We start from the raw sequence: 72089 nt of genomic DNA, 5'->3' as shown, positions 1-72089 counted from the left end.
ATTTTCATACATGCTGAAAAAATTGTGTTACTTTTTGTTATGTTCAGTAGATTTTCCATACATGCTGAAAAAATTGTGTTACTTTTTATGTTCAGTAGATTTTCATACATGCTGAAAAAATTGTGTTACTTTTTGTTATGTTCAGTAGATTTTCCATACTTACTGAAAAAAATTTTTTTTTGTTTGTTTTGTTTTGTTTTTGTTATATTCGGTAAATTTTCAATGCATACTGAAAGGGTATAAATTCTGTGTTATGACAAACAAGTGAATTTAAAAAAAAGGGTTTAACCATTTACCTATGCTGCTCAATTTTTTGTAATGTTGAAAGTATGTGAATTTAATTTTGTTTTATGCCTAGAAGTGTTTTGACAAAGTTTCCATTGATGAATACATATGTGCCTTTATGATTATGCCTTTATGACCATATGACGTACTGATTGTATTGTGTAGTGTTGATTATGTTGATGATTGTTCCATGGTAACCAACCCATGGGTGTGTACATATTTTCTCTTTTGCTTTTTACTCTTGTTTTTTATATATGCTGTTGGTAATATTAGTGGTTTGTAGAATGGTCATCTGAGATGACCAAGGAGGGAATTGTGACATTTTTTAATTGTAATATTCCCTAGCGATACATTTTTACTGTAATACTCTCACTTAGCCATATCCAGTAGCACCAAGCATAGTTTAGAGGTAATTTCCCCTCCTAATCGCCTGAGGGCAGCACTGAACACAATTGATAAAGTTATAAAACATTTACACTAGGGGGCAGCAACGGACACACACAGGAAGTGAGAAAACCCAAAGAAGAACACCTGGGATACATAAACTCAGACTCCGCCTTTGGAAGAGAGAATCTCTCAGCGGCGTATCTTCCTGCATGCTAAGCTCTGAGACGCTCCACGCGTGTTATTTACGATCCCTCTCCTTTTGTTTCATAGACGATAGACAATAGACCAAAAACCTTAACCAAATAAAGTGAGTTAAAAGCGATCCTGTCTCGGCGGCCTTTCCTGGACCAAAATCCACAACATTGACCAACGGAAAACTAGATAAATATAATAATATTTTTGTAGTGGTTTAGACAGATAAGGGACTTGAATAACTAGGAAACTGTTTTGGAAATAATAATGAACAGGTTTGATACTCATGTAACTATAAGAACGTAAAGATGAAACCAGGTTTTACTTTATTAGAATAAGTCATATGCACGTTTGATGTGGTATGCAGAAGGTAGAAGTGTAGAAAAGGATAGACAATATTAAATACCAACAATATGTAGCATAAATAAAGATCAGCTCATCCGATTTAAATAGTTAAGTTAAAAAAAGAGACAATTGAATAGAATAATAGAGCATTAATTGTGATTATGAATAACGGTCAAAGCAAAATATTCGTCTACTATTGAAGATGCAAATCTTAATATTGTGATTTTTTTTCATGGTCAAACAATAAGGTGAAATAAAGCTGCAAACAGCATTTTATGGTGCCAAGCCTGAGCCGACAAATAAACCATCAAACCATTTTTTGCATTTTTGGACTGTTGCAATAGCGCCAACTTTAGGCTGATTTAGATACAATTTGGACAGTTTCATCTTGACCCATGTACCTTTGACTATCCCAGGTTTGATGGTGATTGGGTTAAGTTAACCCTGACTTTTGACGTTAAGTTAAATTTTGACAATTTTTGAGGATTTTGAGCCTCTAGCAGCCATGTTGTTTTGCCAATCACTTTCATTTCACTTAGCTGAAACTTTGGGCCCAACAACCACGAAGTTGGTCCCGCTCAAAGCAAACATTGTGTCTATGAGCTGTGGTGTTTTTTGTGACAGGCCACACCCATTCCGATGCCACGCCCTATTTGTAAATATATTGACTTTATCTTGTTCAGAATTTGACTTTTGCATTGGAGTCAAGATCATAGAAGTCCAACTTGATGTTGATATGAGCATTTAACTATTTTTGTGTTTTAAACCACGCCTCTTTTAGAAGTCAATGGCTCATGGGTGCTTTAAACTTTATTGTACAGACTCATGCGGCAAATCTAGGAACCGCAAGTCATAGGTTCTTGAGGCATATTTGTCCAGCCTGAGGATATGCACGTGTGAACAAAGTTTCATGAGTGTAGGTCAAACCGGCTACGAAATATGCTTGTGCAAAGTTTGCATTTTTGGGCAGTTAGTATAGCGCCACCTTTGGGCCAATCAGTGTAATATTTGCTGTCTGTTAATCTTGGGTCAACCTCTACAGGTCTAGTAAGTTTCATAAAAAGTGTGCGAGCGGTTTAGACTGTGTAATGCAAACGGGGCGGAATAATAATAATAAAACTAACAATTACAATAGGTTCCTCGCACTTTGTGCTTGGCACCTAATCAACGTCCATGCTAATAATCACCCCCCATACTTTCAAAAGGAAAATCATATCCAACTCTCAACAATTACCCAATCGCCCCCCTACTGCCCAGAAGAACACTTTTCGTTCTCCCTGATTGTCTATGTAAATATTTGCTCTGTACACCTAAGATCCATCATGCACACAAACAGTAATACTTAGTTATTAAACCGGCATTTTTACCCATGTCCCTGTCTCTTCTAAGAGATAGGAAGAGACAGAGACACCGTTAAATATTATCTACAGATTATCGTCAGAGTAAACGTTTTCAAAATCAGCTACTAACCCATTGGTGTTTATTTTTGGATTGTGTTATTTTTTGTAATGTACATATTAGTTTGCAGCTGTTTCTATTTTTTGTGGGAAATTTGAGTCCCCCTTTTTTTTCTATTCGGCAAGTGGTTCCCCTAAAAGGGTTAAAATCCGCCATGACGGTGTTGAATTTAGACGTGTAGGATTCTGGAATAACCAGAAAAGATTATTGAAAACCTGAAATCGGTCAGTTCGACTTATATGGTTCGAACTTGTAAATATGTGTTTAGTTATGATGAACATTATTTTTTGTGGTGTACGATTGTCCATGTGTTGAAGGAAACCCTATAAAGTGGAGATTGTTTTTAAGATTTTGTCTCCCACTAAGAGAAGTGGGACAAGGGTACTTCTGGGGGTTATCGATTTATGACCCCAGGTGCGGCCAAAAATGTTTAGAGTCAGAAAAAAGAGACACGCAGAGAGACAAAGGGCCCAGCCCAGAGGTAGTAAATCAGAGGAGAAAAACTTTAGAAGATCACAGAAGGTGAGAAAAGCACGAAATGGTGTTTCAGGTGTAAACTCTTTTCTAGTAAAGGGACACCATGATCAATACGTCCCATGGTAATCGCAGAATTTAGGGGTTATTATCTAGACTCCATAACGTGAACAATTAGCATATAAAGTTGTCCATAGCACACACACCGCTCGTCCACAGAAGTCCAGGGGTCAACCAGCGCTGGGGACTCTTTTTAAGAGTTCAGGGAAAATCCTCTCTCACCAATCTGAGCAGAAGGACCCGCCCCAAAAGGACTCGGGGACGGCGGAGTTAATGCACAGTTCAACATATCACAGATATCATTGATATCACAATAAAAAATAATAATAATAATTAAAAAATGTAAAATAGATTAATTTAAAAAATATATATAAAAATATTATAAAACATTAAAAAATATTTAAAAAAAAGAAAAAAAAAGGGTAATAGGAAAAATCACACTGGAAAGGATAATTGAATAAAAATGGGTATGACAATTATGAGACTGAAATACATATAATAAAAAGTAAATCTAAAACTGTACAAGTAGAATTACTTGTCAATTAAATCAATTAAAATCTAGAATCATGGTCGATTAGCTGCTATCTGTTAGGAAGTGATCCTACATGCTATGTTCTCAATTTCAATTATCATTTAATGCTCATGGAGTTAACCATGAGCAAGGAGGGAAGTAGTGAGACTAATCAAACTTTTGACTCAATTGAATTGTGTAGAACAATACCACTAACACTAATGAGTTCTCACATGCAAGCTAACAGAATGACTCATCTAACCTCGCATGAAATATTTACTGGTTGATCCATGCCTTCAACTTAATTTCAAGGATCCCATAAGGGACTAGCCTGATGCATCAGCCGCTTACTTCATTACATTTCATATAGCGTCTGAACACGAGCCGTAGAGATTCGTTTGCTTCCGGGAGGCGGTTGCTTCCGTTTGCTTCGACTAATCGCTGCTGCTTGGCGGTGACGTATGCTATGCGTTTATTTATTTCCGTTTATTATGTCCTGGTCATCACTAACGCCAAGCTGGCCTGCTGTTACACCCAGTATCCCTGCCTCCTTAATCTGGTCTTCTATCAGGGCAAGCAGGGGGGACACAACGATGACAATAGGGTTAGCATTAGCGTTTGGCTTGCATAATGTCTTCGCCACTAACGGGGCCAGCTGGTAAATTAAACTTTTCCCAAACCCGGTAGGAAGAAGTCCAAAAACGTCTTTGCCCTCCAAAAAATTCGTCAAACATGCTTCTTGTTCTGGCTTTAAGTCTTCAATATCCGGAATAGTTTCAAGCACAGAGCGTATAGCTTCGCCGACATCCATCTCGTCAACTGTTTACCGCAGCTTGGGAACTACACCGGTATTTCAGTTTGGGCGCTTCAGTTCGACGTCATCGCCCGTCATCGCCACATCTGCTCGCTGATTGGTCCGTCCGCTCTGGCGGACGGAGCAAACCGAAACGCATTGCTAGTTCCCTGACTATATGGTTGAGGCAAATTAAATTTGCCGGAACCAGTAGGCGGCGCTAGCCTGGCTAATAAGGGACTTCCGTTAAAGCAATTATATAGAATTAAGAACAATATGTTTGACGACTAACTGCTGTACATGAGTTTGTATTCCAACAAGAGAAAAGCAGAACCTCAAAGCCAGACGAGAACACACCAAGGGGAGTGGAGCCGGGTGACCAGATCTACCTAAGGGTTTTCAAGAACAAACCCAGGAGAGAAAGACCATACAAAGTCATCAGAGCAACGCCAACAGCCATCCAGGTGGAAGGAAGCACCACATGGACCCGATAGACCCGGAGAATACAACGGAAGAGAATCAGCCGTGGCGACCCGTTCCGCCTGTTGCTGAGGGGTTGACACTGTAACCGTGGAGCATTCCCTTCTGGAAGGTTAGACGCAGAGGTGTAGAAGAACGACCCCAAGAGGCATAGAGGCACGGGCGCCACACACAGACGATGGCTGATACCACCTCCGCCCAATGCACAAGCGCTCTCTCTCTCTCTCTCTCTCACTCTCACTCTCACTCTCTCACAGTCACCAGACTCACACACAGCCTCTCTCTCTCTCTCTCTCTCACAGTCACCAGACTCACACACAGCCTCTCTCTCTCTCTCTCACAGTCACCAGACTCACACACAGCCTCTCTCTCTCTCTCTCACAGTCACCAGACTCACACACAGCCTCTCTCTCTCTCTCTCACAGTCACCAGACTCACACACAGCCTCTCCCTCTCTCTCTCTCTCACACAGTCACCAGACTCACACACAGCCTCTCTCTCTCTCTCTCTCTCACACAGTCACCAGACTCACACACAGCCTCTCTCTCTCTCTCTCACACACAGTCACCAGACTCACACACAGCCTCTCTCTCTCTCACACACACAGTCACCAGACTCACACACAGCCTCTCTCTCTCTCTCTCTCTCTCTCTCTCTCTCTCTCTCTCTCTCTCTCTCTCACACAGTCACCAGACTCACACACAGCCTCTCTCTCTCTCTCTCACACAGTCACCAAACTCACACACAGCCTCTCTCTCTCTCTCTCTCTCTCTCTCACACAGTCACCAGACTCACACACAGCCTCTCTCTCTCTCTCTCTCTCTCTCTCTCTCTCTCTCTCACAGTCACCAGACTCACACACAGCCTCTCTCTCTCTCTCTCTCACAGTCACCAGACTCACACACAGCCTCTCTCTCTCTCTCTCTCTCTCTCTCTCTCTCTCAGTCACCAGACTCACACACAGCCTCTCTCTCTCTCTCTCTCTCTCTCTCTCTCTCACACAGTCACCAGACTCACACACAGCCTCTCTCTCTCTCTCACACAGTCACCAGACTCACACACAGCCTCTCTCTCTCTCTCACACACAGTCACCAGACTCACACACAGCCTCTCTCTCTCTCTCTCTCTCTCTCTCTCACAGTCACCAGACTCACACACAGCCTCTCTCTCTCTCTCTCACACAGTCACCAGACTCACACACAGCCTCTCTCTCTCTCTCTCTCTCTCTCTCTCTCTCTCACACAGTCACCAGACTCACACACAGCCTCTCTCTCTCTCTCTCACACAGTCACCAGACTCACACACAGCCTCTCTCTCTCTCTCTCTCTCTCTCTCTCTCTCTCTCTCACACAGTCACCAGACTCACACACAGCCTCTCTCTCTCTCTCTCTCACACAGTCACCAGACTCACACACAGCCTCTCTCTCTCTCTCACACAGTCACCAGACTCACACACAGCCTCTCTCTCTCTCTCTCTCTCTCTCTCACACAGTCACCAGACTCACACACAGCCTCTCTCTCTCTCTCACACACACACACACACAGTCACCAGACTCACACACAGTCTCTCTCTCTCTCACACACACAGGCTCCCTCTCTCTCACACACAGGCTCCCTCTCTCTCACATACAGGCTCCCTCTCTCACACACACAGTCTCACACACAGTCACCAGCCTCACACAGTCTCTCTCTCTCACATACAGGCTCCCTCTCACACAGTCACCAGCCTCACACAGTCATTGTCACACACACACACACAAAAGACGATGGCTGATACCACCTCCAGATGCATGGGATCCGTCCGGACCCCAATGCACAAAGATGCAACAATAACGGAAGTAACCACGTTGACATACTTGTTACGGAATAGCAACAATATTTTAACTTGATTTGCCATTTGAAGGACTGCAGACAAAGTGAAGACTCATTCTACAAGGCTGAGAAATATCTGTGTATAACAACTGAGCCTGCAAGATACTACCGCGGCCCCAGTGCCTGCAAGGTATGGAAGCAGACGTCATGGTTCACACATCCTGGGTACAAGGAGGGATACTATCCCTGTGCAAGCAGATAGATGGGAGATAGAGACAGGGGAACCTAATGTGAATATATGGTTAAAATGGTTGAATTACACGCCACAGGCTCAGGGAAAGACAGACTGTATAATCTGCGCCAAAGGGCGACCTACCCTGACCACAACTCCTGCTAGGATTACCCCGTTTAACTCAAAAGGGTTTGCATCCCTACTAGAACGGTTTGTAGACGGCCACATCTCTGGATGTACGGCTAATGTAAAAGGTTTCACTATTTCACTGATGGGTCTCGTGACAATCTTCTGACAATGCCAAGACGAGGTTCACATGGGTTCACTTCTTTCATATGAATTGTGCTCCTGACAGATAAGACAAACAATGAACTCATGAACTATCGGACCTGAGAACCTGAGATCTAATGGAAACTGGAGCAAACACTACACACACAATGTAAAATGTCCGAAACTCTACATACATGAAGATCACCTGAGCCATTCAAACCTGTGCATGCCTGAAGGAAATTCCAAATTGTGTTATTTTTGTCATATTTTGTAGATTTTCAATGCATACTGAAAGTGTATGAATTTTGTGTTATGCAAGCCTGAAGAGAATTTTTAATATTAATATTAATATTTAACTGTATACCTATGCTGCTCAATTTTTTGTAATGTTGACTTTCAATATATGTTGAAAGTATATGAATTTTATGTTGTTTTATGCCTAGAAGTGTTTTGACAAAATTTCCATTGATGAATACATGTGTGCCTTTGTGATTATGCCTTTATGATTGTATGACATATTGATTGTATTGTGTGGTGTTGACTATGTCCTATGTATTTTCTGAAACACACCGAGGTGAATACCGTCCATAATAAGAGACGCGGCAGGTTTTTTCCTTCCATTTTCATTGGGAGTTTTCCGAAATAAGTCGGTTGGTGATGTTGATGATTGTTCCACGGTAAAACAACCCGTGGATTATTTGTTTTTCCTACTTTATATGGTCAGTAGTGATTATGGCTTGTAGAATGGTCATCTGAGATGACCAAGGAGGGAATTGTTCAGCCATAATATTCTCCCATAGCCACAATACTGAGTACATATAACATAAGCTGTAACACTTATAGCCATAGCATAGCCACAAGGGGGCAGCAGCTGATCATACATAGATGAAGGGGGAGGGCTTTTAAAGCCACAGAACACGCCCACCTCTACCTGCCTATTTAACTCGGACTCCGCCATCTTAGAATCAGAATCTCTCGGCGGCGTATCCTAGATGCCAAGCTTAGAGACGCTCCGCGCGTGTTATATACCATTCCTCTCCTTTTGTTTCATAGACGATAGACAATAGACCAAAACCTTAACCAAATAAAGTGAGTTAAAAGCGATCCTGTCTCGGCGGCCTTTCCTGGACTAAAATATCATAACATAACCAACCCGTGTATTTTTTGTTTTTTCTACTTTATATGGTCAATAGTGTTCATGGCTTGTAGAATGGGAATAGGGAATTGAACATATTTCAGCTGTAATATCCTCACATAGCCACAGGGAGCAGCACCGAGCGCATATAATAGTTAAGAGGTAATAACCTCATATAGTCACAAGGGGGCAGCACCGAGCACATGCAGTAAAGCTGCAACACTTGCACATAGTCAAGAGGGGGCAACAACGGACACACAGATTGTCCTGACCAGGTTTAAACGTTGTAGAACCTTGTTGTAACCTCCACCTATCTATATAAGCATGACTTGGACTTTTGGAAGGCAGAATCTCTTGGGCGGCGTATCATAGATATAAAGCTTGGAGACGCTCTGCGCGTGTTATATACTATTACTATTATTATATATACTATTATTATATACTATTATAATATATACTATTATTATACTATCCTGTCTCGGCGGCCTTTCCTGGATTAAAAACAACATAACATAGTTACCCCCTATGAGAATTGTGTCCCCGGCCGTGGCAGTGCGCATGGCATGCATTCAGTAAAGGTGGAAGCACACAGACACTACGCTTCGATTTCACACAAGGCTGAATTAAAAGTACATGTTTTTCTAAATGTGGGTCACCAACGAGGTTGTAAAGTAGTAACTTTGGGCACATCTGTCAAAATAAATGTTTTTTTCTCCCGATGTGTTTACAATCTTTATTTATTCATTGCGCCGCGGCTGAACTGACGGGGATATTCTCTGATATTATGAAACTTAAAGACTGCTGTCGGGTTCTCAGACTCTCTGGTACCTTCCACAACAAGTAAAGACACCTTGTGGGTGTTATCTCGGCCATGGGGGAGAAGGAATTGGGGGAAATGAACTTTGGCTTTGACTCTCTGAAGTCCAGATTGAAACGCAACATGGAGGAGAAGGCGATGTTTTCAGTAGACAGCTGTCAGTTCACCTCGGGTCCATATAATTTCCCAGACGCTCCATTGTTCCGACCTCTTGGTCGTATGCAGACTCCTCAGCAGAGCCAGCTCCTCCGGCTGGACTCAGTCCACATACGGACTGAGTGATATGATATGGACCCGGAGTGAACTGAAAGCTGTCTACTGAAAACATCTTTCTCGAATGCCACCTGAGTTTGTTGTTGCTGGTGACGTAAAAGAGGTCAGCCAGTGGCTCTATTACCACTAGCTGAAATGCGCCACCTATCGTACTAGGGTATGACATGCTTCGGCCAATGAATCGATTTACTCACCGCCATGTATAACTGGACAACAAACTATGGCTTTAATCGGATTAAGCTGTGCATGTAAACGTACTGACTGACACCCTATGCCCCACTCTGTCATCATGTCTAGATAGTGCTTGCCAGTCGACAATCCAGCTCCAAACCCAGCTCCAAACCCCGTCATCCCTGGCTCACAATCACTATCCGCAAAGCTCGTTGGGCACTTAGGGCAGCCGAGAGGAGATGGATCAAATCTAATGACAGCAACAATCTCAGAAATTATCAAGAGATACTAGTCAATTTCTCATCTAAAGTCACATTGGCAAAAAGGGACATCTATCAGACAAAAGTTGACAATGCCAGGGACAGCCGTCAACTTTTTTCTACTTTTAAGTCCCTTCTACACCCGCCACTGCTACCATCTGTATTATTGACTGCTGTAACATATTTCAGCCATAATATTCTCCCATAGCCACAATACCGAGTACATATAACTAATAAGCTGTAACACTTGCGCATAGCCACAAGGGGGCAGCAGCTTATCATACATAGATGAAGGGGGCGGGCTTTTAAAACCACAGAACACTCCCACCTCTACCTGCCTATTTAACTCGGACTCCGCCATCTTAGAATCAGAATCTCTCGGTGGCATATCCTAGATATCAAGCTTAGAGACACTCCACGCGTGTTATATACCATCCCTCTCCTTTTGTTTCATAGACGATAGACAATAGACCAAAACCTTAACCAAATAAAGTGAGTTAAAAGCAATCCTGTCTCGGCGGCCTTTCCTGGACTAAAATATCATAACACTGCAGACAACTGCAAATTCTTTCACCAAAAAAAATGCCAATATCAGTTCTCAATTCACTCAGAGGACAATAATATAGAATTTAACAAGTACAAATAAAGTCTTACTGGAGTCTTTCGCTCCTCTCAGTGTGGATGAAATTTGTCGACTTATTAAAAAATGTCGACCAACCACATGTGCCTTAGACGCCATCCCATCCTCTCTTTTTCAGGCTATCACAACCACAATTCTGCCAGAGGTCACGCATATTATTAACTCATCACTCAGTACAGGTCAAGTGCCACTTTCATTGAAACAAGGGTCACCCCTCTGCTCAAGAATAACACACTCAAACCAACAGAAGTGAATAATTACAGACCAGTTTCATCGTCGTCTCATCGTCATCCGCTTATCCGGGGTCGGGTCGCGGGGGCAGCAGCTCAAGCAGTTTCACTTCTTCCATTTCTCTCAAAGGTTCTTCAGAGAGTAGTATCTAAGCAATTGAATGATTTCCTATCTCAGAACAAGCTGTTAGATCCCAAGCAATCTGGCTTCAAACATGGTCACTCCACGGAAACTGCGGTCCTATCTGTGTCTGAATCTCTGAAATTGGCTAAAGCCTCAGCTCAGTCATCTGTGTTACTTTTATTGGATTTATCGGCAGCATTTGACACAGTGCATCATGGCACTCTTCTTTTAACCCTATCAGCATTAGGAATTTCCGGTCATGCAATCAACTGGTTTGACTCCTATCTGGAGGGGCAGACTTTTAATGTCTCTTGGCTAGGGTAGATATCAAAAACTCACAAGTTGAGTTCTCGGCCCATTTCTCTTCTCATTTATACCACCTCGCTAGGCAGGATAATTCTCTCCCACGGGTTCTCATACTACTGTAGATGACACATAACTCTACCTGTCCTTTCCTCCAGAAGACTCCACAATATCTGCCAGGATTTCAGCGTTACTGCCCGGAACTTGGGTGTAATAGACAATAGACTTACCTTCATAAAACATATTGCTGCAGTCACCAAGTCATGTCGATTTACACTTTACAATATCAGGAAGATCCGCTGCGTTCCTCTGAGGAGCGACTCCTATGTTGGGCTGATGTCACCACTAGGTCCCAATCAAGACTCGCATTTCTTTTACCTCAATGGTGGAACGAGATGCCAAGCGGCATTCGCTCTGCCACTAGCTTGGACTCTTTCAAAAAACATTTGAAGACGTATCTCTTCACCCAGTTCCCAGTAATTTTATGTAATCTTTACTGCTTGTTGCTAATACTGCCTGTTGTCAAATATGATGTATGTCGCCTTGGACAAAGGCATCTGCCAAATTAAATTAAATTAAAGTAAAGTTAATAAAGTTGAATACATCTCCACTCCTGCAGGGGGAGCTGATTTACCAAGATAATCTTATTTTTTCGTGTTTACAGTATGTGTTAAGTAAGCATATTTTTGATCCTGTATCTATTTTGTATTCATAAATGCTGGTAGTATGGGATTAAATATTTAAATAACCTCCGAACAATTTAACAACAGCAACACATTTTATTTTGATCTTGATTTATTTAACACTGAATATTGAACATTTTCAGACGAGAAGGTTTCATATTGGAAACCCAAAACAATTTTACATATCATTCAGAAAGTAAATCAAAACATATACTACAAGATACTACAACAAATCATTACGCATTAGAGGAGATGGAAAACACCACAGTGTCTGCTGCCACTCTTAAGATCCCAGGTCGAAAACCACACATTTACTTTTTAATCATTTAGTAAGAGCATTAATCCACAGAATTCAGATACATGTCATTAAGGAGCAGCTAAGGGTTAGGCCGCAGGTAGACTGAGGACATTTGGGGGTTCAACCCAGAACATTGAAGCTTGGAGTCGAACACCCTAGCCCAAAGACTATCCTGCACCCACATCATTACCCAGCACTGTGCTCTGCCACGCTCAGTACAGTGATTCACCTTTAGGGGGCAGCAGACTCCCAGGTGAGCTCCAGCTTGTAGTTGCCCATTAATGACTCTGAGTCATGGATTCATATGTGAGGAAGTGAGGAACTACTACTTAAAGTCACAGCAAAAGCCGCAGCCCTGCAAATCGGGACAGTAGCAGGACCAGCGACACCTAGCGAGCCTCTTCTGCCTCGAACGGCCAGCATTCTGCAGAAAAATACAACACACACTGTTTAATCTCTCTCATTCATACACACACACACACACACACACACACACACACACCCACCATCCAGTATCCTGCCAGCAGGTCCTGATTTTCAGCTGCTGAAGTGTTGATGCTTTCCTCCACCTCTTCCACCCTTTTCAACTCCTCCACCTCCTCCACCTGCTAAGAAATTATGAATTGTGCATGTTTAGGAATCAATTATTCACTGAGCAATTAACAATCAGACCATCTGAATGTACAAACAAACTAAATCATCGGACCAAATAAATATTCAGACTGAATAGATGATCAGACCAGCTCAACATTCAGCCCAACTCAACCATCAAAGGCCAACTAAACATTGAGACCAACTGAACCATAACAGAACAACAACTAAACATTTATACCAATTAAACCATCTCAGACCAACTGAACCATCTTAGACCATCTGAACCATCAAAGACCAACTGAATCTTCACGGACCAACTGAACCATTACAGACCAACTGAACCATTAAAGACCAACTGAACCATCACAGACCAACTGAACCATTGCAGACCAATTCAATCTTCACAGACCAACTAAACCATTGTAGACCAACTAAACCATCACAGACCAACTAAACATTCAGACCAACTAAGACATCACAGAACAACTGAACCATCCCATACCAACCAAACATACCATACTAAACAATGTCAGACCAACTAAAGGATCCAGATTAACTAATGATTACGACCAACTAAACAATCATAGATTAACTTTATCACCAGGTGTGAGTGTGATGTGCCATTACCATCACCAAGTCACAGGGCTGGGTGGATTTTTATACAGCTTGTAGTTGCCGATCACTCTCACACATGGAGTTAAAATAGGGTCCCTTTAAGACCAACTAAATGATCCCAGATTAACAAAATATTAAGACCAAGTCAATGATCAAAGACAAACTAAAGGATGCCAGATTAACAAAATGAGAAGACCAACTGAAGGATCACAGACCAACCAAACATACTCAGACCCAACTAGACGATCCCAGATGAACGGAACTCACCCCGCCTAGCGGCACGGAGGCGCTCTCCAGCATGCTGACGAAGGCAAGTACAAGTGTCACTGCAACTGCAATGCTGAATGCCTTCATGGTTCCTCTCTGTGGTTAGGGCTATACACTAAGTCCTGTAGATCCGCAGCTCTGGGCTCTGCTCATGGGCTGCCAGGGTCTTTGGGGCTGATAGATGCTGAGGAATGGAGAGGAGCCTGGTTTTATGCGCGCTGTTTGATAATTGCCTAATCACTCTGTGATTAGGCAACATCAAAACATTAAAGGGGGTCAGGGCTTACTGGCAGTGGTTACCCAACATGTGATTAGGCAACATCAAAACACTAAAGGGGGTCAGGGCTTACTAGCAGTGGTTATTCCTGGAAATTCCAGAAAAATGTATATCTTTCCTGTCACTCCTCCATGGAAGTTCCTGGGTTCGATTCCCAGACCCAACCCTCCTTCAAAATCTTCTGAGCAACAAAAGTAATTGATTATGATAGTTTATTATCCTCACAGATTTAAAAGAAAAAGAAGTGAAACGTTTGTGTAGAGTGTGTGTAGTAGGCAGTGTTTAGTATCGTATGTAGGGTGTGAGTGTGTAGAGTGGCCTGTGTATAGAACTGTGTGTGTGTGTGTGTGTGTGTGTGTGTATAGCATGTAGTAGAGTGTGCAGTAGGGTGTGTGAGTGTAGCTGCGGGTTTGTAATACCATGTTTGTGTGTGTAGTAGAAAAAAAACAATTATTTTTTTTAAAAGACCATTGATGTGAATGTATATTTTTAAGCATTCATGTTGAGTTTGGCCTATAATAGTGTTGTGGGACCCAGAGCAAAGACATCTATCAATAGCAGTTGCTTAATGAATAATTAAAGCGAGAGGTAAACAGAGACAGAGCCGGTGTAGTCTGCTGCTTGGACGGCCGAGAGGAGCAAAGATCAGACACTTCAAACACATGGCAGGACAACCGGTGCCACACTGGCGTTCCCTCACTGATACCAGGGGGTCACCACCCAACACACACACACACGCACACAGAAATTACTTGCCATTACACACAATTACATCCCTGCTGTTTATTTGTTTTTAAAAGACAATTCTGTTTCTCCCAAAAAATACTCAAAACATAAAATGTATAGATAAAAGCAGCACTCTTCAAAGTGAATTGTAAAACTCACTCTCTTAGTAACACACTAACCACTTTTTTTTGTAGGCCTTCATCCATCCAGGAATTAGTCTCTATAAAGTTTTATTATGGTCCATGACGATCAATCTCCTTCTTCTTTCATAATAAAGCTTCTGTAATAGTTGTAGGACAACAACTTTAATAATCCTACATCTTTTTGTGAGAAGCCAACTGATTCGTGTTGAAATCAAGTCTGCAACGTTTTCTCCACCAAGCTTTACAGATAGAACACAAAGCCACACAATACATGTTTCCTTGTCCACATCTCTGTCCTTCTAAAACATCATTCTTTCTCTCACTGTAAGCCACAGCATGATCGATAATATACCAAAGGTGTCGTTCACCTTTAGAGTTGCTTGATCAACCTTGGTCAAACTCTGACATGTAAACACAATGTGAGCGGGTGACATGATTTCCTTATTTTAGCTTTGCTTTCTCATGATATGCCACCTCAGTTGTTAACTTTATCCTGCCTTGAACTCATTTGTCGTAAGGAAGCAGAGACCCCTCATGCATACATCTGCTTGGTGTGAACCCCTGTTTTTAGGTAAACCTTTCCCACCTTTGATGTAAGTGCAGAATTCTGGAGAGGGGGTGAAACTGTGTTCAGGGCCCACTCTGCTAGAGAGGGGACGGTGTAAACATTTTTTTTCAATTGCTTGAACACGTTTTGCAAAACTTGGCTCATTGTGTCAAAACTCAACACACAGGCAAATAAATAAGACAACACTGGGAAATATACCATTCACATCTATTTCAAATTGAAACTCTGCTATCGAAACCTCCTTTTGTTTTGATAGCATTTTGACAATCCTTTGTCAAAATGTCACTCTGATGACAAAATGATACACACATGCATCATATGAATACACTTTCAGATCAGCAGCAACACACTAGTCTACTTTATATAAAACACTGCAGTCTTTCATGTTCACTGTTTTTATTCAGTTCCACAGAAGGCACGTTTTCACAACAACCAAAAGATCAAATAATCAATACTGTATATTGCAGTACTGTACATTACAGTGCAGTAAATTCAGTTTAAGCAAAAATAAAACAAAAATACACTACTGTACTGTAAACACGGCAATTGTGCATGGGTGGGCTTATGGATCCTGCCATCTGAGAACTCTGGCCACAGGATCTCATCAACATCACAAGCAATGTTTTCTCCCGCTAAGCATCTGGGAAAATATCGCCTTGTGTGCCGAATCCATCCATGGATTGACCTTACCTCAATGTCTCCGCAGGCCTGTTCCATTGCCTGCAGAAGAGGCATGCAAGCATGTGGTTGGCGGTCATATACGTGCCATCTCCAAGCCAAATTTCTTTTTACTATAAGGTTTAGAAATGGCGAGTAAGGGGGCAAGTATACGACTTCAAATTGATTATGGTTGGTGAATCAAATCCGGATCAGAACAGCCCGATGGAAACTAACATCCCAGACAACAACAAACCTGGGCTGCTCTGATCCGTCCTGTACAGCTGCATCATGAAGTGCATCTAGAAATGTGATGATACTGTATGTTGGGTTTTGTAGGGACCTATTTTTGCATGATGGTGCAGAAGCCCTCGAAGACTTATGGTGGCACACAATGAGATATTTCCCCCGCGCTGCCCCAGGATGTGCGGCATTACTGTATTGGTTTGCTTCTTTTTTACAGTACTGTATATACTGTACTTTTATGTAGATACCATACACAGTACTGAAACATCTCAATGTATGCAATCACAGTATGTCACAAAACTACCACTTTCGTTCCAAAAGGAGCATTAGCCACCAGGCAATACAGTACATGTGATACAGTAATGTGATATGGTACAGTACTGTAAATACTCTACATACAGTCTGAGTAGAGAAAGAAAGAAAGTAGAGGGTTGAAGAAATACCTGTTTTCCAGTTGGAATGTCCTTATTACGGATGAAACTGTGAAACAGCTTAGATTAGGGTGGACTCTCTGCCCAGCCTCCCTCATAGTCAGGCCATGGTTTATGACATGGTCCACCAAAGTTGCTCTTATGTCATCGGAAATAATGGTCCGGGGATGGCCTCTTCCACCACGTCCTCCTCTATGTCTCTGTCCTTCTCTTCCTCCTCTACCTCTGCTTCTTGCTCTCCCTGCATCCATGCTTGCAAAGTTCTCCCATAAAGACTCATTCACCCAGAAATAAAAATAATGATTTATTACAGCGACATGATAGAAAAAACTTTGCATGAGTCTTTGGCGTAAGCCCCGTCATGGATCCTGGTTGGCGTGTGGACTCGACGTGTCTACCAGGACTGGCAGGGGCGGAGCCTTCCCCAAAGAGGAAATAACCCCATGGGAATTAACATTAATGTAATATAGTGAGAATCTAGTTCTGTAGTCCTTCCCCAACAGATCTTAAAGGACCCACAAAGACGCTGGTATAGAAAAGATAAATCTTAATTTATTATGACACAATAACTATAGTAAATATAAACAAGGAGGTAAGACCTGGTCACATAAAAACACAGTCGCCCAACATCTTATTCAATCAGTTCAGTTATTGCACAGCACTCAAAAGATGGCGATACACAGCACAACAAGATAGTCTAAGCACATAGTAATACAAGTGACAAACCACAGCAAACTTATTATTATGAGCTACCATGAACATAGATTAATGGACAACACGCGCTCTCGACCAGGCCCTAATAATTAGGACCCCCCCCCATCCCAAAAGAAACAAAAGAAATGAAATTCAAACCAAAATAGATGAATATAATAATTAAATTCCCACAGAAGCTTGGAGGTAAACTATACAGGGGAGAAAGCGGCACAAACACTCAGACGCACGCCACGTCTGAAACAGACCAAAAACACACATAATGACACACAGCACACAGATAGAAACATCTCATCGTCAGTTAAACGTTCCCTGTACTATACAGTACGTTAAACATAAAATCAATCGTACATATGGCACACCATTTGTAATAAATATACGGGAAATGTAGACAGAAGTATTGCTAAAGTGCAATTAGACTCACGAGTGGCTACCTTGCGCAATGACTCCCGACACGACACGCCACGTCTTTGGGCAATGCTCTCCGTAGCCCCAGTTCGCGGCGATGGACCGATCAGTGTAAATGAACACGCTCGCTCGTCCAATTACACATTAGACGCAGGTGGTACCACCCCCGCCATCAACCTCCTAAAGTCCCCGAGATCAAAGCGGCTCCCTCTGTAGGGAGGGAGTGTATGCAACCAATGAATATTTAGTCTATACTTAAACTAATAATTCACCCCGTCACATTAAGAGTAAGTGATAACTCGGCATGACCTGTCAGGACTGGCAGTGGCGGAGCCTACCCCAAAAGAAATGGGATAAGACAAAAATAAACAATGAGATGATACATACCCGCCGTAGAGAAGGGGCAAGGACCCGACCTAGATAGATAAACAATGCACCCAATGCACAACACGTAATTAGAACATAAAACACATGAAACACAGTTGAGTTTAAAAAACCGCCTACATAAATGGTGAAGTTAGTACGCCCGCTGGGGTTGCTGCAGGCAAACCTTGAGTGTTTGTGTTGAACCACCGACGTGGTCTTCTATGCACTCGCCGGGGTTGCTACGAGCAACCTAGAGTGTTTGGAAATAAACCACCGACGTGGTCTATGCACTCACCGGGGTTGCTACGAGCAACATCGAGTGTTTGGAAATGAACCACCGGCGTGGTCTATGCACTCGTCGGGGTTACTACGAGCAACCTTGAGTGTTTAGAAGTAAACCACCGATGTGGTCTATGCACTCACCGGGGTTACTACGAGCAACCTTGAGTGCTTGAGTGTTAAGCCACCGACGTGGATTATGCACTCACCGGGATTGCTACGAGCAACCTAGTCGTATTTGGAAATGAACCACCGATGTGGTCTATGCGCTCGCCGAGGTTGCTATGAGCAACCTAGAGTGTTTGGAAATGAGCCACCGACGTGGTCAATAATTGTACATAAATAATGGTAATACCTTCAAAATAGGAATAAACCGGATCTTACGTGAGAAATCGAGCGCCTAGGTAACACCACCACCACCAGTAATTGCAAAAATGACAAATACCTTGACCAATTAACCAACTTTGGAGTCACTCACATACTCACAACTCACATAGCCACGTGGAACAGCACCAAGCACATAGTTAAGAGGTAATACTCTCACATAACCGCAGAGGGTAGCACTGAGCACATACAACAATTAGGAGGTAATACTCTCACATAACCACAGAGGGCAGCACTGAGCACATTTAACAAAGTTGCAACATTTACACATAGGGGGCAACAACGGACACACGGATGAAGTGAGCAAATTTTTAGCGAGGTAGAAGAAGTCTACCTTCACCTGTTTATAAAAAGCAACAGCATTGCAGTAGCGAGCCAGAATCTCTTGGGCGGCGTATCCTAGATATAAAGCTTAGAGACGCTCCGTGCGTGTTATATACCATTCCTCTCCTTTTGTTTCATGGACGATAGACAATAGACCAAAACCTTTACCAAATAAAGTGAGTTAAAAGTGATCCTGTCTCGGTGGACTTTCCTGGATTAAAAATAACATAACAGCACGTTAATAGGAGTAGAGGGATGGATTTTTAGAATCTCTTGTAGAGAGGGGCCAACCCTTTGTTTGACGGCGGGGGCAAGTGGATTTTGGGTGTGGGTCCTTACAAATAGTGTTCAGCGACATGGGCAGGAACCATAGTGGGCGAGGTAGTTCCAGTTATAGGGCAGAGCACGGTTGCATGACCGTGGGAATTACAGACGGCGCACGCTATGGCCTTAAACCCACCGAAATGACGGAGCAGCAGCTCGGTGTCCATAACGGACCAGTCTAGTCTGATGTTTGCCGTGATGATACACTGGGCTGACTTGGCCGAAAACGCTTTATGGTACTCGTAAAACAACGTTCCCTCATAGCGCTGGTGTAGTTCAGCAATGATAGCGAGGTAAGCGTCCGGTTCGACCCTTCTTTCCGGGTAAACTTGGCACAAAATGTCTCTGTAGATGCCGAACGTGATAACGAACTCACCGAAGGACAGGTTGCGCGTAATCCTGGGATCACTAGTCTTTAAAGGGGCAGACACATCGCCGCAATCAACCCATTTGCGCTCGACCGCGGGTGAAGCAATAACCCGGCTAAATTAATGTCTTTCCCCTGAAGGATATTGTTTTTCGTATGCTTGGTAATGTTTGCAGCGGCAGGCGTAATAAATGTCCTACCCGGATACTGGACTGGTATAGCTGAAGATAGTGAAAAGGATATTGGAGCTGGGGCGGCTGCCGTGGAGGCAACAGCCGGCCGGAAGACGGTCCCCGCGGCTGGTGCGTCCGCCGTGATAGTGGAGAAAGCCGAGGTCGATGGTACCGCTGCGTAGAACTCGGGCAGGAGATGGGAGGGCGCCGTAACGCCTGCCGCCACCGCGTTGGGAGCTTGAGGTCTTACTTGGGTTGAGAGTGGTTTCTCGATGAAGCTCATTCTCGTGTCGAGGCTTTTGACTGACTCGCTGAGGGATTGGAGGACTTGCACCATGTCCGAAATGAGGACCTGTGGGACGGTGGATTGCGGATCCCGGGGTTCTGGAACATGAGCTTTCTTTCTCATGCGTTTGGTCGGGCCGGGAGTTGAAGGAGTCATGGTATGTTTTCTACCAGGCTTTTTACTTTTAGCCGCGGTGGCAGCAGCAGCAGCGGCAGCATGAGCGGTGGCGGCCGCAGTGGCAGCGGCGTCTGGAGCAGATGATGGGGAGGGAAGTGCGTCCGGAGGAGGTGGGAGTCTACTCATGGACGTGGGGGAGGTGAGATAGATAATGCGGGGCCGCCGTCGCGACCCCAACAAGCATGCCGCTCCGTGATTGGCCGGCCAAAACGGCCCACGAGAAGCTGCGGCCCTTCTGGCATCTGCCCAAATGCCAGACCGTCCAGTCCGTCACTGTGCCGAGGTAACGCGGTGACTTGCGTCGAACGAAATACCTGAGCAGCGGAAGAGGTGTGTTAGACAGCTGTTAAATAGTAGGTGCAGGCCGGTGATTGGTAAAGCAATTAACCAATGAGGGAGTAGCGCGCCATAGTCTGAAGGCCGCAGTATACTCGCCGTTCCCAAGTTGTCGCGCGACATTGTGACGTCGCGGGAGCGCCATGACTATTTATACTCGCGCTGGTGGCCGCGACACTATTTGCAGTCTTCTCCTGAACAGAGGTGGCGCCACTGAGGAAAGGCTACCGACTTTTTACTATTTCCACGCACTAGAAGAATAAAACGTAAACAATGGCAGAGCTGACAGCAGCAATGATGTCACAGTCAATGTCGGCGACGATATTGGATTCTATGGATGTTTATATATATATATATATATATATATATATATTAGTGGTGGGCATAGATTATTTTTTTTTAGATTATTTTTTTTAATCTAGATTAATCTAGATTAATCTTGGAATTAATCTAGATTAATCTTGGAATTAATCTAGATTAAAATGGCTCATTTGAATTCTGCCGAAGGCATTCATAATATGTGTGTGCTACCTAAATAATGACTAAAAGTAAGTCTTTGAGAACGGGTTTCTCAAGCCAGGTGGCGCATTAGACCAGGGGCTCATCTCCTGTTTCCAAAATGCATCACAAACTCAAACGCGGGAAAATATAACGGCGCCGGGACGCGCTCTCGCTACAGGTCCACGGGACGCTCGTCTCCGGTGCGCGTCGCGGCAGCGTTGACGGCAGACGGCGGTACGCGTCCGCCTACCGCCGTACCAAGGCGGGCATCTCGGAGGAAGATTTGGATTATTATAACAACACCAATTATTTTGACGCTCTGATGTCACAATCAACCCAAAACGTGTCATCGCTCACCCAAGTTGTTTCTATTATCATTGCTACATTGTCTCCAGCATATGGCGCGATTATGGACAGTATATTTTATTAAACACTCAGCTTCTGGTTAGTTTAACTTTGAGAATAGATTAACGGTGATATTTTTTTTTATCGCCCGAGAGTCTCACGTTAACGCAGTACGTTAACGCCGATAACGGCCCATCACTAATATATATACACACACCACACAATAAAATTGAAAATATAAAGAAAGAAACAATAAAACAAAATAAAACCTTAACAATAACACGCATTTAAAATGTGCATCAACGTTCACACATTCTTCGTGGGTGCTGCTGGGTGTGCTCTAGCATAGTCTGTAACAGCTTTTGTTTCAGCTGGTCATGCACCTGTGGATCCACACTCTCCATCAAGTCCGCCTTCGAAATGTTCCTTCGAAAATGTGTCCTGTGCTTCCGCTTTGTCGCGCGCCACTGAAAAAAAAAGAGTGGTGCGCGACACCGCACGACAGGGCTTAAATCCTGTCGCGCCGGCGAGATCTACGTCATTTTGACGTCACATTGTCGCGTGACAACTTGGGAACGGCGAGTATACTGCTGCCTTTAAATCCTGTCGCGCCAGCGAGATCTACGTCATTTTGACGTCACATTGTCGCGCGACAACTTGGGAACGGCGAGTATACTGAGGCCTTAGCCATTTCTCAATTCGCGTTTTCGTGTGTTCTCGTGTAGGCCTACTTGCGTTCTCGATAAACGTCATCAGTGGTAGCCCAAGCACTGTTCCAATTCCAAGTACGCGAGTACTGTCGTAAAACCCGGAAGTGTTCTCGATGCGTTCTCGATGAGGCCGTTCCACCGAGGATGCATCGGAGGTGACTCGTGTGGACTTGGGACCGTTAAATATCCCAGAATGCATCATCGAGTCCGCTGCTGTTCCAATTGCAGGTGCGTACTCGCGTTCTCGGAAGTCTGTACTTGAAAGTCCGGACTTGCCAAGCACGTACTTCCAAGTCTGCGAGTACGTAGTCCGCGTACTTGGTATTGAGAAACGGCTCTCTAGCTTAAAGTTCTCAAAATGGCTTAACTGAGGCCTTTTTGAAGCGGGCTGATTTGTGTTCAGTTTTGTTAGTATGTGTTTTCATGTGTGTATCTAAGTATTTTCAATTACCCAATGTGTTTTTTGAATAGATGTGTTTTCCCAATAGTATGCTGAGATTTCATTTTTGAAGTGTCTTATGTATTAGTGTGCAGGAGCAAGTGTAGTGTGCAGGAGCAAGTGTGTTGCAGAAAGGAGCAAGTGTGTTGCACAATTGCAACTAAAGTGCAAAGCACTTTTGTTTAGTTAGTTATAAAAACTTTAAGTTGTGTTACTTTGGTCTAAGCATGTGTCTAGTGTTCAAGCAATTGGCAAAAACTGTAAAACAATTCGCCTCCAACAGAACCTCCAACACCTACCAAGAGCCACTGCAGACCCTAACTTAGGTTAGGTTGATATCATACAATAATGTAATTGTCACTGTTGTGTCTAGGGTACAATCTGAAGATATTAAATAGTCATCATACTCTGTCATATTTAAGTTAAAGGGGTGGAAAGGGAGTTTTAGAGTTTAGGTTGATATTGCTCTTTTTGTAACGGTTGAATTTAGTTCTAATCCTTTACTCAAAATTACATTTGCATGACATGTACTTCAATGCCTTAAACCAAGGTACCAAGGAATCTTTTACATTGTGCTGTTTGATCATCATACATCAGGATGATCATTTATCGATCTATTGGAAATAACTTAAGTCACCACTGAACAAATGATTGTGAATTTCCATGGAGGATATCAAGCTCCACCTCCACCTTTGGCTGAAGAGTCTTAGTAGATATTTCATCTCACCTGTTCATAAGTCTCCCTACTTCCTGCTGTTGGAGGGATTATGGCTCCTATAGGAAGCCAATCACTACCATTTGTTGTGGGCCTGGCCAAACACAAGTACTTTTGTCTTAAGATTTACACCGATTTTTTTAATTGGGGCTAACTCCTTTTTGGACTTCTACATTCAACATCTACCAATATTAAAACCAAATACTGATTAGGGATACGGAGTGTAGCTGCTGGAAAAGCAATAACAAATAACTGCCCTAAGCCATCTCCAAATTAAAGACTGGTATGACATCTATTAGATATTTGTAATGGAAAGAATGATTTTCTCCATGTGGCTTCAAGAAATTAAAGTTAAGGAAATTTGGGAGTGGAAAGTACATATATTCCCTGAAATTCACTTAATTTGTTTAATTCTGTTTATTTATCACAAATGAAAACCCACTCCATGTTCTACTTTTATTATAACTATACAATAAAAAGTTGACCTGGAAATTACTTGTCTATAGCTTGGTAGCTTTGTTTCCCAGAAATACATTCATACAGTATTTGGGATAAAATGAAATCACATTTTGACAATCCATTTCCAGCCTTTTTTGCGTAGCCATATGTAATAACTGGAAGAGCCAAGTGCCATAGGTTCCTGAATATCCAGAACGTAGGATATCTTCGGGTGGTGGGTATCAACCCGGTACACTACACCAAGATGTATCTTCTGAATGCAGATGAACCACGCTTCAATAAGCGACCTCGCGCCCATCCTGATGACAAACAAGTTTGGCGTGTTCAGAGCCATCATCAAACACGCCATATTTGCCTACCAGTTTGGAAAAACAATTATGTTTACTGTGTACCTAACCGGCAAGAGACATTTCAAAGATTCCACACAAAATATTTCTTTATTTTGTACCACAGCGGATGAGCTTTCTCCTCCTCCCCTACTCCTCCGTGCTGGAGCAGAAAGTGTTTGAGCACCGCCACTCCCCAGGGGGTTGCTCTGTAGCACTTGAAGTATTTGAAGTATTGCGAGACTAAAATAGAGCCAACAGCTGTGATTTGTTCTCTTCAGTTATAAGAACAAAGCTCACCTTTATTTAGTTCCCTCCCTCCCCCTGTTAACATCTGCGACCTTGGGAGCAGGCTCCCATGACCTTACACTTCTCTGTTCTAACCCCGTTCATCCTGCAGAACTCAGAACATGCACGGTGTTCTTCCGACTCGGTTCTGAGCCCCAAAGTCCCGTAATCCTAACGTACTTGGGGGGGGGGGGGGTGTCTACACGTTACGTTAGCTTTACAACCAAAGGCCAGCCTAGAGTTAATCAGTTATTGATCAGTGTGTTTACAGCAGGTGTGTGAGGCTCCTCAACCCGATGTAACAAGAGTATTAGCCTTTAGCAATGTTAGCATGTAGCTCTGTCTAGACATTAGCTGTGGCCACGAAACAGCGTTCTAATACACAAACAGCTTCTCCGGCTGCTACTCTGCCAAGCGACTAATAAATTAAACCAAGAAAAGCTGAAAATAAACCTGCCGGATATTGATAATATGAGAGGTAAAAAATAAACATAATAATATAATAATAAAAACAAATAAAACATACTTAGTAGCACACCACAAGTCCATGAGTCCATGGTGGTATCAGCAGAAATGCTCTGGTGCGGGGGCGGGGGTTGAGGAGGAGTGAAGAGGAGGTGGTGAGGAGGAGCCAGGGAATGGGAAGGGGTGCAGAGGAGGAGTTGGAAGAGGAGAAGGGAGGAGGAGGAGGGGGGGTTGTGGAGTTGATCCCCCTCCTCCACATCCTGCTGCTTCTCCCCGCAAGAGTTGTAGGAGGGAAAGGGTTTGGGGTGGTAGGGGGCGAGCTGAAAGGGGTGGGGGATAGGAGCCGGGCTGCGGAGCGGGTGGTGGTGGAGTCTGGTTGAATTGAGGACCAGGGAGTCCTTAGTCTGGTGTTGCAGTCGGTCGCCTCAGGCTCTACTGCTGCTCTTCTTGTCTTCACTGTGATGTCAGGGCGGGCGGGGCCTCACTGTGGGGGCGTGTCGCCCTCAATCTGGATGCCGTTGTGTTGTAGCTGTGCCCGGAGCAGGGCGTTCTCACTCCTCAGCTCCTCAACCTGCGGAACACAAACACAACACAGCTAGCTCACCCGGCAGCAGGTTGTTCAGTGCTGCGCAACGCGATGCTACGTTAACGCCCTGCTTCTCTCTTCGTTGAGCTACATGGCACAGCACTGCTAGGCTAACAGGTTGTAAGCCCACTCATTGGTCCTCTTCTGTCCTCCGTCCTAAGGAGTTCCGAGGGCCCAGATGGAGGCAGTTGCTCCTTCTGCTGTTGGGACCGAGAACCACAGACTCCGAGAGCACCTAATCCGTGCCATCCACCAACAGGTGGTGAAATGTGTATTGACGGCTCGCTCTGGGAAAACACTTAAATGTCATATTTCAAAAAGGTCTTTGCAGAATGATCCATCAATTTATTATGAAGTATCGTTTTAGAACTAATGTTTGTTTATGTTTGTGGATGAATGAAACTCTGGGGGATGGGGACGGTGCGATGAGAGTTGTGTTTGGTTAACAGCTAGCCGCTAGTACAGCTCCAGGCTACCTGCCGTCTGTCCCGTTAGTGGCTAGTGGAGCTCCAAGCAAACATGGCTTGCGTCGAGCTGCTGTCTGTCACGCTGATGGCTAGCCTAGCATGCCACCTGCTGTCTGTCGTGCTAGCTGCTAGCTCCATGCTACCTGCTGTCTGTAGAGCTAGCTGCTAGCTCCATGCCACCTGCTGTCTGTCGTGCTAGCTCCATGCTACCAGCTGTCTGTAGAGCTAGCTGCTAGCGCCATGCTACCTGCTGTCTGTAGAGCTGGTTGTCCGTCTGGAGGCGCTCCATCTCCTTCAGATCCTGCGCCAGCTGCTGGTTCTTCTTCCGCAGGTCCGTGATGTAGTCGCACGCCTTGGAGAGGATACCGCCTTTACTCTGAAAACAGGAAGTCAGGTGTCAGAGCGGGGAACCGCACAGGAAGTAGAATATGGCTAGGCAGGGATGAGAACTCACCGCGCCGGTCTTGGTGCTGTCCAGCGTGCAGTCGGGGATGATCTGAGACAAGCTGACGATCCAGTTGTTGATCTTGTCTCTGCGTCGCCTCTCCACTACAACACAAGAACAGGCCAATTTAACTTTATATCAATTTATTGAACCAGGTCAATAGAAACTTAACCGGACAGATCTGGATCAACCAACATATAAGGCCTTCTAGTAGGGGTGTACGGTATAAACGGTATAGAAAGTACACCGGTGTGAATTTGCGCTACTGTATGGATTTTGACCATACCGTGAAACCAGTGTGACCCTAAGTAACGTAAATACAGTAACGTAACTTATTTTTCATGTGAAAAGTAAAGTTACGCGAAACTACTGAAAATATGGTAACGAAACGTAGTTCCTTTTTCAATTTGGCGCAACGTTACTTTTCCCAGGGACCGATTTGACAGCGATAGTGCCTTCTCAGGCAGTATGCTATTGCGCAAGCACGCAGGCACGCAGCCTGCGCAATATTCCATTCACGAGCTCTCATTCATTGTACGAGACAGACGCTGGTAGTGTGAAGCTGTCTCTGCATCTCAGACATCGCTTCCGCAGGCATTTTCCAAAGCCAGTCCTTACAACAAAAAAGCCAGCGGTGGAACGAGATAACAAACGCCGTCACTGTTTACCTGTGTAAGGACATGGTTCCCTTTCAAAATGTCGATAGAAAGGGCTTTAAAGAGATGATCAAAACACTCGATCCCAGGTACGCGTTACCTGACCGCACACACTTCAGCCAAATTGAGATGCCAAAACTATACACCAAGGTCCGCGACCAAGTGGAGAAAGAAATCCATACTATCCATACTGGAAGTAACTTTAAAAAAAAGAAAAGATTTAGCATTTTTTTCTATTGCAGTTTTGCCCAATAAATGTTCTTAAAATACTTCTATACAAAAAAAGCTGCCTAACCAGTATTTTACCCCTTCAGAAGCATTTATATCGAAATTAGAATATAAAATTAACATACTGTGATATAATACCGTACCATCTATGCCTCAAATCATACCGTGATATAAATTTTAGTCCATACCATACAGCCCTACTTTCTAGTCAGAAGTGCTTCATGACACATTTGATCTAGAAAGGAAACAGGATGTTGTGATAAACACCAGCTGGTGTGTTTTAATCTAAATCAAAAGTCTTTCTGTAAACTTTATATCAGTTAACCCCCCCCCAGCCTGTTTTCATTAGCTTGAGTAAACTCAAGACAGCTCCTCAGCAGCCTCTGGTGGCTGTCCAGAGAACAGCTAATCCTTCCAGATGGACGTGAAAGTGAAATCGCCTGGTGAATATTTACAAGACAAGCCCGTGTGCAGCTCTAGAGCTTCAAGTAGGCCTGGGCGACATGGCTAAAAGACATATCACGATATAACTTGATCATATTGATCGATATCGATAACTATTGATAATTTTAATGACCTAAAAAGACTAGGAATTACCATGATGGATTTAAACATTTCTATTTAACACTTAATATGACCTTCATTGATAAATACTCCAATGTCGATACAACAATGAAAAACACTCAAATATTGTAAATAAGTATGGAACCGTGTTTGTGTAACAAACCCAGCTGCTAGATTCGGTGGTGCAGTCTCTTATCGATATATATTGAACATGTTTTATATTGATACTGATCAAAAGTCTATCACGATATGACAATTTATTGTTTTATTGCCCAGGCCTAGCTTCAAGCATAATTTATAGCAGCCTTGATGTGCCGTCCCTGAATTGTGCAGGCACTCCACGCACGGCGGTGGTGTTTATCGATGCCAGTTTGTCATAGCGATGCCGTGGCTGTTAGTCTGAGGACTCTGCTGGTGGAGCTTCAAAAATGTCATAGGTGCGCTGCGCTGGTGGGCCGTGACACTTGGTCCCCTGCGGTGACCCACTTGTGGGTTGTGACCCAGTTTGAAAACCACTGATCTAGAGCACCAATCACAAACCTTCGTTATGTTGCGCCCTCCTCTTCTGGTCACGCGGTGTCCGCGCCCCCTCCATCTTCCTACGACCAGGAAGGAAGTACATTAAAACTACAACTCCGTCAATAAATGATGTGAGTATATGAATGTTTATAACGACAGTTAGGTGTAAGGTGAAACTAAATACACGTCTCCCACGATGCATAAGGAAGGGTTAAGGTTATGTATTGGTTTAGTTTAGCTAGATAACGGGCTAGGTTAGTCTCAGGGTTCGGTCTGATTAAGGTTGCAGTCTAGTGTTAAGGTCTGGGGAGAAGCAGTGCATCATGGGAAAAATAACCACTGAACAGATAACACAGTGTAGCTATATCTTATGTAGTACTGTCTACACACTATAGAAATACCTATTGTAGTACCGCTTGCATACTATAGTGATATCTTAATCTTATTCTCAATCACAAAAATGTATTAGCAACATTAAAATTTTATTTAACTATAGAAGAAATCATTATTTGAGGTTAAGGGAAACTCCTGCTACATGTCCAGAAACTCAAAGGAACAAGAGTAGAGGCCCAATGTTAACACATGTACAGGAGTTCACCTCAGGTCTCACACCCATCTGCAAGTCCCATTCTGGCTACAGAAGAGGACATATTTCAGCCTTGGAAAGGAATGGTAGTAATTCATCAGTGGTTGTACATATTTGTACTTTCTGCTGCCACCTTCCAGGAGATAGCACCCTTACTGTTTCTTTATCTTCATCTAATGGCGTCTCCACCAGATAATGGATTCTCCCGCATGCTCAGCCAAGATGGCGCACTACAAATACAGCTCTGTTTAAGCACACAAAAAGCCTCCACACAAATCATCTCCGCACCGCCTCCCTGGCCTGTTAAGCGGCATTTCTGACATGGAAATATTTTTGGGGCATTTTTGGTGTCTTCGTGAATAACTGATTCACCCACATGTCCAGAAGAGAGTTATATGCTCAGGCTCGGTGCCAAATTATGTACATTTATTGGGGTGGAACGACTTTCACTGCAGAATGTCCGCAATAACACATTAAGGACACTGTAAAGGAGCTTTTAGCAAGCATCTTTGATTCTCATTTATCACCAACACCTCCTCATCAAAATGCAAACACTTTCCTTGGATCTGATCTAGTCTGATTGGTTGGTTTGTCAGGTATATATGTAGATGATGTAATGAATCAATTTTTGTTGTTCTCACCAGGTTGCGTCATGTAGATCAGCACTGTCTTCTCTGAAAATGTTATTAATCAAAATATAATTTAGGTTACTTAGAAATCGAATTTGTGTTACTCAAATATCAACTGTATTTCTGTAAATATTATTTCAATTACTCTAACATCAATAACACTTCATTACAACATGATACAACTATACATACATCAATATACACATACATACATGTCACTAAAAAGGGATACGCCAAGATATCTCTGAATTGTCTTTCACCCGTCTTTTGAGGCAAGTTGTTTAATTCCAGATTCGTCATTGTGCTTCTAAAAAGGGGAGTTTGCTGGGTTAGCATTTGCTTTCTGTCAGACGCTTTTATTGACTTGCAGTTACAATAGCTTAGCACCAGTTAATTTGAGGGCAATACACTTTAAATTACTTTCCAAAGATTTCCAATGGGCTACCTGTGATGCGTAGCTGACAGGTTAACCTCCATGTAGACTACCCAGCGAGAGGCAGCTGATAATATAATTGCTTATATTATCAGCGGCGGCACATCACAGATGGCCTAATAATCACATGCGAAAAAAGTGCAAAATTATTCAATTTCATTTAAAAGGACAGTGCACATTAATCTACATTTCTGTAAATGTGCCAGTGTTAGCCAGCAGGCTAATTTTCAACTGTAGTCCTTTGGCAAGATCTTAAAGGAGAATTCCAATATTAAGCACTTTGAGCCCCTTTCTGGGTGGTCTAGGATGACCACCCAGACTATTGGTCCTGTCTCGGGTATTTGGCTCATTTAGAATCGCCCCAGCCTTCTTCAGAATGGTGTGGTGCTGTTTACGTTTGGTTGTAGTCTTTTTACATGGTTCTCCGTCTCAACAAGTAGGGCTAGAACCGAACAGCCCCCCTTTCAGTTTCCGGTCAACGAGCAATGAGTCTTCTTACAGATATCAATGGGATTTACAAAATGCAATAAATGTGCAATAAAACACGACAAAAACTGTAACTCGCTACGATACTTGATTTGGAAAATCAACTAACACCACTACGTGTTTAGGGTTGTTTTAAGGACAAGTTTGTGAATGCCCGTCGCCAGCCATTCTGAAGCAGGCAGGGGCGATTCGAAATGAGCCAACTACCCGAGACAGGACCAATCGTCAACATTTCGGTGTTCACCACTCTTGAACATTTCAATATTAATAATAATAATATTTCATCCTAGACAATCCGGAAAGGGGGCTCAAAGTGCTAAATACTGTAATTCTCCTTTAAACTAGGCACAGTATGGCTAAAATCCATCTGTGTTTTTGTAGACAAAATGCAATCTTGGCACTTGTTTTGAAAAACAGACTTTTCGGAACACAATGGAAATCATTGGAAAGCCATTAAAGTTTATTCCCCTCACAGGAACAGGAGCTAGGCAGCTATAACTCTGCAGGTCAATGGAAGCGGCTAACAGAAAGCAAACGCTCCCCCAGCAAACTCCCCTACAGGACGCACAATGAGGAATCTTAAACAACTCGTCTGAGTCTGGGTAAGAAAGGCACACACCAATTTACAGATATCTCTGCGTATTACATTAATGTAATCGATTCAAAAATATGTAAATAGAAGGTTAATAAATAAAAAACAAAGCATGTAGAAATGAGAAGGATAGAAGATCATTATATAAACACTGAGCAAGGATCTAACACTGCCAGGGTTAGGGGTTTGATTCCCACTGGCACAGTAAGGCATTGGCACTGCTTGGGTTAGGGGTTCAATTCCCACCGAGGCCAGTGTTAACTTAATCGCTGGAAATGTAATTTGCTCATATTGGAGGGACAAACAAAATTCTGTTCTTCTGTTTCCCCTTGACAATGAGGCTTCAGGAACATTACTAACCTCCACCAGGCTTCAGACATACCCTAATATTCTAGACCTTATGTCTCGAGGAATGTCAGTGGCTGCTCGGTTAATTTGTTAGCTGTGGTGATTGGCATCATGTGACTCTAGCGAGGTGATGAAGAGGAGGAAGAGCTGGAGAATTACAGGGCTGAGGTGGTATTTATTCATCACTATTGCCGTCTACACCCCAGGGTCCTAAAGATAGAGGACTTCTCCTAGAGCATTATAGAAGTAGCAGACTTGTACTCACCGGGAGAACGTGCAGTAGTAGTAGTATTATTAGTACTACAGTATGGGGAGTATGTCTAGGCTTAGTATTAGGGATGTCACGAGAACCGATACTTCGGTACCAAGTCGATACTAAAATTCAAAAAACGTGACGGTACTCGTTTTTCTTAGTACCGTAGGTACCGAATATGCAATTCCTCCAGACGTCACGTGGGCAGCATATACACCTACACGGGAACATGGAAGACGGCAACTGCAGCTGCAGCGAGTGCGACGGCTCCGCCTCGACTCGTCGATAAAAAGAATAGCAAGAGTCGTGTCTGGAAGTACTTTGCGTTTGGAACGCTGCGCCGCGCGACTGTTTCAGACGGGACCCGTTTCAATGTTGCGCTTCTAAACACGCATGGTACGACTGCGTTCGGCATCACTTACTTGATGTTGTTTTGATTGAAGATCGGCAGGTTGTAGTGGGTGCGGCGGTGAATGTGTGCGTGCGTGTGCGCGTGTGGGTGTGTGTTGCGAGCGTATGCAATTTCAAAGTAAACAAACCAACTCAAAGCCGATGCATGCATCCAAAACTATTCGTTCAAAACCAAATAAACAAATCAAAAACAGTGTTGCTTATTCGCTTCAAATACTTTTTCTTTTCAAAACTTGGTCATTAATACGGCGCGGTACCGAGCGGTTGAAAACAATGTTGGCGTCTCCTGTGGCTGCCTTGCGCACCTGCGTTATATTACTTAATATTAGGTTGGAAGTTGTGTTTTAAACCCCGCCATGCACGCAAGTGTAAACGCGAGCCGCATAGCTGCATGACTGCCTGCTTTCAGCGCGTATTTTTTTTAAATTATTATTATTACTTGAACGCTACATGCCACTGTTCTTTTTTTGTAATGTTAATAGTGGTTTATTTTTATTCATTACTTGAAGGCTACATGCCAGTGCCACTGTTTTTTGTAATGTTTAAATGTTTTTAATAAATAAAGTTCATGGGATTTATTGTTTTGTTTTTGACCATGGTATCGAATTGGGTATCGAGAATCGTGGAATTTCATTGGTATCGACTAGGCCTACTAAATTTCTGGTATCGTGACATCCCTACTTAGTATTAGTAGTAGTATTACTAGAAGTAGTACTCGCAGGGAGAACGTGTCGGTGGTAGATGTATTATCACTAGTACCACAGTAGGGATCGACCAATATGGATTTTTTAGGGCCGATACCGATACAGTTTTTTTTTTCCATCAGCCTTAGCTGATAACCGATACCGATTTTTTTGAGCCAATACTGTTTTTTTTTAATTGAACTGTCTGTAAATCATGCCGGGAATTTTTTTTTTTTTAATCTGCGAAAGAAATCGGCCGATGCAAGTAAAAAACCCAAATATTGGCCGGCCAATATATCGGTCGGTCACTGTACCACAGTACTAGACTAGCATTAGTAATAGTATAGTAGTATTATAGAAGCACTCACGGTGAGTACGCGTGAGATGTTAGGTTCCTGCCGGTGGTCGGGATGACATCAGACGGACTCATCATCACATAGAACTGACCTGGAGAGATAGTGAGAGACATTGGGTTAGAGCCAAGAGCGGGAGGCATACAACATCTTTTAAATGTTTAACCCAGGATGGAGTGCTCGGGACTTTACCTCCGGCCGGCGTCAGCGAGGGGTCGGAGGTTGTGTGGACATCGCTCACCGCCGCGGCGGGAAAATACGTGAAGCGCGCCTCCCCCCCAACTGGACTGATGACATCACTGAAGGAGTTCTGGAGGAGAGACGATAAGAAGCGGCCACGCTGAGTGAGTGAGTGAGTGTGTGAGTGTGAGTAAGTGAGAGCGAGGGAAACAGACATACCTGGGGAGCCCCAGTGAAGGTTGCCGTGGAAACGACGCTCACCGCCGTGTTATCCCTCGTCTCCAGCTGTGGGTCCGCTACTGCGACAACACGATATGTCACCTGACCACGGGGACAGATCGATGGATATTAAGAGTAGGGCCAGATGCCGAATCTTTTCCTTTGATCCCTGGAGCACCAGCAGTATCAGGATAAAGGAGCAATGGGAAATTAGGACCGAGCTGAGCTGCTGACCACTGAGCTGCTTCAGCGTCGTGACGTTGAAGCGTTGATGATCCGAGTCTCTTCCTTCAGACTTCGTAGCCATGATGGAATGCACTAATTGTAGGTCGCTTTGGATAAAAGCATAAGGTAGCTAAATGTAAGGTAATGTAATAGAGCCACTCTGTATTTTTGTAAGTTATTGGGGTCCTATCCACTAATGATGCCATCCTCTATCTCCCTGAAGGTATCACACAGCCTCAACCAATCAGAACACTGGAGGCTTTTGGCTCCAAACTAATGTCTTCTGTAGCCAACTGATCATGTGATCCCCCCTCCCCTCCAGCCGCATGACTGACATGTGATGCCGGCCGCCAACCAATCCTGAACAAGCCTGAGATCACATGACCCACATCGCTGCGTCAATTAACTCAGAACTTCCATCAGGTTAACACATCCTTAATATCTCCTGTTGTACCAATCATGTTGAGACAGATTATTTTAGTTATTTTAGTTTGTTTTCAAAAAAGTGTGTGTGTGTGTGTGTTTAACATAAGCCTAATAATACAACATATATAATACATATACACAATAAGAGTAGTTAAGTAGTCATGAAGAAATGTAGAGGCAATAAATAAATGTCAACACTATAGCCACTATAACTGTTAAAACGACATGATGTTCGTTGAACAGAGGAGGTCAACTGCTCTTTCATGGACATAACCAAGTAACAACAACATGCGTTTCTTTGTATTGATAACCATATCAAAAAGATAACTAACTACCTGCGAGCCTTCGGGGCGGAACTGGTACTGGATGTTGTGGTCGACAAACGCAGCAGTCTGCTCCTCTCCTCCTGCACCGCCAAACACATAATACACACACCCGCGTTTAACTTGGGAAGAACGAAACTGTAAGTGACATGTGGACTATGGAATGAAGTAGGACTCAGTTACCTCCAGATATGCCCACACCCTCCTCTTCTTCTTCTTGTTTTGCTTGGCTGCTGCAGGTTAGAATTATCGATCAGTTGGAAGATTAGATATGCAACACTAATGCAGTTAAAAAAATATAAGTGTTACCAGTGACTTCAACCGGTTGTTATTAATATATATAATTACGTGTGCTTATACGCTCTCATTCCATGGCAGTGAATCGGAAAAAAATGTCGTGACCTTTTCTATGTTTCTACTGTTGAAAACAAACTTTATGTTGCATACTAAAACCGCATTTATCTCCACAGACTTAAATACTTTTAGGTTAAAGTTACTTTCTATTGCAATAGCATGAGAAAGTCATTAAAACTAGTAGTAATCATTTTGTATTGTAAGAGTTTTCAAAGCGGGCCTAGTGTGTAACGTTAGCTTAGCATGTTAATTAGCCACCGTGGCTAACATTGAGTTTACCTTTCGGTGTCCAGACTGTGTTCCTGTATATCCATCAGGGTTGGAGGAGAAAGTGATATTCGGTTCCTCGACGGGGATGGAAGTCGTGATCACGGGAACAAACACTCGGTCATGTGAGAGAGAGAGAGGGAGCGAGAGAGAGAGCCCAGGACACGTGAGGAGGGTCGGCTGGATATGAAGACAGAGGCGCTGCTGGAGGAAGGGGGCGCTAAAGGCGCACTTCTGGAGAGGTGCTCTTCTTTGTCCGTCTATTAATATGACCATGTCGTCATATATATGTTTAATTCACAAATCTGCTCTTATTCATTATATCTATTTATTTAGAATAAATAATAAATAATACTGTTTACGTATGACATAAAGCCCATCTCGGACAAATTGTGTACGTTTATTATTTATTTTGAATGGGTATTCAATAAATACCACTAAAATCAAGTTTTTTCATTAAACATCTTTTTTAAATTGAGAAACTTCAAATGGTAAATCCAAATAATCGATTGAAGCTGAAAAGGAAATCCACATAAGTTTATACTAAATAACATACATGTCAAGCGAACAGGACAAATAAATCAAATATGTCAATCTACGTGTACAATTGCCAAAATATATACATTAAATCACCTTTAATAAATCATTTTGTGTATTACAGTCAGTCAGTCAATAACTAATTTCTACCACCACAGGGCAAACCTTCTAATGCTTGAATGAACCACAGAAGATTATGAACTTTACCCCACATTATGCGGAACCTTTCTTCTGTTCGAATTTGTTTCCAACAGAGATGATCAGAGCACCACACAGATGTCATTGGCTGCGCGAAGAACGCGAATGATGTTTTTTTTCATTTTGCTCAACTCCCATTGGTTGAAGCGAGAGGAGGACCCTCTAATATTTCCGACTTGCTAGCGGTGACCGATGAGCTAATCTTGCTAGCTGCTACACCGAAGTCTATAGACATGTCTGGCAGGGTTCTGGTTGGAGTGAAGAGGGTCATCGACTATGCCGTCAAGGTAGAGAAAATAATGAAATTAATCAAATAAACCTATTAGGGTTATGTGTGTGTGTGTGTGTGTGTGTGTGTGTGTGTGTGTGTGTGTGTGTGTGTGTGTGTGTGTGTGTGTGTGTGTGTGTGTGTGTGTGTGTGTGTGTGTGTGTGTGTGTGTGTGTGTTAGTAACAATCTAATCATTGGTAACAAACCACTGATCGCTAGTTTACCACTGTTTTTCACTGTTGGGTCTGAAGAAAGTGTAGCTTAATTTAGTAGATATATGTCAGTAAAGGGATTAGTAAACTGAGTTACAACCCCTGTACTTTGGTCGTTACTCAATGTTTATCTGATGGCAGCTGTTCAGCCTAACCTGTTACCTGTCAGTTCAATCTGCCCTCAACCAGGTGTGTGTGTGTGTGTGTGTGTGTGTGTGTGTGTGTGTGTGTGTGTGTGTGTGTGTGTGTGTGTGTGTGTGTGTGTGTGTGTGTGTGTGTGTGTGTGTGTGTGTGTGTGTGTGTGTGTGTGTTAACCTGCCAGCTTAAACTAAGAAACATTTTTTACGGAATATATTGTCTTTTGATGTACCTCTGCTTATAATATAATAATAATTTAATCTGTCTTTGCTATGTTGCCCTTGTGTGATAATTTTGGTGTCTGGTTAGTTTTTTTTAAAACTGATCTGTTTCATTTGTATAACCCTTAATCATAGTAACTGTCTCAAAGGGCTTCACACAGTCCATACATTTATGACAATCCCATGGGCCTCCTAAAGAAAAAATGTCTATAATTAACAAGGAAGAAATCTTGCAGATTGCAGAGTGACTTTTGTTGTGTTTTAGATCCGGGTGAAGCCCGACCACAGCGGGGTGGTGACGGAGGGGGTGAAGCACTCCATGAACCCCTTCTGTGAGATCGCGGTGGAAGAGGCGGTCAAGATGAAGGAGAAGAAGCTGATCAAGGAGGTGGTGGCGGTCAGCTGTGGACCACAGCAGGTCCAGGTACGTCCAGGGAGGGGGGGCTTAAACAACAACTTCTGACGATATAACTAATTAAATGAATAAGTTAATTTAACATTAATTTATATTGATTTAGTTCCTAGGGAAACGGTGATGGCACAGTATATAGCAGATTGGTTTGAGTTATTGTTCAATAGTAAAATGCACGTAGATGACAACAATCTATATTTCTAATATCATTTGCAATCGATGGAAACATTTTCATGCTTGGATTTTGGTTTTTGTATCCTATTCAGTCACTTTTAGTGTCACACTTTTATTGTGGTGGCTGTTTATTGACTCATTTGTTATTGCACGCTAATGGTGGACAACACAGTTTTCTTACCGTAGTCGTAGCACGCGCTGACAACATAGGAAATGGGAGAAGGGACCACTGTAGGGAGAAGTTAGTGTTACATTTTTGTGTTAATCCCTTTTACACTGGATTCAGGTTGAGGTTTTCTACTTCAGATGATCACACAAACTAGTTACAAGCCGTTTTCAAGTTAAACAACTGTCAGCCCTCACTCGTATGAAGCAGTACTCTCTTAAATTAGATAAATGCAAAGCACAATGTATTTTTCTGAGACATGGTTTGTGCAGCACCATCAATTTTATTTTGTAGCTAGTATGATTCTGATTGTATGCGTTGATTGTTCTCAGCCTCTTTGGATAAAACAGTCTGCTAAACCACTAAATACATAATGCATACAACTCCTGTAGAGCTAACTATGCTGACCCTTGTACTCTGCTAGCTGTGCTAACAAATGCACTGTGCTATCTGTGCTATCCCCTACACTGTTCTGGCTATGGTAACACCCGCTGTGTGCTACCAGGAGACGATCCGCACGGCGCTAGCTATGGGTGCTGACCGGGGCATCCATGTAGAGGTGTCTGCCAAGGAATACGAGTCCCTGGGACCCCTGCAGGTCTCCAAGATCATGTCCGCTCTAGCCAAGAAGGAGGAAGCTCAGCTCATCATCCTCGGAAAACAGGTCAGACTGATGATTACTGCAGTGTGTATAAGTGTCAAGACTCCAGTAGATACTTGAGTACTATAACTACTTGAGTATGAGTACTTGAGTATCAATACTCTAGTATGACTACTATCCTGTTCTCTTCATGGTGCCCATCTTTCTTGTGTATATTAAAAAAGAGATTAAAAAGATTAAATACATTTTTTAATATTTAGTTTCTCTCTACAGGCGATTGATGGCGACTGTAACCAGACTGGACAGATGACCGCAGCCCTACTAGACTGGCCGCAGGTGAGCAGCCTACCCTCCCTCATGTAGACCACAATATTCACTACCATTTACTCATGTAGTCCACTATATAACCCCCCCACCCCCAACCTGTAGTCCACTATATTACCCCGCCTCCCCTCCTGTACACCCTCATAAATCCCCTCCATCTCTCCCTACAAAATTATAGCCCATGATCGGAGTACCGACATGGCTAGGCCAGCAGGAGGGGTTGCTTATCCATTTATGTTTATTTGTTCAATCAATGAAGCATTGTTGATTTTAAATAAAAAGGACTGGAAACATATTTTAAACACATCCCGCAATTGTGTCGTTATGGCTAAATTGCTTTACAGTTAAAGTTTGACACGCAGAGGATAATTTAACCATGATGACCTCACAGCTTCTCCATCACCTGAACCAACTTGTCTGTCTGTCCCTTCCTGTATGTCTGTCTGCCAATCTCTCTATCTGGGTGTCTCCCTCTCTCTCCTTCTGCCAACCTGTCTGCCTGTCTGTGTGCAGGGTACCTTTGCGTCAGAGGTGACCTTGGAGGGGGGGCACGTGAAGGTGGTCCGGGAGATTGATGGCGGTCTGGAGACCATCAAGATCAATACTCCCGCTGTGTTGACGGCGGATCTCCGCCTCAACACGCCTCGCTATGCCACACTGCCCAACATCATGGTACTGACCCGCTCCCTTGGGTTTAGTTTAGTTAGTTAGAGATGGTTAGGTTCAGGTATCAGTGGGGTATACTACGAACCTCGATTAGTGGGTTAGCAAGGTATGTTGCGCTCAAAGCCTAGGTTAGCTGGGATACGAAAGTCGATCTCTTTTAGCGTCGCTGTATCACCATGGTGACTTATGCTGTCAACCAAACCTGGTCGGGAGCAGGTTTTCAGCTTAGTCTATCGGGTTAGATCGGCGTGCGCAGCTTCCTAGCCCCTCTTTTTACAATGTCGTCACCATTTGTGGGTTTTCCCGTGGACCTCGGAGCCCACATTGTACAGGGGTCTCTCCGGAGACAGGGGGTCTTTCGGGACAGCTACGATCCCTTGGCATTGCTTGAGAATTATTCTTTATGAGAGATACAGGTTCTCATCAGAGGGTATTCGCTATTTGTTCGTCCTCGTTGGACCTTATGTAGACAGTGCTTACTGTTGCACAGTGTGTCTCCGTGAGAGAGTGGTAGAGTGGAGGAAGCGCGTCAGTCTTGAATTTCTGCATGCGGGGTTTATCTCCCAAGTGATGCACATTTGTGTGAAGCTTAAAAAGTCCCAAATCATATGTTATATGGAATACTTGTTCACTAAAGGTTATGAAATTATATTTTTGTGCTTATTTTGAACTTGAACCAATGTTCTCAAGGTCGTGCTGGCACCACATCTATGGGGTAAAAGGAATGATGGACCGGTGGATTTGAACCCCGGTCGCTGGCGTTCGGGTCTTATAATAATCCACTACGCCACCGCCACTACCTCACAGTGGTTGAAAACATATGCAATACATTTCTTATATAGGGTGTATTTAAAGTGAATTCCCTAAATTATAGAACAAGGCAGGTTGGACGTTGCTTATGCATTTTTAAATCATCATCACTCTATTGGGATTAATGGCGAACAATTCATCATTTGGCATAGTTATTTTATAGACTATATGCTAGGGGTGTAACGATACACTAAAGTCAAGGTTCGGTACGTACCTCGGTTTTTAAGTCACGGTTCGGTACAGCAGTTTTTATTATTTTACTAAACAATTAGATTTTGATTTGATTTATTAAATTGTATCTAACAAATGCCTTACACAAATGAAAAGACAATTGAGGATAAAAACACAATAAAGTTATTTCCATTGTGGTCCTCAACACAAAACATCAGGACAAGACCAGACACTAACAGAGTGCGTGATAATCAATAAAAACTTAATTCCATTTTGGTACGTACCGAAATGAAACAAGCATCGAACCGTTAGACCCGTACCGAAATATTTTGGTTAGAATACGCGTATCGTTACATCCCTACTATATGCAGAATCCTTTTACTTATATGAATTTACACGATCAGCTATTTTTTGCCAGCACGCCTCCCTAGCCAGTATGGCAATTGTGTTGCCCCTAGCTGTTGATTTTTGAACTCCTCATAGGAGTTAATTATCACTATCTCTATCTCTTGAGTGAAATAGACTGCTCTTGCTCTATCCATTTTGTAAAGGTGAGTAAAATGACACGATAAACGCCCCTTTCACATGAACGCGCGTTGAATCTAAAACAGAAAACCTCAACTAATCGAATCCTAAGTGAGTGTCGAGTACCATTTAACTCTGATCGCCAGTTGCGTCTCTGTTGATCCAGGTTTTCCCAAGAAAGCCTGGGTATGTTCAGCGAGGTTCGTAGTATACCCCACTGGTTAGAGATGAATCAAAACAAACGAAAGACAGTGGAGGGTGGAGCTCATCTGCCATTCATATCTGAAGTCAGATTTGTGAGACTAGATATAATATAACTTAAGTGTGTGTTTACTCTCTGTAGAAAGCAAAGAAGAAGAAGATCGCCAATGTCAAGCCGGCGGACTTGGGGGTGGAGCTGGCGTCGAAGCTGCAGGTGCTGAGGGTGGATGAACCTCCCCAGAGAGAGGCAGGGGTCAAGGTGGAGTCGGTGGACGACCTTGTGGGGAAACTGAAGGAGGCGGGACGGATCTAGGGACCCCTGGGAGCGTGAGTAGCAGACACACTAGACCTGTTGTGCTCAGTGATGTAAACACTAATCTTGTATTTCTGAATCCTAGAGCTGCTCTGCACTCTGTCCAGTGGTGGTATGTTTAGGAACTAGGTTGTGCAGCGCTATCACTTTCTTTGTAGCTACCCAAACAGTTTTTTATGCTTTGGTTGTCCTCAGCCTCACCTGCAAGTTGCCTTGGATAAAAGCTATTTTATAAAAAATAAAATAGCTATATGATAAATCATGTATTGTAGTGATCTGTTCTCAAAACTTGCCGTTAATGGTAACGCATGTAATGTTGCCTGTGTTGTGTTCTCAGGGCTCCGGAAGGGTCCGGTGGAGTAGCATGGCCGGGCTCCTGTTGCACTGCAGACGGATACACTAGCCTTTGGCGCCCCCTGCCAGATCAACTGGGGAACGGCAGCGGTCTAACTCCTCCACTGGACTCCTCCTGTGTCCCCTCTCAAAGACTCATCAGTTGTTACTCTAACGCAGCCCAGACTAACTCCTCTCCTGTAACCTGCTGACAGCACGTTGTGTTCATGCTGTAAATGTAAATATGGGTCCAAACGGACACCTATGGGTTGTTAGCCCGGTCCTGCCACTCGGTACAACTAAACATGAAATTCTCTTTACCACAAGCGCCTCAACTCCACACAAATTGTACAGACCCCTACGATGACAATAAAGACTACGGTATTCTTATCCTGGCCACTGTCTTTTCATTTGTTCATTTGTACATTAGTACATGTACCCCAAAGTTCTCTCTTTCCTTGCCATTTTATAATCCAATATCAGATATCTGCTGACTTGGTTCAAAGCTACACAGACAATTTACAGTCAACAAGAGACGTCATTCTGAATGTGGTCCTACCTGTTCATGTGATGAGCTCTGTGACCTAATGTGATGATTAAGATAAGGGCTACAATGATTAGTCCGTAAGTAACAGAACGTTTGCGGTTGATTGTTGAAAAAAAAGAACACATTCTGCTTTATGCTTCAGAAATGGGACCCTCTAGTCTTCACCTAGAACTGCCTCCACAGGCACACACATACTTTCATTCCCAGGTAAACCCAGCGGCGAAACAAACCAGGTATTGTAGTGGTCAGAAAGGTGTGGTTTACACCGAGAGACAAACCTCCGCTGACCCACCCAAGGACATCCACACTATACTCCGGCCTGGGATAGGCCGGGAAATAAGACTCACCCGCTGTGCAGTTTGCCGTAGAATGCGCAAATCTGCCACCAACTCTGCCTGTTGGCCCACTGGTTCCCCTTGTTTTCATGTTTTATTCAATATTTGGCTGAAACAACCTGGTAAATACAGAGGACCCAAGACAATGTTTGTTTTGTTGGCTTTGATGTTGACTTTCAAAGGTAAGAAGGATTTTTATTAAATAGGAATTTACAGATAAGGTTAAACAAACAAGACCCTGGTGGTCTCCCGGTTTAAATGAATGAGTGCTTCAAAATGCCTTGTTCTTAATGAGTTTATACTACAATGTAAATTATGCCGATATGTTTCATGTTTGACAGAATGAATGTTGTAGTGTCAGCCAGTATGGAATGGCCATCCGGCAAAGGACTGAAGCCGGTCGGATTGTTGTCTTAACCGAAAAGTTAATAATAACTTGTTGTAGGCCTACGTATTATCGACCCATGAGATTCGAGGGTTAAGTAGCCTACCGTTAGAGTTTTTTGTGTCATGTCATCGCAAAACACCACCACTTAACCTTGCTGTGAGTCAGGTATTGTGAAAGGGGCAGAAAGAAGAACTGTTTAGACTCTGAGGTAGGCTATGCCTGTCGTTATTCTCGTAATTTGTTTTCTCACACCCCTTTCGCTCGTTGGCTTCGTGTTTATTATTTTTATCATGGTTGGGCAAGGTTCTTCTTTGTTTTGTGGCGAGCTACGCTGTGAAACAAATTGACTCATGACGGCTTTCTTCTGATGTGAATTTTCACTTCTACACAACAGCAGCTCATCCTACAAACAGAAAACGCATTCAAACAGGTGTCTGCTTCACGGTATCATATCATAACACAACGATAATCATACATTTAATATATAGATTGTTATAAACTATAACGTTATAACAATAAACTATAGTAGTCACTACTATACTAGTCATAGGCCTACTAGTTATAGTTTATAACAATAAACTGTTATAAACTAACGTTATAACAATACACAATCATGTTATAACCTGAAACGTTTCACGTTATAACAATGTAATCGATCAGGTTATAACATGATAAATAGTAGGCTATATTGTTATAAAGTGATACGATTGTTTGCCGTAAGTAACAACTGGAAAATATCTTGTAATGACGTGAAAAACATAGTTTACTCAAAGTGTTTCGGATGCGAACAATTCTAACTGTGCGTTCACACCAAAAGACACATTTTTCGCCTATTCGCGCGAACAGGCAAATGTTGTCGCGCGACAAATCTAAATCTGTCGCTGTGCATAACTGCGTGTTCACACCACACATTCAAACGTGTCGCGGGGCGAATTTTGCCGCGGAGCGTTTTTCCCGCCAACGGTCCTTCATGCCAATTCAGTCTCATCAACCATGGCTGAGATAACCACCATTGCGTGTCTGTTGTGGAAGAGGGAGAGACGTCGGAATGCCCGTCGTTTATGGGTTAATAATATAATCCGGAGGCGCACACCGCTTTGTGCCGTGATATTATATATATTGTATATATTATATTATATAGATATTTATATATTATATATATATAATATCATATAATATTATATATAGAGCTCCGGGAGTCACAAACGGCAACAATCACTTTCTCCTCCAAGCTGCGGTTCACTGCGGAGTGCAGGGAATGGTTGGCCCAGCCGGTTGAACGGTGATTGGCTGTTTTACGTTACTTTACCCACGTTACCCACAGGGAGTGAACGCTGATTGGCTGTCTCACGCGAATGCCGCGGAGCGAAATTTTGTCGCGCATGTAAAGCCACGTGAACACGCTCGCGTGTGACTGGGAAAACTGTCGCCCCGTCAATGAAATCTTGTCGCAGGTTTGTGCTGCGACAAATTTCGCCCGATAGGCGTCTCTACGTTCACTTTGCATTGACACGCCCGTGTCACCCCGCGACACGTGTCAATGTGCGGTGTGAACACGCAGTAAAATGTATTTTGCGTCCGTCCCGCGGCGGCCGTGCACTGAACACAGTTTATTTTGCTCCTGTTTCCAGGTGCGGAGGGTCAGTCGGAGGTTCCGCCTGTCAGCCCCGCTCGGGTGAATGCCGAGGCGGGAAGCCTGGTCACTCTCTCGGTGTCGTTCAGCGTGGCGGACGACGCGGTGGTCAAGTGGTCTATGGGCTCCCTGCCGGTGGTCACGTGGAAGCTGGGTTCCGCCGTTCCCGCGGACGTGGCTGGCGCGCACTCGGACGTGCTCCGGCTGGAGAGGGACGGCTCGCTGTCTCTGGTCGACGTGCCGCTGTCTTACAGCCAGAACTACACGGTGGTGTTCACCAAGTCCGGCGTCGCAGAAGCCCAGGCCGTGTTCGAACTAAAGGTGTACGGTGAGAAGAGAGACGTAACATGTCCAAATAAACATGTCTCAACCTTTAAACATTTAATAGCTTGAGTTGTGTGTGTGCGTGTGCGTGTGTGCGTGCATGTGTTTGTCTTTAGAGCGTCTGCAGAATGCCAGCATCACTCCAGAGCCGGCGATGGCGGTGGAGGGCTTGGAGGTGTTCTCTCTCAGGTCCTCGGTCCAGCAGGGGGAGGTGGAGAGGAGGAGGTGGTTCCGGGATGGGGAGGAGATCAGGAGCACCTCACCCCACTACTCCCTGCAGGAGGAGCAGCTCCTCATTCACCAGCTGAGGAGGGGAGACGCTGGGAGCTATAGCTTGGAGCTCCTTAACCCCCTCAGCGAGGTCAAAGTTCACCTGAACCTCACTGTGCTCTGTGAGAACTACACACCTCTCATATAGTCTGTCTGTCTGTCTGTCTATCTGTCTGTCTCTCGGCCTGTCGGTTTCTCTGTCTGTCTGTCTGTCTGTCTGTCTGTCCTGGTCTGTCTCTCCTGTCGCATTCATGTGTATGTCAGTATGTCTCTCTGTCTCTCTATCTGTCTAACTCTCTCTGTGTCTGTCTCTTGCTGTCTGTCTATCTGTCTCTCCAGACGGTCCAGATGAACCCGTTCTGGAGGTGCTTCCTACTCAACCTTTTTACGAGTCCGGAGACTCTGTCATTCTGTCCTGCCGAGCCGAGGGCCACCCGGTGCCCTCTGCTGATTGGCTGTTTGGTGGTGTGGTACATCCTGGTTCTCAGCAAGGCCTTCTGACTCTGACCAATCTGGTCGTAGCCCAGGGCGGGACCTACACCTGCCAGCTACTCAATGAGCTGAGCGGAGCACTGCGCACCAAAAACATCATCCTCCTCATCTATGGTGTGTACACACTGTACTACCAAGTACTGTACTCGGTGCCACAGTACTGTGTACCATGTACAATCAAATACTACCATTGTACTACCATGGTCTGTACCCTGTACTACTCTGTATTTAAACCCCAATCACTCTGCTCATCCAGCTAACCATAACCCATTAAGCCCACATAAAATAACACTAACCCTACTAATCCTACTAATCATACTAGTCATACTACCTCTACTTAATCCACAAGAACACATTTTTGCTTCCCATAACATTAGGCTCTGCTGCTTCTCATCTTGTATTTCTCCTTTTGCCTTGGTAGTTCCTCTTCTTCCTTTGCAAAAATAAACCTAATCAATCATGAAAACATACAAATACAAAAGAATGATTCTCAAAAAGAGAGAACAAATACTGTAGATTCAATGACCCTCAAAATAACAAAAACTATGCAAAAACCTAACCCATACGCACATAGCTAACCCTGCTCGCCATACTAAACTACTTATCTACTAACCAAGCTAAACCTAACCCAAAGCTGCATGGAGAAAGTGGATAAAATGTAACTCTGTGTTTATTAATCAGTGGCGGTTTGAGACACTCGCTTATCAATGTGAATGAAATGAAATGAATGTGATGAAATAATTATGATCAATTATTAACTTATTGATATTCATATTTTTCCTGTTTGGTCAGAGAGGCCCTTCGGTTATCCAGAGTGTTCGGTCCACGCTACGATTAGCAACGACCTGCAGTACCGCTGCCAGTGGCCAGGGGGCGCCCCCAAGCCCAGCCTGGCCTTCCCGAGTGTTAGCAACGGTAGCGTGACGGCCGGAGTTCTCAACCTGACACTAGCTCCTTCTGAGGACCTGGACTGGAAAACCATGGTCTGCCACGGCCAGCACCCGCTCCTGGAGTCCAGCTGCAACGTCACTGCGCGTATGGCAAGATATTCTAACACGAGTACATTAAAGCACATAAACATTTGAACTCGTAAACATTTTCCAAGGCAAATATTTCAGCACACAAACATTTTGTCACCTAAATACTTTTTGCACTTAAAATATTTCAGCAGGTTAACATCTTACCACGTAACAACGTTGCCACGTTAACATTTTACCACAGAGAGCATGGACATGTGGACATCTGAAAATGTAAATATGTAAATGTAGTTTACAAGTCTTAAGTCTTCAGTGTGTTGGACACCCAGGTCAGCCAGTAGAGTTCCTACCCAGAGTGGGGGTTGGCGTGGCCCAGGATGGAAGGATTGCCGTCACCATAGAATGTTTGAGTGACGCAGTGCCAGATGCCGTGGTTACCTGGCTCCGGGGGGGCCAGGCCGTAACCAGCAACAACCAACACCAGATCAGTGCCAACACCACACAGCTCACCGTGCGACACTTCAACATCAGCCAATTCCTCAGAGACGACTTCAGCTGCATCTGCTCCAACCCTCTGGGCAACAAGGTCCGGGCCACCCGGTTACTAGGTACAGCGGCTAGCAAGGACTACTGGTTACAGTAACTAGGTACAGTGATTAGTAAGGATTACTATTTACAGTACTAGTAACTTAAAACTAGACCCAGATGACCTGGCTACTAGGTGCAGTGGTTAGTCAGGACTACTAGTTACAGCTAATAGTAACTTAAAACGAATCACCTTAATACTCTCTCTCTAAACTCTATATCTAATATACTATATTAGATCAGTTATCTCTCTCACAACGTTAGATCAGTTCTCTCTCTCTCTCTCTAGGTCCCTCTATCTCAGATTCAAGTCTCTTACCAAACCAGGAAGGGACGGCCGTCACGTTGACCTGGGAGGTTCCTCCATTGTCTCTGGTTACGGGTGAGAGGAGGGAACTCATCATCATCACTCTGACATCATCACTCTGATATCATCACTCTGATATCATCACCCACCCAATCTCACTCATCTGCTACAAAATATGTCCAAATCAGCGCTCTCTCTCTCTCTCTCTCTCTCTCTCTCTCTCTCTCTCTCTCTCTCTCTCTCTCTCTCTCTCTCTCTCTCTCTCCAACCCTAAACATCTAACCCATCCAACATCCAACCCATCCAACATCCAACCCATCCAACAAACATAAATAAACAACCGACCCCTAACGTCTAACCCAACAGGATTTGACATCCAGATGAGAGGACCAGCCTTAGATGAAACCACCCAGCGGTCCGATGAGTTCCGCTCCATCCAGGTGAAGCCGGGGTCAGCTCGCAGTGCTGGCATCCTCAACCTCGACCCAAAGTCCACCTACCACTTCCGGGTCATCCCCAGTGCTGGGAGAACGGCCGGAGAGCCCTCGATGCAGAACCGGATCGGACCTGGTACAGCATGGATGACGACCCCTTGACCCCCTGATCATGGCTCTACTAACCCTACTCTACTAACCATTCTCACCCTTTCCCTTCTGCCATATTTATCATTTCCATACGAATCCTTACCTTAAAGGTGCCATGACACGCCACCAGGTGTGGTGTGATTAGCCGTTACAAGCCATTTTGGAAATCAGCCCCTTAAGACATCACGGGTGTGCGTGTCCACCTAGATGTGTGACGGATAGATGAGCAACGTTTGCTACAGTCCCACTGGGTAGGCTGATAGACTGATCTATCCAGCACACATCTAGGTGGACATGCACACGTTCGGCCCCTTATGAAGTCATAAGGGGCAGATTTCCAAAACAGCTTGTAATGGCTAATCACACCACACCTGGTGTGATTAGCCGTCACAAGCTGTGGCATGTCATGGCACCTTTAACCCTTCTAACCACCCCTTACTTACCCTACTAATGTTAATGTTGCCAATACCCTACTGTACTAACCTTACTAAGTCGAACCATGCTAAGCCTTTTAGACTAAGGTTTATCCTGATGTTAGTATGCTGTCACTGAACGGTTAGTTGTATGTATGGGCGTTGCTAGGCGACGGTCTGAGTGGTGCAGCGATCGCTGGGATAGCAGCAGGGATCCCCTGCGGAATCCTGGCTCTCCTCATCTGCACAGCCCTTATCTACCTCAGCGTCTCCCACTGGAAGAGTTCAGGTAAGACTTCCAGCGCTGCCCCTCCCACTCTTACTGCTCCTCCTCTTCGACTTCCTCCTCCTCGATCCTGCTGTCCATCTGACATTCGACATCTTCTCTCTTTCCGTCCCAATCTCTCATTCTCACTCTCACTCTTTCTCTTTCTCTTTCTCTCTCTCTCTCTCTCTCTCTCTCTCTCTCTCTCTCTCTCTCTCTCTCTCTCTCTCTCTCTCTCTCTCTCTCTCTCAGGACAACCCAGATATCCTGTGTCTCGGGCTGTTGAGAAGGTCAGTAACACACACACACACACACAGTGGGGATGTAGGATTAGGGAATAAGGGGTTAGGATAAGTAACCCTTCCTTTTATGTTTAAGGCTTTAGGTTTTTATTTTACGGTTAAGATTCAGGTGTGTTTTCTTTGTTTTAGCATTAGGGCTTTCTTTTAGCAATAATGCTTAGGATTTTGGTTTTAGTTTTACAGTTTCCTTTAGTTTTTGGTTTTAGGGTGAGGCTTTCCTTTTAGGGTTTGGTTTTGGTTTTTATGTTAGGTTTGGTTTTAGGATTAGGGTTAATTTTAGGATTGGGTTTAAGGTGAATTATTAGGTTTTGGTGTCAGGGTTAAGGGTAAGGAATTGACTTGTTCTCTATTCTTGTAGGCGGTAGCCAGCCAGCCTGACTCCGCTCTGCCAGACTACAACAAACTCCAGGTGAGCAGTCACATCATCACATCATCACAGCTTCCTGTCAACCTACTGTGTGATGTCACTAACATCTTTCTCATTTAGGCTCCATCTGAACTGTCATTGGCCGTCCCAAAGTTTGTCCCGCCTCCTCCTGTCAGAACTGCAACAACTGTTTAAAGAAGCAAAAATATTTTATGAATGTGTGTGTGTGTGTGTGTGTGACACTGTTGTTTGAGACCAATTCAGTTCAATTTCTTCATAGTAATTATTATTAATAATATGTTTTATTATGAATATATAGTTATTTATTTATTACAATTACAGCAGAAAAAATATTTATTGAATAATGAATGAGGTGAAACAGAAAGTTTTTTTTTTTTTAGATTTTAGTTTTAGATTTCTGTTCACAAACAAATGAATGCCCTTACATTTTTTTGTGCACTTACTTTTAACTGTCCTTCATAATCGGTTCCCTAAATAATAAGTAATCCATCCACTTTAAATGTGGTACAATGTATTTTTATTTAACTTTTTCACTTTTATTTCAATTATTTTAGTTTGAGTTGAAATTGTCAACATATTACCTGCTTATACTTTACTAATAAATGCCTAAAGGATTAATTTCCTCTTTTGGTTTTAGGTCATCATTTAATTTGTTTTACACAAAAGTGCGTTGGACTTGTTGAAGGGATAATGTGATCAATTTAATCTCAATCTGACTTGTTCTAACTTCCTCTACTCAAGTAATGTTGGCTGCTGCCCATTATCTTTATGTTCGCTTCATGTTTTAAGCACACTATCTCTTCACATATATCTGTTGCTTGAATAAAGGTTTCTATTTTGGTTTTAGGTCATTGAGTTTGTTAGACACAAACTGTTAAGACTTCACTTCTACTTTTTCTTCACATCATAGCATTGTGTCCCGATGATGGAACTTGTATGAAGTGTTTTTCATTGCCATCCATTTACAAAATGTTGTCTTTGGTTGATGGACAAACAGACAGACAGACAGACAGAACAAGATGGTCATATTTGGTATTATTCAATACAAATACTGTAAAGTAAACAAAATATCAGAAATACACAGTAGAATAATATTCATATTTTAAAAGTTAAACCAATCAACAGAATAATAATAATCATAATCATAAAGAAAAGAAGAAATCAAATGAAAACCTATTCACAACCTGTGGGATTTTTAACCCCTGGTTTACTCGATATCTGGTCTAGCCCCTTACTCATCCTTCTAGCCCTTTGCTCATCCTTGTAGCCATTTTCCTCTCCCTCTAGCCTTAACTCAACCCTGTAGCCCTTTATTCCTCCCTGAAGCCCTTAACTCATCCCTCATCCTCCTGAGAAGAAGTGTATGGGCCCCTGGGCCCCAGGGGGTCTCTGCCCGAGGAGCTCAGATCTCTTTCTTCTTTTTTTTATTCGTCCAGTTCACTGTTGTGTACACCACATCGCAGTCCGCCACTTGTCTGTCTGCTGCTGTGTCTGCTGATTCCTCTGAATCCCGTTGGATCAAGGCTGAGGAACCTGCTGCTGTTACAGCCTCCTCCTCCCTCAGTCCAACCACCCCTTCTCCCAGTCCAACCACCCCATCTCCCAGTCCAACAGCCCCATCTCCCAGTCCAACAGCCTCTTCTCCTGCTCCAACAGGCTCCTCTCTCGGTCCAACCGTGTTCATCAGTGTATCAATGTTAGCATAGATGTCCTCCCCACTTTTGAAGAACACCTGAGAGATATATATATATATATATATATGGATTTACTGATTGGGATGTCACCAGAACCTCAGGGATCTCACATTTTTTATCACACACACACACACACACACACACACACACACACACACACACACACACACACACAAAAACACACACATTTTGACATATTATTTATGGGAGCTCAGACTTATGGGAGCTCAACTCCTACAAGCTCCCACGTAACTCGAACCCTGGTTTCCTGGGTTAAAACCGGTTAAGTTTAGGGTGACCTTGGGTCAGAGATAGGGTTAGGGTTACCTGGACAAACAAAAGGTCAGGTTAGGGTAACCTAACCTATATATAAGGTTAGGGTTACCTTGGTAAAGATAGTGTTAGGGTAACCTGTTTACAGATAAGGTTAGGGTTACCTTGGTAAAGATAGTGTTAGGGTAACCTGTTTATATATAAGGTTATGGTTACCTTGGTATAGTGTTAGGGTCAGCCGACTACAGATTGTTTTCAGAGAGGGTAACCTGGGTAAAGATAGGGTGAGGGTTACCTGGGTGTTCTCTTGGTGGGGTGGAGCTTTGTTGAGTAGAGCATCGTTGCCGGGTCTTGTTTGTTTGGCCATTTTACAAGCTCTGGAATGTTCACAGTAGGGAAGAAGAAGAAGAGAAAGGAGAAGAAGAAGCTGACCATTTTTGATGGACATTGTGGTTCGCTGAATTGTTCCCACTGCCTGACAGGGAAAGTGGTTTCTATTCAGATTATCAACTCGGTGTGACTGAATGCAATAATGACAATAATTTAATAATCAATGAAGAAATCTGTGAAGAAATGGACATTCGTACAATCACTGGCTAGCAGTCAACGTACCTTACAGCACACACTGCTGCAAACAGCAGACCCGCGGCTAGCACCGCAGTAGCAGCTATCCAGGGCAGTTGGTCTGTGTGGGAAAAGGTGGTATCAAGATTTTGTGATTGGACCAATCAATGCATTTTAAGAGTCCCTTGTGCTTATTGGCCATCTCAGGCCATTAAAAAAATCACAAATGGAAATTCCTTACCAGCCTACCAATTGGTGCAGGCCATCAGGGAGGTTACTGGGGAGTTGATCAGCCCAGCCTTTATTTTGTTTATTATCTAATTTTCATGTACCATGAGCTATGATGCACAAGTCACTCCCTCAAATATTCATACGATGCCGAACATCTATTTTATTGCTTTTAGATCTTACTGCTGCTTTGGAAACAGTAGAACATGTGATTTTATTGAACGTCTTAGCTAGATCAAATCCTTCATCAGTACATCAGTTTCTATTTATATGCAGACAACTGTCAGACCAATTTCTTGTTTAACTACAATGAAACCCAACACAACTTTTCAAAATACAACGCTGAATATTTAAAGTTGTTAAATTCTTTCTTCCGCTAAACTCCGATAAATTGGAAGCCATTACCATAGGGCCAGGCGAGAGAGCACTTCTCCTCGTGGTATCCTGTTGCATCAAACCCATTACAGAAATGTTGGTGTCATCTTAGCTAACAACTTTAACCTTTGAATTGTTTCTGCAACATCATATTATCTATCAAATTTCATCTCTTCCTGCTTAGACTACTGTTACTCGTTGTATTTCTGGCCCTCTCAACACAACGTCTCCAAATTTGAGCTATGTTTCTTCTTTCAAATATCTCCTAATTCATCTTGCTTTTCATTATTGCTTCATCAATTCTACTTTTAGTCATTTTTCTTCTTTGTATGGCCTTGTAAAGCACTGCAATTTTGAAAAGTGCTATATAAATAAATATTATTATTATTATTATTATTATTATTATTATTATTATTATCATCATACATAATCATCTGTACTGTACATCACTCCTATTTGTGATTAGAGTATCCAGAAGTGACTGGCTGCGTCTCAATTCAGGGGTTGCATCCTTCGAAGGACGCATTTGAAGACTGATTACGTCACAGTGGTGCATCAAGGCTGTCCCATGCAGACTCCTTCAAATGCGGCCGAGATATGCAGCCTTCTTTTTCCAGATTTGAAGGATCCACCGGTTTGATCCTTCACGGCCCAACGTATCCCAAGATTCATTGCGCGTTGAATTTTTTTCAGAAATGGCGCGGAGAGAGCGGAAGCTGCAGCTGTAGCGAATACATATTTAATGAAAAAACTATGTAAAACCATTTTTTTGTATAAAAATAAGGTTGGGACCATTTTAAATAAGTAACTTTATTGTCAGTTCAATGACATTAACGCTAGCCATATAACGTTAAACTAATTAACGTTAATCCAAAGTCCTCTCTTCCTCTTCACCCACCGGCTCCGGCGGTGAATCTATTGCCACTCCTCCAATAAAAGATAAAACATAACAAATAAAATTATGATTTCTGGCTCCATATTTCTCCTCCGCTGTCCGGTTTGAACCGCAGCTGTCAGGGTTGCTAGGCAACAGGAGTGGCGCGTGTTCACGCAAGGTAAAGGGCGTTAACGGCTTGTAACGCAATCTGAAAATACTCCGTAGGTTAGACCGTCTCATTTAACATCGCTTGTTCGGCCTTCGGTGTGGCCTTCGTGGTCTACGAAAGCCACACCTTCATAGGCCGCGTCCTTCGAAGGATGCAGCCCCTGAATTGAGACACAGCCACTATCTTTTGAAACGACATGTAATGACTGATCAGCCTTACAGCTGGTGGTGCAATAAGGTCCCTTTGGCTCCCCGAGGTCAGACCTTTCAGGTATTGCTGTGTATCCAGGTGGGGGACAGAAAGCTTCTGGCTAGTGTTCCCAGCAGCGTTGGAGCTGTGGCAGGTCAAGGTAGTTGGCCCAGCAGGGGCCCTCATTGTGAGGGAGCTCCTCAACGTGGCGTTCTCCAGGTTGACCTGGCATAAAGACACATCTTCAGAACCCAACACCAGCTTCCCATCCAACCACCACTCCAGAGACGGTGATGGTCTGCCCACGCTGTCGCAGGAACATCGCACCCAGGCTGCACTTCTGCTGCAGCCTGAAGAGGGCAGGATCCTGGGAGGAGCTGTGAATACAGGGAAGGGGGAAGACAACAAGAAGAGAGACTTTGATGAGAAAATCTTGCTTCCTCTCAACAGGAAAGGTTTTTATCACTACTTCACCCAGCTCAGGGTTGTTCCCTGTTTTGAATCAACTTACTTTGAATGTCGATCTTGTAGACATTAGACTTTTCCGTGCCAATGTCATTCCTGACCTCACAGAAGAACAAGTTATTGGTGTTCAACAGCTGGATGGACAGAGAAGATCCGTTCCCGATCTGAAGGATGCATTCTCCGTGTATTCGGTACCAGGTGAACTCGCTGACAGCAGGGTTAGCATGACTGGTGCAGGTCAGGTTGAGGCAGCCGCCCTCTCTGGCTGGAAGACACGGGCTGCCGAAAGCAGAGGTGTTCCTGGGGGCATCTGAGAGAGAAGCCACCAATCAGAGCCTAGCCCTCAGCGCCGGTGTCATGTTGGTTAGATGTTGTGAATTTAATGAATACAATAAAATATAGTTAATAAAATGAAAAACAGGACATGCATCAAAAGTCGTTGTTTATCAACCCACTGCTTTGTCTTCTTCAAGGAGACTTTGAGATATATTTACCGAGAAGATCAATATAAAAAAGTAAATGAATAATAAAATGTACTTTTCATTGAAAAGGTAGAACTTTGACTGACATGAGATACTGAGTTGGTATCTTGTAGACACAGTTTTGTTGCCAGATGGTATGAAGTAGGCCGCAGTGCAGGAGACATTGTTTCCATGGTGGAGGTGGGAGGCGTTGAAGGTCAGAGTGGAGGTCACGCTATCGTTCTGCTGGAGCTGGGTGCTGAGCCCCAGGGCGGGGGTCCACGTCACAGTGGGCGGGTGGGTGTCACAGTAGGATGGGGCAGAGCACCCCAGCTCCACAGGAGTCCCCTCCACCACCTGCTCCTTGTGGCTGGTCAAACGAGGTGCATCAGGGTCCCCTGGTTACCAAATCAATGTAGAGCGGTTACTATGGAGACCCAAGCATTACCAGCATTCAGCATCATTTGAACCACAGTAAGACCAATAGGACTTGTGATACATGTTTGTTTCAGACAGACACACATTGCACTTACCCTTGATCAGGATGGTCAGTGTTTCTTGAAACGTATATTTTAATGCATTTGAACAGTCCATTCTGAACTTATATGGACCATTGTCCTGTACATTATTGAATGTTGTAGTACAGTTATACGCTGTTAGGTTTCCCCTGAATATTGTAGAACTGATAGGTTTATCAGGTTGATCATCTTTTAACCACATTGGTTCACATCCAGAAGTTAGCTTGTCTTCATACCCGTCCTCCAAGGTGAAGGAACAAGGAATGGTAACACAGGATCCACTGAGTGTCGTCACTCTTTCTGGCATTAGGGCCTTAAATATTGCAGGGTTGCATCCAGCATCTTTAAAACAAGAGGTTGACAAAACCAAAGACTCAATTGATGCATAAAACTGACAAAATATTTGAATGTAACATTGAATTTCCTAACAAAACAAGATAATATATCCTACTACTGTTATTATTAGTTAGAAATATTAGTCACTAAGTTATTAGTTATCATCATCATTATTATTATTATTATTATTATTATTATTATTATATGAGAAGGTTGAGATGGTTACCTTGCAGGACACTACAGAGCAGAAATAGTCTCCAGGATCCAGTCATGTTCTCTTCCAGAACTTCATCAGCTGTCTATTTCAAAATACCAGTAAATCTACCACTGTTACCATGACTAATTAAACAAATTAATCTCAATTAATCTCATATAACACCAATATTCAAAGAAGAACAATGATAATCACCCTGCTCATGTGATGTAATACCTTAAAAGATAACATTTAATTGGACATGTTCAACTCTTGAGAAGTTTAGACAGATATAAACAGGAAAACAAAAGATAAAACATGGTGTTTGTCTGCCAAAGGTCAAACTAAAACAGGTATTGCATGAATAAAACGTAATAAATAAATAAATAAAACTAATATATATCAATACCTGTAAACAGTAATGATGTTCCTTTGTTCTAGCAACCAGACATAGTTGACTTACGTGATAGAGTGGTGAAGGACATGATATGATGTTCCTGAAGAGTAAAAAGCTTTCTGTCCACGCCTAGAGGTCAGTGAATGAGGAACTTAATGAAATGTAGATGAGCACAGACACAGTCTTTCAAAGAGGGGAAGCTCATTTTCGGCCTACATCATAAAAGTTGTCAATTTATTTATGTGTAAATTCTGCTCTCTATTCCTTTTCAAGGAAATGCTCTGTGACCCTGTCATAACAACTAGCTGTCTTTTTCAGTGACTTGACCAGTGTCCTCCCAATGGCCAGCAGAGCTAGGCTGCTTAAACAGCCTTGGCCCATTGGCCCGTGTTACAGGTGTAGTACTTCAGCCGCTTTAAACATGGATAAGCTCCTTTATACACCTGCAGATGTAGCTTCAATTGTTGCCACTAATGAGAACAGTTTATAAAGGAATTGCACTGTCCAGCTCCATGTTCTTAAGGAACACCAAAAAACCATTATCATAATTGAATGAAGGACGACCACTAAATTGAAGTAATGACATGTGTAGATCAGTAGCATCAGTAATAGCAGTAAGTGGATGATGGATATATGTTATGTAGTGGTGTAGAGTCGACAAAGCAGAGTAATGGAACAAAAAACGGGATGTTGATCAGCCTGCAAAACGGAAAGCGAGATCACTGGTGTCAAAACTGTTGATACTGCTCTGTTACTACCATTCCCTGTTAACAGGTGGCTAGGTGGCTGCCCCACTCCACCTAGGTGAGTGGCTCCTCCAGACAAAGGACGTAGGGTGGTTAAAAATATCAGTATCATTCCCTGTTGATCCTGCTCTGTTTATACTGCCTGTAGCAAATGTCCATGTTACACGTCACCTAGGTGGCTGCCCCACTCCACCTAGGTGACTTCTTTTGGGCTCCTCCAGACAAAGGACGTAGCGTGGTGATGTTAAAAATATTGTTTATTGCACAAGTGTGATAATGAACATGGCAAGGGTGCTCCGCTGCAGAGTGGAGACGACTGGTTTAACCTGTGCACACTTACTCAATGTGCAACAGGTGTGCAGCCTAGGGTGCTTTCGCACCTTGTGACACATTTCAGCACATATAATAGCTCGGAAGTAATATCCACCAACCCGGTATCACGCGATTTCGTGCTCATGCGCACGAACGTTAATCTATTGAATCGTGTCCCACAGCACGATTGTCCGACTTTTTTCGTTCTACACAGAACGAAATGTAAACCAATGCATTCTGAATGGGAGCGTTTCTCCGATTTTTTCGTGCTACACAGAACGAAATGTAAACCGATGCATTCTTAATGGGAGCGTTTCTCCGATTTTTTTCGTGCTACACAGAACGAAATGTAAACCAATGCATTTTGAATGGCAGCGTCAGAGAGAGAGAGAGAGAGTGAGTGAGTGTGTGTGCAGACAGTACAGTGCACCCTCTAGTTATATACAGTATATGTCAATATGTCCGATTTTTTAAGCAGACCTCCTCAAAAACTGAAACAAACGTCCCCCACAGAACGAAATGTAAACCAATGCATTCTGAATGGGAGCGTTTCTTCGATTATTTCGTGCTACACAGAACGAAATGTAAACCAATGCATTTTGAGTGGCAGCGTTTTTTTCGTGCTACACAGAACGAAATGTAAACCGATGCATCCTGAATGGGAGCGTTTCTCCGATTTTTTTCGTGATACATAGAACGAAATGTAAACCAATGCATTTTTAATGGCAGCGTTTTTCAGACGAGAGAGAGAGAGCGAGAGAGAGAGAGAGAGTGTGTGTGTGTGTGTGTGTGTGTGTGTGTGTGTGTGTGTGTGTGTGTGTGTGTGTGTGTGTGTGTGTGTGTGTGTGTGTGTGTGCAGACAGTACAGTGCACCCTCTAGTTATATGTATGTCAATATTTCCGATCTTTAAGCAGACCTCCTCAAAAAATGAAACGAACGTGCTCCACAGAACGAAATGTAAACCAATGCATTCTGAATGGGAGCGTTTCTCCGATTATTTCGTGCTACACAGAACGAAATGTAAACCGATGCATTTTGAGTGGCAGCGTTTTTTTCGTGCTACGCTGAACGAAATGTAAACCTATGCATCGTGAATGGGAGCGTTTCTCCGATTTCTTCGTGCTACATAGAATGAAATGTAAACCAATGCAGTGTGTGTGTGTGTGTGTGTGTGTGTGTGTGTGTGTGTGTGTGTGTGTGTGTGTGTGTGTGTGTGTGTCAATATTTCCGATTTTGCAGAAGACCCCCTCAAAGACTGAAACGTATTTTTCGTGCTCCACAGAACGAAACGAGAGAGAGAAAGAGAGAGAGAGAGAGATAGAGAGAGAGAGAGAGAGAGAGAGAGAGAGAGAGAGAGAGAGAGAGAGAGAGAGAGAGAGAGGCTTCAGAAGGGGTGTGCGCAGATAGTACAGTGCACCCTCTAGTTATTTATGTGTCAAAACAACAAATGCATCAAAGGGTAAATGTAGTGTATTAGGGATACAACTGATTTCCCTGCTTTTAAGAGCAGACCTCCTCAAAAACATTTCGTGCTCATTTGCACGAACGTTAATCTATTGAATCGTGTCCCAAAGCACGATTGTCTGACTTATTTCGTATTACACAGAACGAAATTCAAACCATAGCCTTTCAATTTGGATTTTTTCTTCGACTATAGAAGGGGTGTGCGCAGATAGTACAATGCACCCTCTAGCTATTTATGTGTCAAAACAACAAATGCATCAAAGGGTAAATGTAGTGTATTAGGGCTACTCTGATTTTCCCGGTTTTTACAGCAGACCTCCTCAAAAACATTTCGTTCTCATGCGCACAAAAGTTAATCTATTGAATCGTGTCCCAGAGCACGATTGTCTGACTTTTTTCGTTCTACGCAGAACGAAATGTTAACCCATGCGTTGGAGCGTTTCTCAGAATATAAACATGTAAGGTCTATATATATATATATAATAGAATTAATCTAGATTAATCTAGATTAAAATGGCTCATTAGAATTCTGCCGAAGGCATTCATAATATGTGTGTGCTACCTAAATAATGACTAAAAGTAAGTCTTTGAGAACGGGTTTCTCAAGCCAGGTGGCGCATTAGACCAGGGGCTCATCTCCTGTTTCCAAAATGCATCACAAACTCTAGTATAACTTACTACACGCTTACTATCACAAACTCAAACACGGGAAAATATAACGGCACCGGGACGCGCCCTCGCTACAGGTCCACGGCACGCTCGTCTCCGGTGCGCGTCGCGGCAGCAGCGGCAGCCGGGGCGGCGGTGGGGGCGGCGTTGACGGCAGACGGCTGGTACGCGTCCGCCTACCGCCGTACCAAGGCGGGCAGCTCGGAGGAGTGTCATCGCTCACCCAAGTTGTTTCTATTATCATTGCTACATTGTCTCCAGCATATGGCGCGATTATGGACATTATATTTTATTAAACACTCAGCTTCTGTTTACTTCAACTTTGAGAATAGATTAACGGCGATATTTTTTTTTATCGCCCGATAAGAGTCTCGCGTTAACGCAGCACGTTAACGCCGATAACGGCCCACCACTAATATATATATATATATTTATATTTATTTATTTATAGCCTATAGGGTGACCAGATGTCCCGCTTTGTGCGGGACAGTCACGCATTTCCACTTTTTACAAATTGAGACGTTGTCCCGCATTGTTATTGATAGTTATTGACTCGATTTTTTAAAATGCGTGTTTTATAATCTGGCATTTATCAAATAGCTGTGTGCGGAGACAGCAGTGAGGGCTGTCTTCAGGGGGCGGGGCGGGCCGTTTGATCATGTCAATCAAACTGGGACGCGGACGCAGGTTAAGGGAACACCCACCAACATGATAATGAAGATAATAAGAAATTATTTCCTGGGACTGGGAACGCCTCGGGATCCCCCCGTCAGAGTTGGTCAATGTGGCCCGGGAAAGGGAAGTCTTTTTAATGTGAAAATGGCGGACATACTTTATAATAACATGGTTGCTATGACGGTTGCTATGGACGCTGAACCCAGCAGCTCGCGTGCCGTTTAAATCATGGCTATAAATGTTTGTCTTTGCTGATTATGTTATTTTATGTAACCGTGTAGGCCTAATGATGTTCTCTTATTTAACAACTTAAAAAAAACTTTAGTACATTTTTTAGAGCAGGTATGGCGTCTTCTTTCTTGGGATTTAATAGAGCGTGTTAATAAACCATTTTCGTTGCTTCGAGGAGGTCTGGTGGTCTCCGTAGGCCTATATAATAAATAAATAAATAAATACATATAGGCCTATAAATATGTAGGCCTATGTCAATGGTCAATGATCAGATACAGATCTTGTTATAACAATAAGCTACATAGCTACGTGGTCTACTTATAATATTATGACTAAATAATTGTATGTTTTTATATATATTAATTAATAATAATAATAAATAAAAATATATATATTATTAATTCAATATTAAACCAATGGATTTCAATCGGGAGATTATTTTCGACAAAATATGGGGCAGGCTGCGCAGGATTTTATGGCGCTATGGTGGTTGCCATCGACTACACAAACATCCACGTAACACGTAACATCCACGCATATATCCTGCATTTAATACATGTAGGCCTACACGTTATATGCACAATATTCTGAACAATCCCCCGAACATATTGATTCTAGGTTCCTGTGATAGGAGCGGGACGCTGTGATGTTAATTTATTTATTCATTAAATTATTATTAATCGATTAAACATTAATGTACACAATGTATGCACCGTTCACGTTGCAAACGACTTCATGAGTTCAAACATAAACATTCATTGTAACATGACATTCATTCATAGCTCTGCTCCGAACCACGTTAACGACATAATTTGTAATAATTAATTAATAATAATATTATAATTATTATTATTATTTCTAATTTGCATAATTTTATGTCAAAGTCCTTCTACTCCTTCTATGTCTCTGGTTAAGTGCGGCAACTGAGCTGCCGTCAATTGTGTTGTTTTTGTCGTAAACTAGGGTCCGCTGGCTAGGAAATAGACAGATATTCTAAGGTGTCCTTCAAAATTCACCTTGTAATATCTTTCTATTTTCCGCAGTTTAGACTTATAATAAATAAGTTACTTTTGCATTGAACTTGACTTTCTGACCTTTTTTTTTTTTTTAATCCCTGTCTGGTGGCTAGTCACGTCACCCAGAGAGATGCGCATGGTCAGATTTTGTAGTGACACAGCTTATAACCTATTCATGAAAGCAAAACATCAAGCTCATTGATTTAACGAGGCATGTTATTTGAAACAATTAATTAAGTTATCATGTGTGAGAGGTCATTCCTCCTCCTGAGTGTGCTTCCTATTTATGTCTAGTAGGCTATACTGTCCACAAGCACCCCCCACCCCTCCCAATATGGATATTGAGAATTGTTGCCACGTCCCAGTGGTGGTGGTGTCATATAAATGAAAGAGGGCATTCAAATATACTAAAGTGATTCATTAGGAGGCCGAAGCCCTAAAGGAAGTGATGCAATAGGTGGCTGAGGCAAGGACATTAAGCAGTAAGCTTAATAAATTAGTTGACAAGAGATAGAATCTTGTCCATTAGACCTTCAGGGTGCATCTTGGGATTACTCTGTGAAAATTGTGGGTCTCTGGAAAAAAGCCGGCCCTAACCCTAACCCTAACCCTAATCCTCAGACCCCCCCCCTCCCTGCCCTCGGGGTCCGAGAAGGCCAAGTTTCGGTGTGGGGGTCCCAGTTAGGCCCTAGAATAAGGTAGTCAAGTTTCAGGGCGGTATGACCTTCCTATCCCAAAAACTTTCTTTCCACCACATTCTGATCCACTAGGTCTTACACGCAACACTTCTGAGAGGCTTTGTCCAAAAAACTGTCTATTTTGGAAAACTTTTTTTCTGTAAGGGCTAGAACTCCAAATCTCAGATATGTTATTCTCAGGACCCTGGGAAATGTGTGTATACATTTTGGCATCTCTAGCTATCTCGAAAAGGTGGGGAAAGGGGCGTGACCTCGGACAGTAAGGTAAATGTGAATAAGACTAGGTTAGTTTCTAGTCCCCATTTTTGATGGGATGGAGGTGTTAATGTGTGCCTTAAGGTGTGTAGACACAGCTGGCCTGTGGACACGTTTTTGAAGTCTGGGGTCAAAAGGTCAAAAGGAGCCAGCACCACGCCCCTTATGAGATAACAAAAAGTTAATGTGCATTTCTCTCATAACTTTTTGTCATTATTAAAAAGAGGCCTGATTCTCAGATATGCATGTTGGATGGCCAGGGTGTAGGTCTGAGAAGAACTTCAGGCCAAAATCTTGCAAGCGAGCCGGTGAAGTGCAACAAGATCAGATGGAGCACTTGGTAAGTAATTTCTTGTAGGGCTGGTGCCCCCAAGTTGATAATCGTCCTTTGCGACCCCCGTTGATAAAAAAGAGACCCCAGGTCTATAGCTTACTTGTTACTGGCCTTGACTCAGAAGTTACTTATTGCATCACTTCCTTTAGGGCTTCGGCCTGCTTTCATTGTAGTATATTTGAATGCCCTCTTTCATATATATGACACCACCACCACTGGGCCGTAGCAACAATTCTCCATATCCATATGGGGAGGGGGGGGGGAGGGGGGGGTGTGCTTGTGGACAGTAGGGGTACAAATAGGAAGCTTGCAATGAGGATTTCAATCACCAGAAATAGTCAATACACACTCAGGAGGAGGAATGACCTCTCACACATGATAACTTAATGAATTATTTCAAATAACCCTGCCTCGTTAAATAATCAATAGGCTATAGGCTATAGGTTATAGGCTGTGTCACTACCAAATATGTCCGTGCGCATCTCTCAGAGTGACGTAACTAGCCACCAAACAGAGATAAAAAAAAGATTACAAAACAAGTTGATAACAACAAACTTATTAATTATACAAGTCTAAACTGCGGAAAATAGAAAGATATGGGGGGCAATCGATGGCAACCATCATAGCAAGTCACGTGACGTGGACGCAGGCCCATTGAAAAGAATGGGCCAAAAAAATGTAGGCGTGTCACATGTTCAGAGCCGTAATGCATTTTCCGCTGTGGACCAACGCAGTTTTACTTCAATCTGGAATGAGACTGGGTTTAAGGGACGTGGTTAGTTTCAGTTTTTGAGGGGGTCTGCTGAAAAATTCTGATAAATTAGATTATTTTAGCCTACTTGTTTTGACGAATCCTGCGAGCCCCCCCCTTCTGAAGTCGAAAATAAATTCCCAATTAATTTATCTATTTATTATATACGAAGACCACCAGACCTCCTCGAAGCAAAGAAAATGGTCTGTTAACCCACTCTATTAAATCACAAGAAAGAAGACGCCATACCTGCTCTAAAAAATTTACTAACGTTTTTTTTAAGTTGTTAAATAAGAGAACATCATTAGGCCTACACGGTTACATAAAATAACATAATCAGCAAAGACAAACATTTATAGCCATGATTTAAACGGCACGCGAGCTGCTGGGTTCAGCGTCCATAGCAACCGTCATAGCAACCATGTTATTATAAAGTATGTCCACCATTTTCACATTAAAAAGACTTCCCTTTCCCGGGCCACATTGACCAACTCTGACGGGGGGATCCCGAGGCGTTCCCAGTCCCAGGAAATAATTTCTTATTATCTTCATTATCATGTTGGTGGGTGTTCCCTTAACCTGCGTCCGCGTCCCAGTTTGATTGACATGATCAAACGGCCCGCCCCGCCCCCTGAAGACAGCCCTCACTGCTGTCTCCGCACACAGCTATTTGATAAATGCCAGATTATAAAACACGCATTTTAAAAAATCGAGTCAATAACTATCAATAACAATGCGGGACAACGTCTCAATTTGTAAAAAGTGGAAATGCGTGACTGTCCCGCACAAAGCGGGACATCTGGTCACCCTATAGGCTATAAATAAATAAATAAATATAAATATATATATATATATTAGTGGTGGGCCGTTATCGGCGTTAACGTGCTGCGTTAACGCGAGACTCTTATCGGGCGATAAAAAAAAATATCGCCGTTAATCTATTCTCAAAGTTGAAGTAAACAGAAGCTGAGTGTTTAATAAAATATAATGTCCATAATCGCGCCATATGCTGGAGACAATGTAGCAATGATAATAGAAACAACTTGGGTGAGCGATGACACTCCTCCGAGCTGCCCGCCTTGGTACGGCGGTAGGCGGACGCGTACCAGCCGTCTGCCGTCAACGCCGCCCCCACCGCCGCCCCGGCTGCCGCTGCTGCCGCGACGCGCACCGGAGACGAGCGTGCCGTGGACCTGTAGCGAGGGCGCGTCCCGGTGCCGTTATATTTTCCCGTGTTTGAGTTTGTGATAGTAAGCGTGTAGTAAGTTATACTAGAGTTTGTGATGCATTTTGGAAACAGGAGATGAGCCCCTGGTCTAATGCGCCACCTGGCTTGAGAAACCCGTTCTCAAAGACTTACTTTTAGTCATTATTTAGGTAGCACACACATATTATGAATGCCTTCGGCAGAATTCTAATGAGCCATTTTAATCTAGATTAATCTAGATTAATTCTATTATATATATATATATAGACCTTACATGTTTATATTCTGAGAAACGCTCCAACGCATGGGTTAACATTTCGTTCTGCGTAGAACGAAAAAAGTCAGACAATCGTGCTCTGGGACACGATTCAATAGATTAACTTTTGTGCGCATGAGAACGAAATGTTTTTGAGGAGGTCTGCTGTAAAAACCGGGAAAATCAGAGTAGCCCTAATACACTACATTTACCCTTTGATGCATTTGTTGTTTTGACACATAAATAGCTAGAGGGTGCATTGTACTATCTGCGCACACCCCTTCTATAGTCGAAGAAAAAATCCAAATTGAAAGGCTATGGTTTGAATTTCGTTCTGTGTGTAACAGTGTAAATAACAACTTTTATTGTTTTATTGTTTTTACAGTTTTATGTTAAATTCCTGTCAAACATGGGATTTTTTATATTTTATTTTGAAAGACCACGGCGGAAGTTTGTGGTAATGCTGGGCAATATGTAAATTGCTCAGTCTCATCAAACTTTCGTCGTGGTAAGTCGTCGTCTGTCCGCTTGTATATAAATCAAGTTATAAATTATAAATTACGCATAGGATGGTTGAACTTGATCTACATTTGATTTTTTCATGTTTGTTGAACTTAATGTTTGTCAAATCCTTTTGTATTATTGGTTTGTAATGAGAATTGCGTGAGGTGTGGAGTTCTTGAGCACGAGGTACGTGACCTGTGCACACTAATGTGGGGCTCCTCTTTTGTAGTTCGAGCGGAACAGACTGGTCATTATTATTTCCCATTTTGCAGGTATGTCTTATGTTGTACTGTAATATTGTTATGTGCTTTTTGTTGAGAAAAATACCACTATACGATCACAAAATGTAAATTGCTCAGTCTCATCAAACTTTCGTCGTGTTCGAGCGGAACAGACTGGTCATTATTATTTCCCATTTTGCAGTAAAAAAGAGTGCTTCAACCAGTCTTTGTGGAGTAATTCAACGAGCAGCGGAGCGTCAGACACATGGTCACATTGGTGCCGTGACTCGTTAATCTCCTGCTGGACGGTGGTTTCTTCAGCGCGACCCGGGGACTCGTCTCGCTACTGCTGCTCCTGCTCCTCTGTGTATCATCAGGTGGACATTTTATTTGAACTGTTGAGTTGTCAAAGGACATACTTAGAGCTGATTTTTTTGTTTTTTGATTTGTTTGATTTGACATTTTACATCTTTTTTTTTTCACAATGAGTTTTGGTCGGGAGGGATATAGCACCCCTCGTGGTGTTGGCAGGGGGAGAGGAGTGTTGGGTTCTCCTATGGTTTTAGAGTTTGGAACACCTGTAAATGGGCGTGGTATTCTTATGGGGGGTAATGAGGGTACATCAGGGATCCCTTTGATCAGTGGGGCTGTGTCCCCTCCCCTAAGTCACCCTGTGGGTAATCCGGATGTGCCTCAACTCACCAGTTCTGCTGTCCCAAGTCCTGAGGCCCTTGCCAATGAAATAGTTAATCAAATGGGAGATGTAATCCAACATGTTACTGAGAAGGTTGTGCAGAACATTATAACCCAACTCAGCCCATCTGTTAGTACCCCTTTTACCAATTCTTTCACTTCACCAACCAACGCTGGCATGTCTTCTTCAAACATGCTTGACGCCTCTCATGTGCAGCTTGTATCTCATAGAAAGTTGAAGGATCCCCCATGCTTCAGAGGAGAGAGCTCCGACTCTGTATCTGTGAGAGAGTGGGAGGACCTCATGAGAACCTATATCAAGAAAAGTAACCTGAGACCTGAGGAACATGCTGAGGAGATCCTTGTTCACCTTAGAGGTAAAGCTAGGGACATCGCCCGAGTTGGTACCAGAAACAGTGACATAGACATCACCTGTGACCCTGAAGCTATCTATGTTCTCCTACGAAAGCACTTTGACTCTGCCCCATGCTCACCTCTCCCACTAGCAGACTTCTATACCACTCTGCCTGAAAAAGGGGAGGAGGCTTTTGACTATTGGCTCAGACTGCACCGAGCCGTTGACATTGCTGTTGAACGGCTGAAAGAGCATGGCAAGACGATGGACAGTCCTGGCACTGAGGTAACACGCATGTTTATAAGAAATTGTCCCAGCCCGGAGCTTTCGATGACCTTTCGTTCAAAGGCTATGGCCAAGTGGACTGCTCATGAAGTTCAGGAAATATTATGCGAGCATCATTCAGGCATGACGTCCACTGCTAGCAAGGTAGTCAGGGAGAAGGTAGCAATGAATGTACAGCACACTGCTCCTCCACCACCTGTACCACCTACTGGGGGGCAGGGCATGTCACAGTCGCAGCCCACTGACTCTGCTACCCTGGAGCGGCTCATCAGCATGCTGGAGAAAGTGCTTTTACAGAGACCTGTTCAGTCGGGTCCATCTAGACAGTCTGGCCCACGGCGTCCCAGAATTGAGGGATTGCATGACATGCCTTGTTCTGTCTGTCGTGATGCTACTCACTCCGCCTTCACTCACTGCCGTGAGCATAGGCTCTGTTTTCAGTGCCACTCATCAAGCCACTCGAGTCGTGCTTGTCCTGGCCGCACAGCCTCGACCACTCATCAGCAGCCGGAAAACTAGTGGGTCTGCACTTCAGGGAGGACAGTGTGGATCATGATAGTGAGTCTCCCAGCTGTGTCAGTGATGACTTGGAATCCTTGTACGAATCTCATTGCTCCTCTGCACCATCTGGAAAAACAGTCATTTTCCAATCGACACACAGGCTTGAGAAATCTGACAGCTTGTTCTACACTGATGTTTGTGCTGCAGGTGGAGTTCAACTGAAAGCCATGATTGATAGTGGTTCCATGTCATGCTCTATAAGTGAAGCTGCTGCTGCACGTCTCTTGCGACACTGCCCTGATTTGAATAGTAGTCCTGCTGATGACATTGTTGTTGTTGGTGCTGGAGGTCACCATGTTTACCCAAAAGCAGTCTATGATTTAGAGGTGGTTATTTATGGCTTCAAGTTGCTCATCCCGACACTGGTCATCCCTGGACAGACAGATGACATGATTGTTGGCAGTAATGCTATCAAGCAGCTCATACACTTGATGAAAAAGTCTGAGGACTATTGGAGACTTTTGGCTGCACCAGTTGACATTGCAGACGATGACTGTAACCAGTTCTTATCCCTGCTCTCCAACTCTGAAAGGTGGCGGGGAGGGCCCATGCCTGACAAGATCGGCACAATAAAGTTAAGGCAGAGTGTTACACTTGAACCGCTGTGTGAACACCTTGTCTGGGGCAAGCTGCCTGCATCTACACCTTTGTCAGTGGGGAGTACAGTTGTTGTCGAACCGACTCAGTCAAGATCAAGGCCCAGGAATGTACTGGTTGGCCGTGTTGTCACACCTCTGTGGGGCAACAGGTGGTTGCCCGTAAAACTGATTAACCCTGGCAGCAAGGCAGTGACTCTGAGGAGAAACTGCAAGATTGCAGACGTCTTCCCATGTGTCGCAGTTGAGGAACTGCCTTCACCTGAAAAGGTTTCTGTCAATATTCAAGATGTCACACAGGGCTCTGTGGTGACAAAGTCCCCTCAGCAGAGGAAAGAGATTTTAAACGACTTGGGACTACAGGACTTAGACTTAGATAGCTGTGAGGTGTCTGATCAGTGGAAAGATAAACTTTTGCAGCTTGTCGTGAAGTATGAGTCGATCTTCTCAAGGGATAAGATGGACTGTGGGGAGGCTATGGACTTCGTCCACAAAATCCACCTTGTGGACGAGAGGCCGTTTCGCCTACCTTACCGCCGAGTCCCACCAACACAGTACGAGAAGTTGAGAACCGCACTGAATGAAATGGAGGAAAGAGGCATCATCCGGAAGTCACACAGTGAGTACGCTTCACCACTGGTCTTGGTGTGGAAAAAGGATGGGAGTCTGCGCATTTGTACTGATTTCAGATGGCTCAATGCAAAGACTGTGAAAGATGCACACCCACTGCCTCACCAAGCAGATACTCTTGCTGCACTTGGAGGGAATGTCTTCTTTTCTACTATGGACTTGACTTCTGGATTCTACAATGTGCCACTTCATGAGGCACACAAGAAGTACACAGCCTTTTCCTCTCCCTTTGGCCTCCATGAGTACAATAGGATGCCCCAAGGTCTATCCAACAGTCCCGCAACCTTCATGCGGATGATGTTATCGATCTTTGGGGATGAAAACTTCAGCAGCTTGCTCTGTTACTTGGATGACCTCATGGTTTTCGCTCCCAGTGAACAGCTGGCCCTTGAACGTCTGGAGATGGTGTTCTCCCGTCTGAAAACTCACAAACTTAAGCTGGCTCCAAAGAAATGTCATCTCCTGAAGAGCTCAGTTAGGTTTCTGGGGCACATTATCTGTGCAGATGGGGTGAAAACAGACCCTGACAAGGTCAAGACTATTGCTGATGTAGGAGAGTCAGAGTTGATGGAAAGTGATGGTGTTACGCCTTCCTGGAAAAAGATCAGGTCTTTTCTTGGCATGGTTTTTTATTACCAGCATTTCATTGCTGACTGCTCAGCAAAAGCCAAACCTCTTTTCAGGCTCATTTCTGGACGTCAAGTTCAATCTCAGGCCAAGAAAAGAGCTAAGTTCAAGAGAAAGCCCTCTGCCCCACTAGCTATGACACCAAGTGACTGGACTGCTGCATGTAAGGAATCATTCAGAATCCTGAAAGATGAACTTACTCATGGTGTCACCTTGGCTCACCCTAACTTTGACCAACCTTTCATTCTTGCTGTCGATGCTTCTTTTGATGGCATTGGGGCAGTCTTGTCACAAGTGGCACCTGGTGAGACAATTGCAAGGCCTGTTGCCTTTGCCAGCAAGACGTTGACCCGTTCTCAAATGAACTATCCCGCACACAGGCTGGAATTCCTGGCGCTGAAATGGGCTGTATGTGACAAGTTCAGTCATTGGCTTAAGGCAAAACATTTCACCGCCTGGACAGATAACAATCCCCTGTCCTATATTCTGACAAAACCACGCTTAGATGCATGTGAACAGAGGTGGGTAGCCAAGCTGGCAGCGTTCAATTTCGATCTGAAGTATGTTCCAGGAGTTCAGAACACTGTTGCAGACGCTTTGAGCCGTGAGCCATTCGTTCAGTCATGTGTTGGTCACCGCTTGCTGAAAGAGCCTTACATCGCATTATTGGACGAAGTCAATGGCGTTGTCAGAGGCACAGTGCAGGATGCTTTTCGGCTGACAAACAACTGTCAGGTGGTTCGTGGTGCAAGGTCAGAGTCATCGGACCTTAATGACGTGCATGACCCTCAGACTGAGGGAAGTTCATTCAGCTCAGACGAGGTGTCAGCTGCACTGAGTGCTCACCGTGGTTGTGGTCGTCTCAGTGCTAATTTACCATTGCCGCAGCTGCCTGACGAAGACCCTTCCACTGTTATCTCTCAGAGCCAGCTTTTGAGCCTGCAGGAGCAAGACCCAACAATAAGCAGAGTCCTGTTCTATGTGCAGCGTAAAAGAAAAGCTACCAGACGTGAGGCTGCAGCTGAACCTGCCTGCGTTGGTAAGCTCCTCAGACATTGGAGAAAGCTGAAAGTACAAAATGGGATTCTGTACAGGGTGAGAAAAGACAACCGACTGAACAAAAAGCTGTCCCAGTTCATTGTGCCAGATGGCCTTAAACATCAGATTCTCCTTGGCCTTCACGACAATGCTGGTCATCAGGGCCGTGCACGAACCCTCTCCCTCGCCAGAGAGAGGTTTTTCTGGACTGGCATGGAAACAGACATAGTGAACCATGTACGACGATGTGAACGATGTATTGTTGGCAAAACCCTTGAACCTGCAGCCCGTGCACCCCTTGAATCCATTCACACGTCTGAACCAATGGAACTGGTGTGCATTGACTTCTGGACAGCTGAACTGAGTGACAAAAAAACTGTTGATGTCTTGGTCATAACCGACCACTTCTCCAAAATGGCACATGCCTTCCCTTGTCGCAGTCAAACTGCAAAGCATGTAGCCCGCCGATTGTGGGATGATTTCTTCTGTGTATATGGCTTTCCCAAGAGAATTCATTCGGATCAGGGAGCCAACTTTGAGAGTAGGCTCTTGAGAGAACTTTTGGAGATGGCAGGGGTAAAGAAGTCACATACCACACCTTACCACCCAATGGGTAATGGGGTCACAGAGCGCTTCAACAGGACGTTGGGGAATATGTTGAGAACTCTTCCCCCAACTGCAAAAGCCAGATGGCCTCAGGTGTTGCGGACTCTAACCTTTTGCTACAACTGTACTGTACATGAGACGACTGGCTTTGCTCCATTTTACCTCATGTATGGACGGGTTCCATGTCTCCCTATTGACGTCATGTTCCAGCATGTGGTTCGAAATGACAAAGTAATCAGCCATAATGAGTTTGTCTCACGGTTGAAGCAGGACTTGAGTGAAGCCTCAGAAATTGCTCGGAAGCACAGCCTTGATGAGCAAGCGCGTCATGTCAGGCTGTACAACCGCAAAGTGAAGGGTTCTGCACTAGCTATGGGTGATCGAGTGTTGTTGGCTAACCGTGGCGAGAGAGGGAAAAGGAAGCTTGCTGACCGGTGGGACTCTACACCTTATGATGTTGTGTCTGTGAGGTCTGGGATCAATGTGTACAGAATAAAGGATGCCATAACTGGCAGAGAGAGAGTTGTGCATCGGAACCTTCTCCTTCAAGTTGACTTTCTGACCGTGGATGAAACTCCTGCTTCCCTTGCTGACTCAGATAATTTGGATGTGGAATGTGGAAGTTGTCGAGACTCTGTGGAGATGAACGATGTAGATGGCTACAACCAGACTATGGACTGGCTAATGCACTCACCTGACACAGCTCCCGTTGGTGTGGTCCACTCACCTGACACAGCTTCCGTTAGTGTGGCCAACTCACCTGACCGTGGCCCCACCAGTGTAGCCCACTCATCTGACCCAGTCTCTGCTGGTGTCTCTCACTTATCTGTGTCAGATGTGTCTCACTCGACTTTCATTGAAGATGTTGATGAAAATATTGCTATTTGTTTGCAACCCTGCAGTGTTCATGCAGGTCAGGGTGGTGCAGTCACTACCAGATATGGGAGACATGTCAGACCTCCTAAGAAGCTGATCCATGAGATGTCAACACAAAAGGTTGAGCATACCTTTCCTGGTTCAAGTCCTGTGTATGCATTCTTTCATGGACTGTTTAAGTTCTAGTTGACCAGGAGTTTTCTTTCTTTGTTTCCCCCCAGTTTTATATGGGCTGCATCTGTACTAGTGGATTGTTTTTCTGTCGTTTTGTTTTTTTAATTGGGTATGC

The 72089-nt window shown here is 43.6% G+C and overlaps 4 protein-coding genes and 1 long non-coding RNA gene across 6 annotated transcripts; 2 read left to right on the top strand and 3 right to left on the bottom strand.

Annotated features, from left to right (window-relative positions):
• Window positions 1-12619: 12619 nt before the first annotated feature.
• On the bottom strand, window positions 12620-13703 carry LOC311351106. The gene is made up of 3 exons (XR_014636714.1): window positions 13455-13703; window positions 12740-12841; window positions 12620-12657 (listed from the first exon to the last, which is right to left on the bottom strand). It is a non-coding gene; the product is annotated as an uncharacterized lncRNA (long non-coding RNA).
• A 10776-nt stretch (window positions 13704-24479) lies between these two features.
• usf2l (upstream transcription factor 2, c-fos interacting-like) lies at window positions 24480-35577 on the bottom strand. 2 transcript variants are annotated; one of them, XM_084471714.1, is made up of 11 exons: window positions 35386-35576; window positions 34936-34985; window positions 34765-34835; window positions 33779-33880; window positions 33572-33689; window positions 33395-33473; window positions 29833-29865; window positions 28627-28685; window positions 26648-26742; window positions 26441-26569; window positions 24480-25711 (listed from the first exon to the last, which is right to left on the bottom strand). In XM_084471714.1, the coding sequence occupies exons 1-11, from the start codon at window positions 35418-35420 to the stop codon at window positions 25622-25624; spliced, it is 861 nt and encodes a 286-aa protein (XP_084327840.1). In that variant the 5' UTR covers window positions 35421-35576; the 3' UTR covers window positions 24480-25621. The 2 variants fall into 2 exon arrangements, with proteins under 2 accessions (XP_084327840.1, XP_084327841.1); XM_084471715.1 differs by lacking the exon at window positions 29833-29865 and having other exon boundaries at window positions 35386-35577.
• A 657-nt stretch (window positions 35578-36234) lies between these two features.
• On the top strand, window positions 36235-42039 carry etfb (electron transfer flavoprotein subunit beta). The gene is made up of 7 exons (XM_084471716.1): window positions 36235-36395; window positions 37214-37372; window positions 38206-38364; window positions 38575-38637; window positions 39139-39297; window positions 41141-41325; window positions 41649-42039. The coding sequence occupies exons 1-6, from the start codon at window positions 36342-36344 to the stop codon at window positions 41309-41311; spliced, it is 765 nt and encodes a 254-aa protein (XP_084327842.1). The 5' UTR covers window positions 36235-36341; the 3' UTR covers window positions 41312-41325; window positions 41649-42039.
• Window positions 42040-42236: 197 nt separating this feature from the next.
• On the top strand, window positions 42237-49628 carry vsig10l (V-set and immunoglobulin domain containing 10 like; the record flags this gene model as incomplete). Its single annotated transcript, XM_084471487.1, has 11 exons — window positions 42237-42268; window positions 42659-42708; window positions 44546-44875; window positions 46426-46668; window positions 46940-47218; window positions 47485-47577; window positions 47869-48072; window positions 48669-48788; window positions 49017-49054; window positions 49425-49475; window positions 49554-49628. 11 exons carry the CDS (start codon window positions 42237-42239, stop codon window positions 49626-49628), a joined length of 1515 nt encoding a protein of 504 aa, XP_084327613.1.
• A 1228-nt stretch (window positions 49629-50856) lies between these two features.
• LOC311351240 (cell adhesion molecule 4-like) lies at window positions 50857-56228 on the bottom strand (the record flags this gene model as incomplete). The annotated part of the gene is made up of 9 exons (XM_084471344.1): window positions 56206-56228; window positions 55830-55902; window positions 55283-55609; window positions 54857-55147; window positions 54335-54598; window positions 53898-54200; window positions 52034-52106; window positions 51717-51798; window positions 50857-51186 (listed from the first exon to the last, which is right to left on the bottom strand). Exons 2-9 carry the CDS (start codon window positions 55873-55875, stop codon window positions 50857-50859), a joined length of 1716 nt encoding a protein of 571 aa, XP_084327470.1. The 5' UTR covers window positions 55876-55902; window positions 56206-56228.
• Window positions 56229-72089: the final 15861 nt, after the last annotated feature.

The sequence above is a fragment of the Micromesistius poutassou genome (genome assembly GCF_964030765.1).
Source record: "Micromesistius poutassou genome assembly, chromosome: 8".
In the NCBI taxonomy this organism is placed as follows: Eukaryota; Metazoa; Chordata; class Actinopteri; order Gadiformes; family Gadidae; genus Micromesistius; species Micromesistius poutassou.
The sequence above is the reverse complement of the archived record's forward strand: the minus strand, read 5'-3'. Positions and strand labels throughout refer to the sequence as shown.

Excerpts from the sequence above, each read along its gene's own strand:
- etfb (XM_084471716.1), top strand. The coding sequence starts at position 36,342 with ATGTCTGGCAGGGTTCTGGTTGGAGTGAAGAGGGTCATCGACTATGCC. Across the intron at positions 38,365-38,574 it reads TCATCATCCTCGGAAAACAG|GCGATTGATGGCGACTGTAA; the intron begins GTCAGACTGATG and ends TTCTCTCTACAG. Across the intron at positions 38,638-39,138 it reads CCCTACTAGACTGGCCGCAG|GGTACCTTTGCGTCAGAGGT; the intron begins GTGAGCAGCCTA and ends GTCTGTGTGCAG.
- usf2l (XM_084471714.1), bottom strand. The coding sequence starts at position 35,420 with ATGGATATACAGGAACACAGTCTGGACACCGAAAG. Across the intron at positions 34,986-35,385 it reads CACAGTCTGGACACCGAAAG|CAGCCAAGCAAAACAAGAAG; the intron begins GTAAACTCAATG and ends TCTAACCTGCAG. Across the intron at positions 29,866-33,394 it reads ACATCTCACGCGTACTCACC|AGAAGACAGTGCTGATCTAC; the intron begins GTGAGTGCTTCT and ends TAACATTTTCAG.